The following is a 71,884-nucleotide window of genomic DNA, read 5'->3' as shown; positions in this document are numbered from 1 at the left end:
AGGAGAGGTCTGCGCACCATGTGGGACCCTCCTCCTGTGGCCGGGAGCAGCCGGGGATCGAACTGGTGCTGCAGAGGCTGTGGGCAGCTTCCAGCCCAGCGCTCAACCACTGTGCCACCGGGGAGGCCATGCGACTATGTGTCTTTTTATTGAAGAGTTTAGTCTGTTTACATTTAGAATTAATATTGATATGTTAGCATCTGTATTTGCCATTTTGTTTGATTTTCTCTGGTTTTATTTATTTATTTTTTTAGTAATTTTTTTTTCATTTTTGGTCTTGTTTTATTTTCATCCCTCTGTTAGTCTGGCTCTAGGGCTCCTTGTAGTACTTTTTGGATTGGGGGTTTAGTCGTAATGAAATTCCGGAGTTTCTGTTTGTTTGGGAAGGTCCTTATCTTTCTTCACAGAGGAAGGAAAGCTTTGTGGGATAGAGTATTCTTGGCTGGCATTTGTTGTAAAAATATGGATCACTTCACAAATTTGCGTGTCATTCTTGCGCAGGGGCCATGCTAATCTTCTCTGTATTGTTCCAGTTATGGTATATGTGCTGCTGAAGCAAGCACTGGTCACACCAACTTTAAAATATAGGTTTTGCTACCGTGGACACTCACCTTCTTTCAGAATCAGATTCATGCTTTGAATTTCAGGCTTGTTGTAAGAGTTAAAGGAGAAAAAACCACAAAACTCTTACCCAAGTCCCTGGCACATTGCATGTGTTTATTCTACATGAGTGGATGTGGAACAGAATCATGGATCAAGCTCCTGGCAAGTGTACAGTTGTCAGGCATAGGTACTTAACAAAGCACAGCCTCAGCATGCACTTCAGTCTCAGACCTGAAGGTGTAGAAGATGGGGGCAGTAGTCATTTGTAGGAAAAGTGAGGGCCAGTGGAAAGCGAAAGCACTTGCCACTCAACAGCTCAGGGGTATTTGTCCCCTTCACCTTCATTGAAGGTGAAGAGGCAGCAAGACCCCAATTTCAAAAGTTCTATCCTAAGACCCCTTCACTCTGTCTACTCATGCTGACAAGTTACTTCTCAGTTGCCTGGGTGAATATGAATTTATCTATGTAATTCTTTGTGGAGTCCCTTGGGTGCCTCTTATGATTGGGAAAGTTCATCAGTGATCTTTCTAGGTTGCAAGAATCTTTCCTTCTGGACACCCCCCTAAGAGTGTAGATGGGGCGGTACAAGAAGCCTGGGTCTGAGAGCAATCTATCAAGTAAGAACAAGAACAGCAAATGTCCCCCAGTATTTTCCTGAAGTCCTCAGTAGGGTCTGACTGTTGGCATCTGTGTCCTTTGGGTGACTCCTCAGTTGACTCTCAACTGGCTTGTTGGCTGGTGCCTGAGGTCAGGCAGCTTTTTGGCCCAGGCCTGCCCAACTCCACCTTGCTCTCTCCTTCCTCGTGATGCGAGAAGGTATTTCCTCAGCAGGCAAATGCCATCTGCTGGATGCTCATTAAGCTTCTTTGCAGGGCTCACACCTTTCCTTCCTATTGGGCAATGCCCCTGCCCACTGTGGCTGCCTTTCATGTGTGGCCCAACTGGATGTGCTTGTTAAAGAAACAAAATGCTCCAGCATATATGGCTTCACCTGGAGATCCTGGAAGAAGGGAGTTCCTTCAGCTACCAGGGCAGCCTGGCCTTGCTTCAGCTTTTATGTAATTTGTGCTCCTTCTATTCTGCTCCCAGGAGTCTGGCCAGGAGAGCAGGTCATACTCCCATATCCCATACAGCTAGTATAAAGATTGCAGGCATAAACTCAAATATTCTTCTCGCTGGCCTATGACATCTTGTTTTCTAATTGAAGGACTAAATTGACGATTAAATTGTATAGTGTTGAAGAGTTTAGTGCAATGGTTCTCTGATGTTGGTCCTAGCACAGTCAGCTGGTGAACTTGGGCTCTTCATGTTTAAGAATGCTAGGTGTCTCTGTGCCTTATCAACTCCCCAGGTGATTCTTATACCCATCAAGAAGTGAGAATCCTATATAGGACATTATATACACAAAAAAGTGGGGGAATGTAGGGTAAGGAAAAAATGTCAGACTTTTCTGCACTCCCCCCATCAGGATAGATAATGGATCCTTGCGGTCCTGAATGTATGCCTGATGGCGGGCACCTGGAATAGGTTATGGGCATATGTAGATAGGATTCACCTGGGCTAAGACGGGGGCTTTTAAGGGCGGCGTCACGGGGACCCCAACAGAAGCCAAGAACGAACAGAAGCCGAGAGAACACGAGAGAAGGCCGGAGAAACCAGATAGAGTGAAGACTTGCTGGGGGCTGGGAGGCCTGCCAGCCTCCTGGCCCCCCAGCACCCCTGCCTTCCATGAGCCTGATAAATTTGAATAAAAGACTTGCAAAAACCACTGAGGACTCTGACTCCTCCTTTACCTGGTCTGCTGGATCAGAAAACCTGCTCAGTGCCCTGTTCCTGGCCATACAGGGAGTTAGAAAACTAACAAACAAATACCAAATTCCCATGAGGGCTGGGTGTAAAGAGACAGTAGAGGGTGACTAAAGGTGCTGGGCCAGAGAAAGTTTTCTGGTCCTAATAATGCCTCAGCATTGTGAGAATGCTTGCCCCTAGGACTGGGGAAAGCCAGGCCTGAGAAACAGGTAGTAGTTAGAGCCTTGACCACAGCCGCCTTTGTGTCCACACTAGCCTTAAGGCAGCCCCTAGGAGCTGTGTTTGGACTACTGCTGGGATACTGGCCAGGAGCACAGGTAGCACTGACCTTGACCTGGCAAGTTGCCCATCACAACCATGGATGTGAACTAGATGAAATATTTCCCAGCTGTGAGGCTATAGGGGCCAGGTAAATCTGTTCCACCTGCTGACAGAGGTAGCCACCCCCACCCCCCAGACCCAGATGCTCTCAGACCCTGAGTCATTGGGTTAATCTTCACCTGGAGTCTGCAGGAGGAAGAAAGTTGGGAGTTCCTTCACCTACCAGGTTGTGCTGGGTGGTGCTTTAGTTTTTATGTAAATTGTGCCCTTGTGCACTTTTGCTCCTAGAAAGCAGACCAGCAGAGCAGGTGACAAACCCTCACTCTTCCAGCGCCAGAGGGATCAAAGTGCTGAGGCCCAGGAAGGAGAAACTTCTAAGCCTCTTGGCCTCCTTCCCCCACTTCCCTCCTTAACTAAGAGTGGGAAGCAGGCTGAGAGCTGGCTGGGTCATTTCAAGCCACCTCTTCCCAAGGGGCTGTGCTTGCTTCTCTGCCCACAATCCCTGAACTGCCCTTGGCAATCCCGCCCAAAGGAAACTGCTTCCCATTGACCTTTCTTTACATTAGACCTAAAGAATGGCTGACATTTCCATCAGATATATCCTGGAAATCAAGTTGTACGATCCGCTTCATTCTTATTTATTCACATTTTATTGCATTTTTGAATAGATAGCATTCACAATGTTTGAAATTCAAGTCATATGAAAAAATATACAATGAAAAGTCTGTGTAGGGTCAGGAACAGGACACAGTGCAGGTTTTCTAATATCCAGCAGACCGGGTAAAGGAGGAGTCAGAGTCCTTAGTGGCTTTTGCAGGTCTTTTATTGGGGTTCACCAGGCAGGGGTGCTGGGGGACTGGGAGGCTGGCAGGCCTCCCAGCCCCCAGCAAGTCTTCACTCTATCCGGGCTCTCTGGCCTTCTCTCTCAGCTTCTCTTTCGGCTTCTGCTGGCGTCCCCATGATGCCGCCCTTAAAAGCACAGTCTCAGCCCAGGTGAATCCCATCTACCTATGCCCACACCCTACTCCAGGTGCCCGCCATCAGACATGCATTCAGGACCGCAAGGATCCATCATCTATCCTGATGGCAGGAGGGAAGAAAAGCCTGACATTTTTCCTTGCCCTACAGTCTGTCTCACCTATATTCAGTTCCCACTGTGGTTACTGTCAAACAAGAAAAATTTTGTATTAACTTCTCGTGTGTCTCCAGAGCTTCTTTATATCCCTAAAATCAAATATAAAGATGTTTTTCTCGCTTGCCTTTTTTATCCAACAAGTCAAATACAACAAACTTGGGTCCATATTTTTTTCTTTGAACTTACTTTGACAAAGTTTTATATAGCAATAGAGAACTTTCTCATTCTTTCTGACTGCTGCGTAGTAGCCCACTGATTATTATACAATCGCTGCCATTAATTTAGATGATCCAGTCAAATTGTTTACTATTACTTGTAATTGCAAACCAAGCGACCCGATCTATCTTATACATATGTTTTTAGGCACTTTACAGGAAAATGTCAAAGTGGTTTCCAAGTAGATAATCCCAGCATATGACAGTTCTTATTTTATCACATTCTTGACAACCCTGTGTATTAGAAATAATTAAAAAAATCTTCATTAATCAGATATGTTTGTAAAAATGTGTTTGGTTGTTTTAATGTAAATTCTTAAAATTATAATATTCAGTGTTTATATTATTGGATAAATATTCCTTATAATTAGTAAAATTAAGCACATTTTCAAATTTTGATGAGCTTTTTTCTTTTTCTGTGAGATGTTTTTTTATGTCCTGTTTCATTTTAAATTGGATTGCTGGTCTTTTGTGGACTTAAAGAGTTTTTTGTATATTAAGGAAACTAATCTTCAATAGCTATTAAAAATATTTCCCTCAGTCCTTGTTTGCCTTTTGCCTTTATTATATTGTTTCATATTTTTATACTTTTTATTTCAAAACTGTGCTTGCAGATGTTATAAATGACAAAATACTACAAGGCTTATAGATAAAGTAGAAGTCTTTTGTCCCATCTCTAGACACCAAGTTCACAGAAACAACTGTGAACTTCACCTTTTAACTATTCCTCTGACACTTGCCTCCACATTTCTAAATAGATAGATCACTTTTCTTCATTTTATGAATTTTGGATATTTTCTATTGACTACCACCAATAAATGTTGAAGTAAATTTAGCACTTTTATAGCAGTTCCGTCCCTTTACATATATGCATTTATGTCACGATTTGCTTTCTCTATAGTCAGGCTCCTTGTAATGATATTTCTGGCCAACAAAAGATCACATAAGTGATAGTGGTTCCCAAAATCCATTAAGATATCATAGTTGTCTTAATGTCTTAGCATTTTGTAGGCAGCAGCCTTATACATCTTATGTTTACTGCATCTCTTCATAGCTTCATTTTTCCCTTGTGCTTGGTTTAATCTCATGTTGTTGTGTTCATCAGGCTCCAAAGTATACAAAATCCACTGTGAATGTGCATTCATACAGTGAGGAAATTGACTAATGATGCATTTCTCAAAACATCTGTCATTAAGTGATACATGACTATATATTATTCAATTTTTTGGTCAGGTCAATACTTAGTGTTTATATTATTTGACTATTTAAAAATTCTCTATATTTGAGCTGAATCCTTTACTGTGATTATATTTCCATTCCTCTGTTTTTCCTGGAGTTAACATTTTCCTCAGTTTTAGTTAGTTATTTGAAATTGTTGGTTTTAATAGGCCCCAAACACTGATTTTTCACTAATTCTTCCCAAACTCTCAAATATAGTGTAAAATCACTCCCACTAGAATCAAGTACAGTCAGAATTTTTTTTCGTGAAGATATAGTCCTGAAACCCTTCATCCTTTTATTGTAGTCCTCCTGCTTAGGTTGCACCCAATGGGGTTGTCTGTGCTGGACTTAGTGTCCTTGAAACTACAAGTCCACTGGGACAGTAGTAAATCTCTAGTTTTTGATGGGTTTAGGTGGGCATAGTCAACTTTCTGGGTGAGCTAGAGATGAAAATTTGGGATTCTAGTGGTTCAGTTTATTGATGTATAATTGATCCTTTTACTTTCATTCTTCACCCTTGCCTCCTGGGACATTTAGTGTTCAAGGGTTCTGTGAATAAATTGGATTGCTTCTCACTGGCCTATTCCTTTGTGGCTTTTGGATATCTTCTTCTTCTTTTTTTTTTTAACTCTGCCATGTCCAGTTACCACTCATCCTACCACTTTCCCAACATTTTCCTTTGCTCAACTGCTATTTAACTTTCTTCACTTTTGTGGATTTATACCATTTTATTCTCTTGTGAAAAATTGTGACAAGTTGAAATGGGCAAAAAATATTTTGGGTGGTCTGTCCAGTTTACCCATTTTGTTTATCTTTGCCTTTGGTTGTCCTTGACTAGGCTATATTCAAATTTTGTAGTTAGGAATTAATGGTAAAACTGATGGTAATGTAGATGTTTCTAGTCTATAAGCATGCAATTGATTCCTGATCATGACAATTCAAAAAGAAAACTGGTAAAGAATATAAATCTATTAATCAGATCTTCATTTGAATCAATTGCAACATCTTACTGGTTTCCTCACTAATTAATGAGTAAATTTAAAATCTTTGTTGAGTGTTCATTTTATATCTATATGAGAGTTATGATTTCATTAAAAAAAAAAGTCTTTTTAACAATTTTCGAGTTCCTGCTGAGGGGAGATGCATTGGATGAGTGGTAACTGACATAGCCGGGTAAGCCCAGAGACATTATTCATGAGCAACTTAGGTGAAGTCATACATTTTTTTCTTCACTCCTAGAGATGAATCCAAGTCTCAATAGAACTTTAACTTTTTTTTTTAATTTGTTGTGTGTTTTTTTTAATTAATTAATATATTTATACAAGCACTGGGTACAGTCAGGAGTGCAGGAGGGTGAGAGAATTCACCAGAGCCAGAGCAGGGAGCAGAGCAGGCAGAAGGACTGAAGTACACTGCTGAGGGGAGCAGCGGGCGGTAGGAGAGGTCTGCGGGCCACGTGGGACCCTCCTCTGGTGGCCGGGGAGCAGCCGGGGATCGAACCAGCGCTGTAGAGGCTGCGGGCAGCTTCACAACCCAGCGCTCCACAGCTGTGCCACTGGGGAGGCCCAGAACTTTAACTTTCAATCCACATTCTCTGTTTTTCCTTTTCCCTTCTTTGTTAATTTTGTGTTTTGGTTGTTATCACTTACACCCTATAAGTTATACCTCATTGGTGACAGCAGTGACAAGATACTTGGCTAAATGGTCCACCCATTTGGTGATCTGTGCAGATGAAATGCGACTTATCTATTTTCTGTGGGTGATAGATGACAGAAAATCTGGTTTACTAGTCTTTTCCATTTATTTTTGTTTGCTTAGGTGTTTATCTACTTTGAATGCAAATTAATTAGAAAATTCATGTCTACTGGAAGGGAATGGCTCTCTTTGATGTACAAAATGGTGAACTGATTTTAAAATTTCTGTGTCTGTGTCACTTGACCTGTGACTCAAACTGTAGAATTGAATTCATAAGCTCTCCCAATGTCTACAATTTGGAAAAGCTGCTACCTCTCAATGTGTGAGTTTATTTTCCTGTATCTGGAGGGTATAATTAAATTAGATTACAAAGTCTTTTTAATAAAAGGAGCTGTATTCTGATTGCTTAACACAATAAAGTGCCTCTATAAACCCCCCCAAGATAAACTTCTAATACTTTAAATGTGCTAAAAAAATGTTCTAGAAGTTTTCTTCCTGAAGCTAACTCAGAAACCTTTCAAGAACACAAATTAACATAATTAAAATAAATATTTGGCAAAAAAGACCAGTTTACTAATGAGGGTTTACTAAAAATAGCTTTGTCTTCTCTGATTTATCACTGTTAAGTATAATGAAAGCAAACAGTTAAATGTACTTGGGTATGTTTTTCCTAAATATTTATAGGTTTAGTGATCAAATAAAATAATGTTGCTCCTACATTATGTTTACGATTATGAAGAATATAAATTTATGTTTTCCTAAATTGAGTCATTATTTGACAAACTTTTAATTTAAAGGGAATTATGTTTTGTAGTATGTCAACTTGAAGATAATTTCTAAGATCTCCCAGTAACTTAAATCCTTAAGCTGATATTAAATTAATTATTATGTAATTAATGGCTCTCTAAATAATTTCTGTGTAGGATAGAACACTGACACATGATTACAAAGCATAATTTTGAGTTTTAAAATGTGCTGTAAGAGAAAATATAGTAATGAGTCTGTTAATGAATTTGTCACAGAAGAAGGCATGTGGCTACAAAAAATGGTATTGTGAACTTTGCTAATCTGCTGAAATGCTTCAGTATGGACAGAAAGTTCTCAGTTATCTACTTTCCAGTTTTCTTTATGAAGTGAAGTAGAAGTTAATTACTTCAGTAAAATGTTGTAACTAATAAGAAGTGTTGTAACTGTACCAGGAGCTGACGACAGAAAAATGCAACAGAGAATGTGCTGTTGGTTTTCTATAATCAGTGGTTCTTGGGATTTTTGTTTTTCAGGTCACTTCATATGTACTGAGCAACCAAAGAGTCTTTGTTTAGTGGCTACAACTATTTATGTTTATGAAAAATCAAAACTGAGAAATATTTAAAATATTTATTCATATGAAGATAGCAATGAATGCATAGTATGCTGTCTTAAAGAGTTTTGAAATTTTGGACCTTTTGAGAACTATATTCAAATAAAAGTGTCACCAGAATGTGAAAGAACATAATAAAGGAAAAGAATTGTAAAGTGAATTTTGCTTCTGGTTTATAACACTTTATTTTAATTTTTTAATTTAAATTTAGTTTATTATTATTTTTTATCTTTTTATATCAATGTTGATTTTTAAACAATATTTGCTTCCCTCCACCCCCTCAGGTGTAGTCCCCAGAGTTTCCTTCACTAATACACCCATGACTTTACCTCAGTCCCCTGTGTTCCTCCTTCACCCCTTCTGATCCATCTCCCTCCTCCTCCCCTGCAGTATTTCTCTGATTTATAATTGTCTGTTTTTGCTTTGTTGTGTTTTCTACTGTTATTATCATTTTTTTACACTGATGTCTTATTTGGTTCCCCTATATTCCTGTTATAAGTGAAACCATCTAATGTTTTTCTTTTTTCTTCTGGCTTATTTCACTGATAATAATTCCTTTTATCTCCATCGATGTTGCTGTGCATGGCATGAGATTATCTTTTTGGATTGCTGAATAATATTCCATTGTGTATATATACCACATCTTTTGACCCAGTCATGTATTTTGGGGCATTTGGTTGTTTCCAGGTTTTACCTAATGTAAACAGTGCTGCAATAAACATAGGGGTACAGGTGGTCTTTTGAATCAATGTTTTTGTGTTCGTTGGGTAGATCCCTAGTCGTGGAATTGCTGGGTCATATGTAGCTCCATTTTTAGTAGACCGAAGAACCTCCGAATTTTAAAACTTGTAAAGACCATGCCATAGCTCTCCCAATCAGAGTTTCATTACCAGGGAAATTTCACCTCTTTCATGTGGGTATGAGTGTGCAAGGGTCTTGACAATGTCTTCACCCTCACAAACATCTTCGGCAGGGGCAGAGTGGGTGGTGATGGGGGACCTCTGGGAGCTGCGTTTTGGGTCCAATATGAATAGGTCCTGATAATGTTGATGTAGCACCAACCTCCAAAGCCTCAAACACCGAGACAAAGCTCTTCATCATTTTCATCATCTGTAGCCATCGGATTAGTATTTTGGCCTTGTTTCTGAGTAACTCTGTGTGTGTGTATGTGTGTGTGCACGTGAGCATGTCTGTGCCCACACATTAAGTGAAATAAGAGAACAGAAAGATTCCAAACAATTAATTGCCCAATTAGCTGTCCTTGCAATTATGGGATGTGACATTCAGTTTAAAATGCAATGATTGTTTTAAATTAAATTGCCCATTTTGAAAGCGTCCTCCTGGCTTAGTCGTCATAACAACTGCTTCTACAGTGGTGCCACTGCTTTTGAGAGGCAGGAACAATAGTCTCACTCATACCAAGCTGGAGTCTGTTTTCTTAATTACCAAGGTTGAAACTGGGGAGGGAAAATGCTGTGGTTGGGAGATGGGGGTTCAGTTACATTCCCTTTCCAGTGATTTCTCAGGCTTGAGGGTGGTCTGTCAGGCTTTTGCATCTGAAATATTGCAGGACAGGGCCAGGCAGACTGGCTGATCATGGATATTGCTGTGCAATTTGATACGTCTTTTTTCTAAGCAGAGTAGTGTTGGACAAAAATGAAACACAAGAGAATACGAGCAAAATGGCAGATTCTAAGATACAACAACATTGATGGGGGTTGACTGGATCCTCACCAACATTTTCTGCTGGCATCCAGAAGTTCAAGAAGTGGGCAGAACCCAAACCCTCTTCTTCCTCTTTGTTTCCAAGTATCTGTTCTCATGGACTGACCAGCTTGCCCACCCAAGGCCTATGTCTAAGACAAACATTAACCTGCCTTTTCTTAGGCATCCTTCTGGCATAACACCCTCCCCGAATCCACCCATAAAGAGAGCACAAGCCGGTATTTCCCACATGTATCAAGAAAAGAAAGAAGGGGCTAAGAAGAATCAAAATTTTGAAGGAAGAACCCTGGGACCTCCTCCTGAACAAGCTTCTTCTGCCTTCAGGGGCAGCTCAGCTCCAAGTTCTGGGAGGATTCTGCACCCAGTGAACATTTAACAAATGCACACTTATCTGATCAAGTGTTCTAAGAAAGCCCCACTGGCCAGCACTTTTGCTTTCTTGCACTATGAAGGGTGTTCCTCATGTGGTCCTATCACAGGACAGGATCCAACATTTGCTTAACAACAAATGAACTTTTGTATTTGGGAAATTGGACAGATTACTTAAGTATTCTGAGTTGGGTGTTTCTGAAAAATGAGGCTAACAAATGTTTATTGAATTACTGTGAGGATAAATAAGCAAGTGTTAGAGCGGCCTAGCACTGCACCTGTAACATGGCAAAAACTCAAAAATTGTGGCACATTCTGGACCTTTGGTGCTTGACTTCTCTCCTCCATCCCCCCATCTATATGACCTTTGTCCCAAGGCTCCCTACTGATACCAGTTTCTGACAAAGTCCTCCCAGTGTGGGTGTGACAGGAGGAATGGGGAGAAGTGGGAGAGGAAACACATTCCTATGCAGAGAGCCTGAGGCAACTCCTTCAGGTCAATGTAGCCCATCTGACCAATCTGGACTTTTGTCTATGTCTTGCCTTTCAGAAAGTTAACTTCAAGACAAACACATTGATCCCTTGGAAGAGGTGGTTCCTTCTAAGGAGTTCCCTATTGAACATTTGTTGCCAAAACAGGACTTCAGACAAGCTGGCTTTCAAAGTAGCCAGAGGGGCAGAGTCTACTTGGCTTGTGGGGTAACGTTTGCTTTTGGAAAAAACAGGGAGTGTGGAGGAAGGAGGCATTTTCTCCTTCTTCTTTTAATGGAAGAACCAGAGTCAAGGAAAGATCTATTCCATCCTGCTTCCCTTGACAAGAAGGCTTCGCTTTCCATGCTTTAACAGGAGGCTGTGGGCTCCTGGACCCCTGAGATGCCACTCTCTAGGCCAGCACATCAGAGATGGCATAAGGGCTTACCAGATTTTCTAGGACTCTGTCCATACTTTTTTAAAGGGTGTCTTCTAAACTAGACCCCATCAGGGATATCGAGGCCCCTGCAGTTTCTCCTGTCCTTTTAGTATATCTGTGTCTGCAATAAATGTGAACCCCTGAGAAGCGGGGTAAATTCTGGAACACAAGTTAGGAGAAATGTGCCAAGAGCCAGCCAGCTCTGCTCTAGGCTATCAGGGTGACTTGGGGAAATTAATTAACCCCTTTGTGCCTCATTTTCCAAATATACCAAGGACTTTAAAACTATTTTCCTTTTCTTCCTGGTTTCTATGGAGATTATTTTGTAGAGCAACCCCAACAAAATGGGGTGCCTGACTGTGGGTCCTCACCAGCACTCTTAAAAGGACTTATCAATGCTCTACTGCAAGCGCACGCGAAAGGTTAATAAAAGGTTTATTTACAAGGGAAGGGGAAATGAGGAAATGCACAGCTCAGGGAGAAAAGTGGGAGACAAAGTTTTAAATGCATCCTACCTGATCTGCTGATCAGAAATCCCAAATGGCACTCTGAGAGCTGGCCACAAGCCAGGAGCCGTCAAGCCAGGAGGCGAGTGACAGCGAGCCAGCCCAAGGCCCACGTGTTTGGTTTTTATATCCAACATGGCTGCCCAACTCCACCCTCAGGTCCCAGTCACCCTCCCTTTGGCGGTGATGGGATTTGTCTTTCCCAATGTCTTGATGGCTTTAGTCTGGAGTTGGGGGTCCACAAAGCCTGTATGGAATTAGCACAGGACATCATTTCCCCCTAACAATTACACATAGTGACAAGTATGAAAATGCCAAACAAACTGAAAGATACTTCATACTGTAAGGTGGCCCTTTTCGTGATCTCGAGCCCTATGCTGTGCTTGTAATTTCTCCCCACATGGAAATAAGAGCATGGGAGGGCAGCAGTATGATTTTTAATAGGTGCTTATATTTTTTAGGTTTCATCGTCATTGGGAAGGGTTCTGGAATCAAAGTCAGGAAAATCTGAATTCAAGTTCCAGCTTCCTCTATCACAAGTGATCTTAGCAAGTCCCTCTCTGACTGATAACAAAGGGTAAGGTTTCAGATTGCTACTGAGGCAAGGTGCTTGCTGCCCAATGCACATAAAGACCAATATTATAACACCAGAATTTTGAGGAAGAAAAGGATTTTTATTATGAGTCACCTGGCAAGGAAGCAGGAGCCAAGCTCAAGCTGGTCTTCCCACACAGGAAAGGGAAGGGGGTTAAAATGATTTGGTGTTGAGGTGGTAAGATCAAGAATAAAGGAATTAAATTTTATTGGCTAAATAAAGGACTAAGGTCAAAGGCATATGGACTTGGCTGAATTCCATTGGAAAACTATAAATCAGTCCATATGGGGACAGGTCATTTTCAAATGACCAGATCTTCCTGGTGGATAGTTCCCTTGCTTCTGGAATACAATCTGGGTAGTCCCTCTTCCTGGTGGATAGATCCCTTGCTTCTGACTAGGGTTCATGCTGTCATTTTTTTTTTTTTTTCCTGTCTTCTTGGTTCTGTGTAAGCAGTTTCTTGGTTCTGGGAGTTTAATTTAAGGTCAATTACTTCTGAGCATATGGACCAGATAATTCATAGCTGAGCTCTGTTGCTTCTGTGAAGACGGGTTCAAAAGATACTGAACCAAGTCCAAGTGTCCATGCTGATAGTAGATCAGTCATGGTGTCAAGATGAGCACGAAGGACACTCCTGGCTCCAGTTTTTTGAATTTTATTGAATTCATTACCTGTATAGGCACAATTGTTTATCAGGTTTCCTCTGTAGAGGGAACAAAAGCTTCATTGAGATGAAATTAGCAAAATAAATTAGGGACCCTGACTTCTAGCCAAGATGGAGAAAATGGACTCCTGTAGATCTTCTATGACCTCATGTTTTAGAGAAAATGTAGTTGCTTCCTAGCTGATGCCTTTGCAATGCCCAGAAGTTCATCTTGAGTAGAGAAAGCAGCATTAGTTTCTCTAATTATTGCAACATTCCCAACAAGGTCATTGCTCTTTAAGTCTAAAGGGATGTGAAATAGTTCTGATCTGGTTTGGCTTGTGTTTGAAGACACTGAGTTGCAGGGTACCCACACCCATTTCTGTCAGTGCATTCCCTAACATTCCCTGAAGTTCCTAAGTAGGGGCCTTCAGGTCTGTGATGGGGGAGAAAGAATTTTGAGAGGATGATCACTTAAAAATATTAAGGAAATCTTTGGAATCCTGAGTCTACAAAGAAACAATTCTTTTCTAATTCTTCCATGCTCCTTGAGGGAGCCAACAGTAGGGCTTGTGGATGAATGGGACAACCCAAACCTAGTTTGTGATGGAAACTTCACCAGTAACTGCAACTTGTTCAGGAGTCTAGGAAGTTGGGTAGAGTAGGCTACTCCTATACCTGGGGATATAAGAACGAATCCTCTAATTTATGCTAGCAGATCATTAGCCATGAGGTCAACCATTCTGTGTACACTGAATATAATGTTGTAAGCGAATAATTAATGATATACACAAAGTTCCCACTAGACAAGTTTCCCATCTTCTGCTCTATTAACATTTGGGGCTCATAATTCTTTGTTGTGAGGGCTGTTTTATGTGTATAGTAGTATTCCCAGCCTCTACCCATGAATAGCATCCCATCCCTAGTTATGAAAACCAATAATGTCTCTAGACATTGTGGGTAAATGTTCCCTGGGAGGTAAAATTGTCCCAAATTTTGATTTTTAAAATGGTTCCAGTTTGGTTGGAAAAAATACAAACAAAGACTATTGTTTCTGCCATTATTAATTGTGTGATTGTTACATGCCAGGGTCCAAATTAAGGGTCTTATAGATAGGATCTCATTTCCAGCCAGCTCTTGGATTATAAACAATGGGGTCTTCTGGTTGCTCTACTTTGAGCCCTACCTCTGCTTCCTGTCCTGCTGGGCAGGTGGGAGGGGCAGGATAATGAGACTAGAGTCCTGCCACTTCTTTGGGGTGTGCTTGTGAATGTTGTCTCACTCTTTTTGAGTGTCCTTCCTATTTATAAAGTGAGGATGACTCCTGCCTTGTGAGGCTTAAAAACAAAATCTGTGAGGAGATTGAACACCCCAGCGTTGCTTTCCTCTGTCTCCCCAAGGCCTGGCTGTTGGGTCTGGATTGTGGCAGATGATTAATAAATGCTCCAAATGAATAGGCTAGTAAAGAAAATGTCTGGCATCTGTCACAGGAACCCTCATTGATATGGACTCAGTAAATACCAGCTGATGGGAAGAGTCTGTGAAGCAGAAAAAGGACAGAGCTACCTGCAGATATCAGATGCTACAGAAAGCGGGACGCAAAATAGAATGGACTCTGTCCTTGAGTTGTTTGTAATCTATGAAGAAGGGAACAACAATTAATAAGAATTACAAATCATGAAATAATTGCAACTGTAAAAAGTACCTCAAAGCAGAGGATCTGGGTCACTGTGTTACAGGGTAGGCCCAGTATAAAACGGATTGCCTGGCTGTGGGTCCCCACCCACGCACTTAAAAGGGACTTATTAATACTCCCCTGCAAGTACACACAAAGGTTAATAAAAGGTTTATTTACAAGGGAAGGGGAAATGAGGAAATGTACAACTCAGGGAGAAAATAGGGAAATAAAGTCTTAAATGCTTTTTACTGGATCCACCAACCTGGAAAATCCCCCAAGGCCCACATGTCTGGTTTTATACCAAACCTGGCTGCTTAACTCCACCCTCAGGGTCCAGCAACCTTCCCTTTGGTGGTGATGGGATCTCTCTTTCCCAATGTCCTGATGACTTTGGTCTGGAGTGGGGGTGGAGTCCAAAGGCCTGCATGGAATTAGCTTAGGACATCCTTTCCCCCCTAACAACTGCAGGCTTACATGCAACCAGGCATGAACCCACAGGTGTGCACAGTCAGGGGAGCCAACCAGCCTCTGTGAGTAGGCAAGGATCTGGACTCTGGAGAGGTTTTAGAGACTTTTTCAATGCTTTTTTAGATTAAAACAATGAACTTTAATAAAAGAAAATATTTCCATTGAGCTTTTAAATACTTAATAGGAGTTATAAGTAGTTAAGGCTAATAAAATAGTCTATTTTGTTCCAATTCACTAAGTACTTTGTTTGATTAACTTCATTGTCCTTTAAGATTGGGATTTAGCTTTGTCTACAGTTTGAAAAGGTCATGCTTGCCCCCAAACTGACAGCAGACTATGGTAAGGTTGCAGGTTAGGATAAGGGTCTTCCCCTTTTCCTGGGGATCACCCTGTTACAGTAAGGCCATTTGCATGCAAGTGCCACAGGGAATGGACTCTATGCCTGTGTCCAAAACCTGGCCCTGCCATGTCATAGTTGGCACCTTGGGTGCATTTCCCATCCTGGCCCAGCCCAGGTTCAGTTTCTTCCTGGGTAAGGCTGGGGCTGCTACTGTGGGGCTTATGCTGAAGATTGAGAGAGCAGAGGGATGTGTGGAAATCACTAGCCAAACCACATGGCTCAAAAAGGCTCGACTGATTATGATCCTGTAATATTGTGATTTATAGGAAATATGTATTTTGATCACTCAGATGACCAAAATAGAGTTCTCATACACACTTGGTTTTTATCCACTGCTCCTGGCTCAAGTTGCTAAAAAATGCAAGTTGGAATTTTCTAAGAGCCAGGGAGTGGTAATGTTATAGGACAGGGAGAGGGGCAGCCCAAATCCCGCAAACCTGCCTATTCTAAATGGGTTCTGCCATCCGCTGCATCAACACAAAACATATGAGACTTTAATGGGAAGGAACTTTACTAAAACTAGGAAATAATACAGGTAAGGCAAAGAGTCTAGTTTCTAAATGAAGCACCCAAAGTTACCCATCCCCTCGTGGGTAAAAGTCCATCCATATGGGAATGGCTCAGAGCAAGGCCCCAAAGCCTGCCACAAGTCTAAAGCATCTTCCAGTGGGGACCCACAGAAAAGGGTCAGAAACAACCAGACAAGCCCGGAAGGAAAAGAGCAAAATCAACATCAAGATAAAAGCTGCCATTGTCACCTCACATGGGTCTCATCCACATCTGTGTCACCCAGTCCACGACCAAAAAGACAAGCTGTTTCTTCACGTGTCTCTAGGCTCCATGTGCCTCCTCCAGGTCTCCTGGCTCCATCCTGCTTCCTTCCTCAGTCTCTTCTGCAGCTTCTTCTCTCCCTGCTCAGCTCCACCCTCCCTTGGGTGGGGCAGGGAACCTGGAACTTCCCTTTCCTGGGGACCACCCTCTTACAATCCCCCCTTTTAGTTTTTATTCCACCATATCTATGGTGGCACAGATTTTATGGTGTAATCTTAGGAGACAGTCTTTTTTTAGGATTACAATGTGTGTAAGAGAAGCAACAAATAGTCAGCAGCATTGTCCATGAATGTCCAGTATGACAGTTTTATTACTTAAAAATAGTCCATCATCCAAGCCAAAAGAAAAAAATTTGGAGCATTGGCTAAAGCAAGACAGCAAATATATCAAAATCACAGGGAAAAAATGTTAAAATGGTTCAACTTATGCAAAAACGAATTCTCTCAACCTTGATCCCAAACTTTAACAGCATAGCAAAAGTTTGCAAATTAAATTTACTTTTAAACCATTTTTCCTATTTTTGCATAAAATCAGAGGGCAGAAATAACTAACAGCAATTTTTAGCTGGCTTTGTTGAAATACTCCAGATAGGATTAGAGCGAACCATTGGCATCCAGTCGATGTAGGCTTCAGGTACAAAGTTGTCTCATCAGACTCCACCTGGGCTTCCTCTTCTCGAGGGTACCAGGGCTTTTTCGTTGGCCAGGTTGTCCAGTCCTGCCAATGGAGGCAAGCTTCCTCACCTTCTTTGGAGGTCTCTGGAACCCTACAAACAAGGCAAACAGGTTCTCCTCTTCTTGGTTCAGTTTTTTCAACTTTCTGGAAGAACTCCACACAAAGCCACACAATCAAACTCACGTCCAATTTTTTTTGTTTAAGCAGACAAAATCCCTATGGAAGTTATGCAAAAACAGACTCTGAGATAAGTAGCAAAAATTACTACCACTATTTGTATGCTGTGTTGGTATCAAGGGGAGAGAAAATGTGACAAGTTAGCTTTGCTGGAAAAAAAATTGCAACCTTGATGCAGATCCTGGTCACTCAAAACAAAACAAAACAAAACAAAACTTTGTGGATTCAGGACAAAATGCATAAAAAAATTACCAGTATTATGTCAAAGAAAACTTAGTAAATGTCAGGTGTATTTCCAGGTCTATTCAGTCCTTTGTAGGAAAGTTTTTTACTTTCAACAGTTCCATCAATAGGAATCTGTTGAGACCTTTTTTCCCTAAGCAAATTCCATATAGGCTTTGTGGACTCCACCCCCACTCCAGGTCAAAGCCAAAGACACTGGGAACTCCAAATTCCATCACCACCAAAGGGAAGGTGGCTGGGACCTGAGGGTGTGGTTAAGCAGCCAGGTGGATATAAAAGGCAGACACGTGGGCTTTGGGGGACCCACAGAAAAGGGTCAGAAACAACCAGACAAGCCCGGAAGGAAAAGAGCAAAATCAACATCAAGATAAAAGCTGCCATTGTCACCTCACATGGGTCTCATCCACATCTGTGTCACCCAGTCCACGACCAAAAAGACAAGCTGTTTCTTCACGTGTCTCTAGGCTCCATGCGCCTCCTCCAGGTCTCCTGGCTCCATCCTGCTTCCTTCCTCAGTCTCTTCTGCAGCTTCTTCTCTCCCTGCTCAGCTCCACCCTCCCTTGGGTGGGGCAGGGAACCTGGAACTTCCCTTTCCTGGGGACCACCCTGTTACAATAATGGTGTCTTTTGTTATGTGGATGAGGTGACTATTGGAAGCACCAAAGCCTGGGGGCTGGCCCCAGGGAAACCAATGTGAGTAAAAGGCAGCACTTTCAGTTCTGATTTCCTCAGAGGGGAGAGAGGGACTAAAAACTGCTCAGTTATCAAAGGCCAAATAGTTAATCAACTGTGTCTGTGTAGTGATCCTCAAAAGAAGGATCATCCAGTTGGTGAATGTGTGGCAATGGGGGAGAGTGGCAAACCTGGAGAGGGCAGAGAGCTCCACACCTTTCTCTGTACTTTGCCCGTGCACATCTTCCATCTGGCTCTTCCTGAGCAACATCCTTTGTGACAAATCAGGATTTTGCAATTAAGTGGGTTCCCTGAGTTCTGTGAGGTGCTTAGCAAGTTAATCAAACATGAGGAGGGGTCCTGAGAATCTTTGATTTGTGGCCTGTAGGTGAGAAGCATAGGTAATAGCTTGGGCTTGCAACAGGCACCTGCAGTCTGAGGAGTAGGTAGTGGCAACCTCCAATCTACTGCTGCTTGGTCAGAAGCACAGAAGCCTGGGGCTAGTTTCTGAGGTAAGGGGTCCTCTTGGGAGATTGTTATAGGGCAGCCCCCATACAAAACGGCGTGCCTGACTGCGGGTCCTCACCTGCGCGCTTAAAAGGACTTATTAATGCTCTACTGCAGGCACACACGAAAGGTTAAAAAAAGGTTTATTTACAAGGGAAGGGCAAATGAGGAAATGTACAACTCAGGGAGAAAAGTGGGAGACAAAGTTTTAAATGTGTCCTACTCGATCCTCTGATCTGGAATCGCAAATGGTGCTCTGAGAGCTGGCTGCAAGCCAGGAGCCCTGAAGCCAGGAGGCAAGGATAGTGCAGGCCCCCCAAGGCCCACTTGTTTGGTTTTTATACCAAACTTGGCTGCTTAACTCCACCCTCAGGTCCCAGCCGCCTTTCCTTTGGTGGTGACAGGATTTGTCTTTCCCAATGTCTTGATGGCTTTGGTCTGGAGTGGGAGTGGGGTCCACAAAGCCTGTATGGAATTAGTTCAGGACATCCTTTCCCCCTAACACTCTCTCTGGGTAGGCAGGATCAGAACTGATTTGGTGGTGTCTGGTGCCAGAGAATTGCTTGTGGGTGTGAGGAAGCCACCACATACTCGTATTGGAATTGTGTCCAGGAACCTTAAACAGACCCCCTCTGGGCTCCCAAAGTCTTCCACATGCTAAACCTCAAGTCTTGCAATGGACTGAGACTGACTGGGAGCCCCTGGAGGACAGGAGTGCCCTCCCTGAGGCCTCCCCTCACCCCACAATTGGCCCAAAGCAGACTCCTTGCCTTTCCCTGTTCTGCTCTTCACTGCAGGGAGCTATTTCCAGACTCCCAGGCAGCAGGCTTCCAGCAAGTTTCTAACAGTGGGAGCAAAGACTGGAGATTGGAAAGTGGGAAGAAAGGAGAAGCCAGAGTATTTCACAATCTCTTCCTCCTTTTATTTTGGTGGCTTTTTTTTTTTTCCCCCCTTTGGCAGTGGTTGCATTTCCTCTGGTAGCCTCTCCCGCCATGATTCAGCCCCACCTGGCACCCCTGGTTTTGATACAATGATAAAAGGACATGTCTCTCTTCCTGTCCCACCAGGAAGCTTTTGATACAGTTAACAAGTTTGTCTTTCCCCCATTTTTTGCAATTCCCCTTATCTAGCATTAACAGGATTGATGACTTGTCTTTCCCATTTGTTGCAGCTTCCCCTCCCCTTGGGAAGACAAAAAAGCTGGCGCCCACCGGTTTCCCTGTAGACCCTTCCCCCTAGCCCTAAGGAAAACAAGTTGGCGATCACCTCTCTGTGCCTTGACACCTTCCCCTTCCCTTAAGATGAATGAGCTGACACCCATCCATCGCCCTGTTGAGCTGGCGCCCACTTGTCTCTGTGCGGACCCCTTCCCCCTCCCCTTCGCGGATGCCTACCAATCTCCCCCTGTATAAATACCCCTGCCCGCTGCCAAAGAGGAGGACGGTGGTTTTTCGGACCAGTCTGCCTCCCTCCTCATTTGTCGACAAATAAAACCGCTTTCCTTTTCCTCAAACTCAGTTTCCTTTTATTGGCTGAGGGAAACTGAGGCCGGCGTTCGGTAACTAACACTTTCTTATTTTTTTTTTTTTTCATTTACCCTCCTTGTTTAACAATCTTGTATTCTTACATTCTGAAAAGAAAGAACATTCCTAAGAAGATAATATGGAATCTTCCCAGGAATCTCCAGATGCCTGCATCAAAGGACATGCTGACCCTTGTCTGTCTCCCCTTACACTTCTTTGTATAAATCCCCCGCCCTTTGCGAAAGATCAGGATGGTGGTCTTTCAGACTTGAGCCTGCTGCCCTCCCCAGTTAGTTGACAAATAGAACTACTTTCCTTCTCCTCAAACTCTGTTTCCTTTTATTCGCTAAGGGAAACTGAGACCAGCATTCTTGTAGTTTCTGGGTTCAGATAACAGCACTTCTTCCCTGTGCCCTTCCATGCCTTGGTGTTGGCAAGGTGTAGGCATCCCTGGTTTTGATACAATGATAAAAGGTGTTGGCAGCTTCCTGCTGTTGCTAAGCTCAGATACCTTTACCATCTTGAGCTCATGTGAGCATGCTTGCTCTCCGGTCACTTGCCTAGTCATACTTCAACTTTCCTGTGTTTGGAGGGAGACAAAACCAGAGAAAGTCCCTGGGGTGTGTCTCAGTTGTTATTGCTCCGACTGTGGTCTGTGTACCCTCATCAGCCAACACATAATTCACACCTGCTCCTTTGTCTACACCCACAGAACAGCCCTGTTCCCAAGCTGCTCCCTCCCCTGGCCCCTCCACCCCTCCCTCTTTGCCTTCCTTGCTGGCTGCTCCTCCTCCCTAACCTCCTGCAAAGTGAGTGGAATGGAGTGGGCCACTGCTTTGAGAGAGAAACAACTTCCCTAGTGGGCTTTCACCAATAGCGTGTTGGGTTTTTCTCCTTATTCTACCCTTACGTCGCTGCCCTTATGGAAGATGCCTGCGGTCAGCAATTTGTATATGTTTCTATATGAAAAACATGTTTTCATATAGTGGACCTCGACGCCTCATTTGGTGCAAGATCATTAACATTGGGCTCCTGATGCCCGCCCCCCTCACTGTCCCTTTTTGCTGATCCCTGGGAAACTGGTACATTGGACACTCCCGCTGCTCCCCTCTGCTCCCTTCCCTTCTTCTCTCCCATTTTTGGCTTCTCTCCTGCCCCTTTCTCTGCCTACTCTCCTCTGTCCTCTCCCCTCCTTCCCCTGCTTTCTCTTCCTCCTCCTCCTTTCCCCTTCCCCTTCTTTCCTCTCACCTCCTCCCCTGGGCATCCATCACTTCTTCAAAACTGTCTGCAGCAGCCAAGCTGCTCCTCCAGCCCCAGCTCGGGCCTCCCTCCTTCCAGCCAGCAGGGGCTGGCAGGTACAGGACAGGGGTGACATTTCCCACTGGAGAGTGCACAAGGGAGGAGGACATGTCAGTCTCTGCCACCTTCACTCTGTCCCCGCTCCTGTGCACACCTCTCCCAATTCATGGCCTTCCCGCTGCCTCTGCCTTTCTGCTGCCCTTCTGTGTTGCCTCACATCCTGGTGAGCCTCCTGCAGCCTTGGCCTCCTGCAGCACAGCTCATGGTCTTCCTTCCTCCCTGCCGCCACCCTTGGCTCTGCTGCCAGCTTCTCCTCTGAACTACATATTACAATAGCCCCTGAACAGGTGAGCCCAAGTCCCTCTCCCCTCCCCCAGCCTCCTGCCCACAATGCTGAGCTTCTCCCTGGTCTGTCTCCACACTGTTCTTGGAGGCCTGTGCTGACCTCCACTACCCTTGGTGGAGCCACCTGGTGTTCATGACCTGCCCTAGTCTGAGGAGCACCCTGGCTGCTCCAGAGAGTGTGACACCTCTTCTCTACAGAGCTCAGTACATGTGGCAGGGGCCCTGATACAACTGAAAATGTGTGGGTGCTGCTCCTGTCCTTTGACTCCCTGTGGACATGGACCTGCAGTCTCCCTGGAGAGGGTGTCTTGTGCGTGGCCCATGTGTAAAAACACACTCAAGGCAAATCAGCCTTTAACTGAATGAGGCAAGGTTTGAAGGGGGCTTTGCCTGGCTCCTATAGGAGACTTTATAATGATACAGATTTCTGGGATCTTGGACCTCAGAGGCAGATTCTGGAAGGTGGAGAGGGTGGGAATCTGTTTTTAAATAGTCCTCTTGGAAAAAAAGTGAGGGTCTCAGTGCTAAAAACTTTAGAAAGCAAAGAGTTTTAATGAAGGGAATCACTACCTCGTGTGTAGTACTAAATAGGTGGGGCTGGGGAGGATGTGTATGAACACACACACACACACAGAGTATTGACACATTGAGTATTGACAGACACTCTGCTAAGATTTTATTCAATCCCTGCTACACCCTCTGAAGCAGTCGCCATAGCCCTCACTTTACAGATAGAGAAATGGAAGCTCAGAGAGGGAAAGTAACTGCAGCCTCGTCACACACCTGGAGGGAGTGGGGCAGGCTCAGGGCTCTCTGCTGCCCAAGTGTGGCCAGGATTTTCAGGAGAAAAGTTTTCTTTAACTTTTGAGATGAGGCCCACAGGTTTATAGACAACTACAACTTCACCTGACATCTTGGAGGTTCGGGTTCTGGCTTCTGAGAGTCTTTCCCTCCAGCCCTGCCTCTCAGTGTAATCCTCTGGCTGCGTCTTGCAAGGTGACCACTTCCACCCTTTTCCCAACAGTGTCATTGCTGAGGTCATGTCTTCTGTCCTGGTTTGGTTCTGAAATTGCCTGAGGGGACAGAGGGACAGAGGCAGGTGTCTTGCCCTAGCTCATCCACAGTGAGTGCAGGAATGAAAGTAGGTTCTGGTCCCAAACACATGCCCCAGCTTTAAACTGGGCACCTCCAGTGCCTCCCTGGTGGTGTAGAGGTTAAGTCTCAGCCTTATCATGCTATCACCCTCCACCCACTGCACCTCTGGCCTACACCCAGGTTCTTGTATGAATAAATACATAAAATATAAATGTTTGAAAAACTAAATTGGGAACCTCCAAATTGACCTTGAGTTCAGATGCATCTTATTTGAAAAAGTATGATTGGTAGAATGATTACCATCACTAACTCATTCGGTGACCCTTCATTTGTGGAAAGAATATTTATTTTCCTAGAAGAAAAACCTTCTTGGAAAAAGGGAGGATTAAATATACTTGCTTTCTGTAATTGAAAATGCACCATACACAGTAGGGGATGAACTGTGGTCCCAGAATGAATAGTGTTCATAGGGGCTAAAGGTGGCCTTCTTCTCGATGGGACTTCTCAGAACTTTAACAAGGCTCATTCTCGCTGTGCATATCTAAGATGTGTGGAGATGTAGTTGTTAGCATTTCTGAAGTTTATGTGACCATAAACTTTCCACAAAGTCTGGGGAGTCTAAATTTTTCTAGAACACATTTTGGAAAACTTAGGATTAAAAATTACCATGAAATATTACCCCCTTCCTTGTCAGAGTGTTTTCTAGTTAGTTCGCAGTGGGTTTTCAGAGATCTCCTTCAATGGGGTTTTCTTGAGGGACAAAGGAGGGGGGTCATTTGAAGCTGTGGTGGGCAAGGGTAAGACTGGATGCCATCAATTGGGGAACATGAGCTCCTCAAGAAACTTGGGGGAGCTAGGGACAAAGGGTCACTTAATGAGTCCCTCCACTTGGTCTCCAGTCTGTCTCCAGAGCACCTGTCTTCCCTGGGGTCCATGGGAGCCCTGCAGCTAGGCCCCAACCAGGATGACAGTCTGCCCAATAGTTCCCTGGTTTTCTTGCCTTGTGAACATGGCATGGTTTTTGGGGAGCACAGCTTGCCAGGAGGCCCACATCATGGCTGCCTGTCATAAGAGCTTGAGCCAAGCCTGGCCCTGGGCCACGTGGCCAGATTATAGCCCTTCTCGCCATCCACAATCCCATTCAGGATGCCCAGGATCAATGAATGATCTGATCACTCAAATCATACCAGGGTATGCTAGCACCATTTACTACCCCACCTGGGATAAACCTGCTTTTTAAAGGTAATCCTTGCCTAATGATGGGGTTCCAGGCCCTGATGCAAGGAATGAAGGAGATGGCTTCCCAGGACCTCGTGAATGATCCACCATAAATCCACCTATTAACTACTCTGCCCTTCCAGGTGTACTATTGCATTTGTGTATTCAGCAGGAAAATATTATGCTGCTCAGAGTAATGAACCTAATGTTCTGGAAGAATCAGGGGACCTTGGAGTTACTGACCTATTGCTACTTAACATCTACTCACCTGTTCCCCTGGGATCATGAAGGGAATAACTTCACATAATGAACAGATCTTGCAGGGAGTGAGTCCTTACCAAATACCTGCTCTCATTCCAAACACATATTAAGTTGCTTGTACATATTAAGTTGCTTAATTCTCCCCGTGGCCCAGGGAAGGAGATGCCAGTTTTGTCTTCTCCATTTTATAGAAGAGAAAAATGAGGAAAGAGAGGCCAAAATATGTGCCTATTGTCCCTTAGATAAGAGGTAGAGTGGAAGGACCTGAGCTCTAGCTCCCTGGCAGTGCTTAGTGACCCCTCCACAGAGGTGCCAGTCCTCCTCAGTGGTGCCAGTCCTCCCCAGGCTGAAGGACAGAGCACTGCCAGGAACAAGAGCAGGTGGGACCTCAGAACTGCAGAGGCCTTTAGAGCTAGCTCTGCTCGGGCTGCTCAAGGCAAAGTATAAACTGGGAGCATCTGCATAAAAAAATAGAATCTGGAAGAAATGAATGTGTTATCCAGGGGAATTAATCTCTAATGGGTAATATTCAAAAATTAGTAGGGAATGCTGAGTTTGCAGGCAAAGTTTCCAACTCCCCCAAACAAACTAACAAAAAACACATAGCACTAAAACAACAGAAACAATTACTATTATATAGAAAACCACCATGTAGGCAATCTTCTCTTGTGCTTGTAAAAACTGACAGTTCTAGAAATAAGGGGAGAGAGACATAAGGGATTTCAAAGTATGAATGTGATTTTTTTTTTCATTTAATTCCATTTTCCAAAGAAATACGTTCATTCAGCGTAGAAATCATCCAGTTGTCTTCATGGCCTGTCAGGAGTGGGAGAGGCCCCGTGGCTGCTCCCCAAAGACCGTGGAGACCTCTCTGTGGGGAGTGTGCGGCGCATGCTCGGCAGGTGCCCTGTGGCCATTACTTCTTTTTGAACACCTGATGGCACACCTGGTCGAGGCATGTCAGCTCCTGCAACAGCAGAAAGTGGGTGAGGGAATAACAAGCCCAGCCTTCCTTCCAGCCAGCCCTTGACCCTCTTGGTGTCTGTGTCTGTGTGTTGTGGGGAGGACTGGAAAAAAGAGGACACAATCATTCTGGACAAAGAGCATCTCACACATCCAATCAACGGGCATGACTGCAGGTAGCGGTAATTTGATTTTGACACTTGAATTGAGCTTGAACTACTATAAAAATGAAAAACACAAAGAAATTACCCTCTTGGGCAGGATTTCTCCTACTCTGGTGATTAAAGCAACATCACCTAATTTCACAAGGTAGTAAAACCTTGAAGAAGGGAAGGTTCTAGAAGGGGGAATTATTTGGAAGGCAAAGTCCTGGGAAGGCAGGTGAGCTGTCCCTCCCCTCTGGGGTTTTTCTGGCCTCCAGTTTAGGCATCAGGCAATGGCACGGAATGGGCTGCCAGAGGGAGGCCCCAGACCTGTCTGTGTAAACAAGATCTTCATCTAGAGAGAAGGGCCCTCAGGATGTATATATGCCTCCTAACCCTCTGAGGGAGGAGAGAAGAACTCGAGAGTGGGGATGACCACCAAATCATGGAAGTTGACGATGAATCCATTGTCTTAGCCACAGGGACCAGTGGGGATTTTACCCATCATCCAAACCAGAGCAGGCAGGAAAAACCGTCAATGGAAAACAAGGTGAATGCCTCCCCTTTATCACCAGTTGATGTTGCCTCCGAAATAAAGGTCTCAGGTGAGGCAAGACTGGCTCTAAAGGGTACTGCGGAGACTTGAATCCTGACTTTGGAGGCAGGTATGTGCCCGACTCCATTGGTGAATGCAGAGTGAATGACTGAATGAAGAGCCATTCATTTAACAAAGGAGTGACTCAATATGTACAGTAAAAGCTTTTTCACTATTTGAATTTTGGACTCATAAATTGACTTTTAAGTTTGAAAAATTAAGCCATCTAGACATATCATTTATTTGAGGATTCCAGCAATGGCTCTATGCTTGTACCAAATTAACCTACACTTTTTTGACATCAGGTAGAGGTGCCCAATGATGAGCAGTCAGTGCCTGTGGTCTACAGGCAGTTCCCAGAGTCACCTTCCCCTGTCTCCCACACCTGCAAAACCCTCTCTTGTTGCAGGATCACGTGAGTGGTCCCACCCATCTTTATCCTGTGCCTTGTATTTCTCCCCAGCTTGTCTTTAACAGGTTCCTGAATTTCTCCTTGGATCTCAGCATCCTAACTCAGCATTTTGAACCTTCCTTTTTTCTTTTTTCCCATTTATATTTTTTATTTATTTATTTAAAAAAATTATTTTTTTAACATTTAATATTTAAAATTTTTTAAAACAATATTTGCTTCCCCCACCCCCTCAGATTTAGTCCACATAGAATTTCCTTCCCTGGGGCACCCATGTACCATCACCTCAATCCCCTGTGCTCCTCCCTCCCTCCCTCTGATCCCTCTCCCTCCTCTTCCTCTGCAGGATGTGTCTGGTTTTTAATTGTCTGTTTTTGCTTTGTTGTGTTTTGTACTGTTATTATTATTTTTTTAACACTGATGTCTTATCAGTTTCCACTATATTCCTGTTATATGCGAATCCATCCAATAGTTTTCTTTTTCCTTCTGGCTTATTTCACTGAGCAAAATTCCTTCTAGCTCCATCCATGTTGCTGCAAATGACATGAGTTTATCTTTTTTGATTGCTGAATAATATTCCATTGTGTATATATACCACATCTTCTTGATCCAGTCATCTATTTTGGGGCATTTGGGTTGTTTCCAGGTTTTACCTATTGTAAATAGTGCTGCAATAAACATAGGTGTACAGGTGTTCTTTTGAATCAATGTTTTTGTGTCCTTTGGGTAGATCCCTAGTAGTGGAATTGCCAAATCTCATGGTAGCTCCATTTTTAGTAGACTGAGGAACCTCCAGACAGCTTTCTACAGTGGATGGACCAGTTTGCACTCTCACCAGCCATGTAGGAGAGTTCCCTTTTCACCACAACCTCGCCAACATTTGCTATTGCTTAGTTTTTTGGTTTTTTTTTTTTGATATGTGCCATTCTTACTAGTTTAAAGTGGTATCTCAGTGTGGTTTTGATTTGCATTTCCCTGATTATAAGGGATGTTGAACATTTTTTCATATGCCTGTTGGCCATTTGCATTTCCTCTTTGGAGAAATGTCTTTTGAGTTCTTCTGCCCATTTCTTTACTGGATTGTTTATGTTGTTTTTGTTGAGTCCTGTGAATTATTTGTATATCTTTGTGATCAGTCCCTTATCAGTTGAATGGAGTGCAAAGATTTTTTCCCAGTCAGTGGGGTGTCTCTCTGTTTTGGTTAATGTCTCTTTTGCTGTGCAGAAGCTTTTCAGTTTGATGTAATCCCAGTTGTTTATCTTTGTCTTAACTATCACTGCTTTGGGTGATGAGTCTTTAAAGATGTTTCTGAGAGGTATGTCTTGTAATGTTTTACCTATATTCTTCTATATATTTTATGGTTTCAGGTCTTATGTCTAGTTCTTTTATGCATTTTGAGTTGATTTTTGTGCACGGTGAGAGGTAGTAGTCTAGTTTTATTTTTTTGCATGAGAGGTCCAGTTTTCCCAGCACCATTTATTGAACAAACTGTTCAATCCATGTTCCATTGCATATTCTTTGCTCCTTTGTCAAAGATTAGTTGTTCATATAGGTGTGGCTTTATTTCTGGGCTCTCTATTCGGTTCCATTTGTCTGTGTGTCTGGTTTTGTTCCAATACCAAACTGTTTTAATTATTGTGGCTTTGTAGTATAGCTTGAATTTTGGAAGTGTGATACCTCCTTTCTTCTTTGTTTTCATCAGTAGGGTTTTGGCTATTCATGGTTTTTTGTGGTTCCATATGAATTTCATCAGTATTTGTTCTATTTCTTTGAAGAATATCATTGGGATTTTTATTGGAATAGCACTGAATCTGTATATTGCTTTTGGTAGGATGGCCATTTTAATAATGTTGATTCTTCTAATCCATGAGCAGGGGATGTCTTTCCATTTCTTTGTCTTCTTCAATTTCTTTTAACAGTGTTTTATATCTTTCTTTGTATAGGTCTTTCACCTCTTTTGTTAGGTTTATTTCCAAGTATTTGATTTTTTGCATTCAATTATAAAAGTGATGGTTTTCTTGATTTCTTCTTCTCCGATTGATTGTTTGTATATTCGAAGGCTACTGATTTTTGTGTGTTGATTGTATATCCTGCTACTTTACTGACCTGGTCGATTATTTTGAGTAGTTTTTGTGTGGAGTTTTTAGCGTTCTCTATATATTATCATATTGTCTGCAAATAGTGATAATTTTATTCTTCTTTCCCTATTTGGATTCCTTGTATGTCTTTCTCTTGTCTTATTTCCCTGGCTAGGACCTCCAGTATTATATTGAAGAGCAGTGGTGAGAGAGGACAACATTGTGTTGTTCCTGATCTTAAAGGAAAGGCCTTCAGCTTTTCGCCATGGAGTACAATGTTGGCAATGAGTTTGTCAGATATGGCTTTTATCATGTTAAGGCATGTTCCTTGTATCCCAAGAATTTCAAGGACCTTCATCATAAATGGATGTTGGACTTTGTCGAATCCTTTCTCAGCATCTATTGATAAGATCACATGGTTTTTATTTTTCTTTTTGTTGATGTGTTGGATTACACTTACCGATTTTCATATGTTGAGCAATCCTTTTGCCCAAAGGATGAATCCCACTTGATCGTGGTGTACTACCCCTTTGATGCATTGTTGGATTCTGTTGGCAAGGATTTTGTTGAGGATTTTTGCATGAGTGTTCATTAGGGTGATAGGCCTGTAATATTCTTTTTTTTGTTCTGTCTTTGTTTGGTTTTGGTATTTGTTAATGTTGGCTTTGTAGAACATATTTGGTAGTATTCCTTCTTTTTCAATTTTTTGAAAGAATTTGTATAGGATAGGCACTAATTCACTGCTGAACATTTGGTAGAATTCATTTGTGAAGCCCTCTGGACCTGGGCTTTTGTTTTTGGGAAGTGCTTTGATTACTGCCTCAATTTCGCTGCTTGTAATTGGTCTGTTTAAGTGTTCTGTTTCTTCTTTGTCCAGCTTTCGATGATTATATTGTTCTAGGAATTTGTCCATCTCTTCTAGATGTTGAATTTGTTTGCATGTAAGTGTTCATAGCAATCTCTGATTATTCTTTTGATTTCTACTGAGTCTGTTGTGATTTCTCCTTTTTCATTTATGATCCTATTTATATGTGTTTTCTCCTGTTTTTTCTTTGTGAGCCTGGCTAGAGGTTTGTCTATTTTGTTTATTTTTTGAAAGAATCAACTTTTGGTTTCATTGATCTTTTGAATTGTTTTTTTAATTTCCAATTCATTTATTTCTGCTTTGACTTTTATTATGTCCTTTCTTTTATTGGCTTTAGGTTTTCTTTGTTGTTCTGTTTCTTGCTCTTTAAGATGTGAAATTAGGTTGTTCTTTGAGTTCTTTCTTCTTTGTTGATGTCAGCCTGTATTGCTATGCATTTTCCTCTTATTACTGCTTTTGCTGCATCCCATACATTCTGGAAAGTGGTGTCCTCCTTGTTGTTCCACTCAAAGTAATTTTTAATTTCTTCTTTGATCTCCTCATTAGTCCAGTGGTCTTCCAGTAATGTGGATTTCAATCTCCATGAGCGAATACAGGTGGCTAGGTGAATGCAGGTTGTGTAAGTGCAGCAGAAGGGAAGGGAGCCAGGCAGAGCCCAGGACTTACCAGGTGCAGCTTGTCTCCCTCAACCCACTGCTTCCAGCCACGGTTATTCTTTTCTCCCTTTTGCACGCACACAAGGACATCGCCTTCCCAAGTGACCAGTGACTGCAATGACAAATTCCCAGGTTGATCAAATGTCTGGTCTTGATTGGGACTGAGCAAACCTAAACCTACAATTGTGACTCCTGTGGCCACCCCAAGATCCTGCTTGCCCATAGGGCAGAGCCCTCACCCAGCCTCAACCAAGCCAACATCCTTCCAATCTCATTTCCACACATGCCCTCTGTTTTTGCCAAACTGGCTTACGATGGCTTTTTTTGTTGTAGGATTTCTGCTCTTTCATGTAGCCATATGGTAAAGATAGCTATCCAAACCAGTGGAGAAAAGATACATTTGACTATATAATGATATGGAATTTCTCGAATGTGAAAATATCTCAAAGTCAACATAGAAATAACAAACTGAGAAAAATAATCATAACATATATTAGACAATGTCCTGATTTTATATATATATATATATATATGTATATATATATATATAGATATAGATATATAAAGGCTTCCTGTAAATCAATAAAAAATGATCATTCACCTAATAGGAAATTCAACAAAGGATAAGAACCAACAGTTTACAAGGAAAAACAAAACCCTAGCAGATGATCTTCAAAAATAGGAAAAGATATTCAATCACTTATAAGAGGTATGCAAATTAAAAGTGTTTTTCAGATACAATTCACCATGTGGTTAAAGATCAGTGTGTAACAGCAGTGAGCTGGGGGGATGTGGAGAAGCAGGCACACTACTGGTAGATGTGTAACTTTGTATGAATCTTTTTTACAGGAAAATTTTATATTACCTTTTGACATTTTGAAATGTACATTCGTAGACTGGAAGAGATGAAGGGCCTGTGTTGAGCAACCAACTTGAGCTGACCAGCAAGTAGGAGAAGCCACAAGAAGACTGAATCCCAAGTAGCTCAAACCTCTGTGTACATATTTATACACCCCCTCCCCACAAATTCCTCCTCCTTTGTTTTTCCCTCTTACCAAGCACCTGCCTTGGATAATCTGCACTGCCCCTGGGTGTTCCTGCAGGTCCTCCCCTCTGTTCCCAAATCAGACTAGTACCTTCACCTCTGAGCTGCTGTCATTCCCATCCAAGCAGTGGCTCTGCATTTGGTGCTGACCTTCCTGGGGGTGACCCGGATGCTAGCTGGTTTTCTTCCAAGCATGTACAAACTGCATTCTGCCTTTACGAAGGCCCAGACATTTGCTTTCCTCTATGTCTCCAAACCCAGTTGGAGATACACTGACCTTTTTTTTTTGTTCTGACTCACTGTCCTTGCACATTCAGTCTGTTTTTTGGTACAACTGTGTTTTCTACAGATTGTTAAGTTTACCTATTTTGAAAATAATATTTAGCCTTGGCCATATTATATGTTTTATGTACACTTTTATTCCTCCTCATTTTATCCCTCAATATATCGAGCATTGTTTGCCACAGCAAATGTCTAGAAGCCTCATGAATTCTGTCAGTGGGAGGTTGGTTAAATATGGTGTGGTTTATGCCTGAAAGGAGGGGAAAGTCTATACCTAAGGAGAAGAGCCATCTTCATAACATATAGTTTCAGTGGAAAAAGCAAGGAACAGAACCCCATGCATAAAGCAAGTGTGGTAGATATGCATGCATATGTTTATGTCCCCTGGAGGAAGTAAAGGAAACCCTTACTAGTGATCGTCCCTGGGGAGGAAACTGGGAGGTGAGGGGCCAGGATAGAAATCAAAAATCGTTTTTTACTGTGTAAATGTTTATTCTTACAAGCACATGTGTTAATATTTCCCAAGTTAATTAAAAATAAAATTCCACATGTTTTCTTAAGAAACCCTGTGTCTGCCTTCAGAGCCATCCTGTCATTGAGTGTCTTGGTGAAGCTTAATTCACAGGCTGCTCTCTTTGCTCCTCTAGAAGGGGAGTGTTGTCTGGAATGTTCATGTGTCGATGGTCATTGTCAGCCTTGGACTCGGAGTTCCTTTCCAAATGGATGAGAAGAACTCATGTCTTCTATTTGGGCAGGGACAGTGTCTGCTAACTCCCGCAGCCCTCACTGCCTTACATATTATGCCCCTAACGCATGTTGACTGAGTTGGCGACTGTGTCCCCCAATGGACAATAAGCTCCATGGAAGAAGAGACCATGTCAGTTGTGTGTTTCTGCAATACCAGGCTCAGCATAACGACTAGCACACAACAGGTGTTTGGTCAGCACTGTTGAATGACCCTACAATTGAATAATTTTGTTGAAACAGAATCTTGACTTAAATCCACATGGAGTGTGTGTGGGGGGGAATACATGAGCACGTGTGCTCTTCATTGATGATAATTCTTGACAGCCACTCAGCCTGCCTCCTAGTCTTTGTTCCTGTTACCACCAAGTGCACACTTGTCCATCAATATGGACACTAGAGAGTGACTGTACATCTACTTGTCTCTTCCTCATGAGGCTGTAAGATCTCTGAGTGCAGTGTAGGGGGTCTGATTCATTTCTTTATCAATAGCTCTGCTCCTGATCCACATTCACATATGGTATGGGCTTGGCAAATTTTGCCAAGGGACAAAGAAGAAAAATCTTAGTGCAGGGAGACTAGTATTTTATTATTATTTTTAATTTACTTATTTATTCATATCAGAGCTGGGGTGTAAGCCAGAGGTGTGGGGAGTAAGAGGATTCACCAGAGACAGAGTGGGGAGAAGAACAGGCAGATCTCCTGAAATACAGTGCTGAGGCGAGCAGCTGGAGAGACAGGAGAGGTCTCCTGTGCCATGTGGGTTAGCTCCCTGGCAGGGGATTGAACTTGTGCTAGGGTGGCCTCTCACAGCTTCATAGTGCTGAAATTTAACCCCTTGCACCACCAGGGAGGCTCTAATATTTTATCTTAACACATATTGGGCAGCAAGATTACAAGTTATACTGACCCCAATTAAGCTGGTTACCAAAAATTATGCACTTAAAGTATTATTGCCTACATAAAACAGATAAGGAGAGAGAATTCAATGAAATAAAATTCCATAATTCAATTTGTGTTTACTTGGCAACCTTTTCTTTATCAGAGGAGGCTTTAAAAAGAGGGTCAATTGCCTTAAAGGATGGTGAGCAGATGAGCAGATGACAAGCCAGGAAAGACATCATTTCTGACCTGGGACATGAACAGAGAGTGTCCAAGGGGGATGCACTTGCAGACATTAAAGAAGGAAGTTGGATTCACTCTGCCATTTCCCCTGTCACGGTGTTCAAAGTTAACATCATTATGGACAGCCCCTTTATAGCAAATTAAAGCTAGTAACTGCGCCAATATTAAGCTTATAGAAATTGATAACTACACTGTGGCTATATAAAAGCACATCCTAATTCTGAGGTAATACGAGCTGAATTATTTAGTGTAATGCATCAGATTGTTCATAGTAAATAGAAAGAGTGCAAGTACATATGGTGAAGCAAATGGGCACAATGTTAACATGAGTAGAGGGTATGAGTGTTCTTTGTTACATTCTTACAACAAACTTTTCTGTAAATTTGAACCACTCCCAGAAAGTTTTTTGTTTTTTAAGAAAATAGCAGGTCTTTAAATGAAGAGCATTGAAAGACACTACTAACACATTTAAATCCTCCCCAGTGCACCAGCCCTCCAGCAAGAGTTACTCATGCTACCTAGAGTGCCCACCCTCCCCTCTGGCATTTCTGTGAGGTGGGGCCTTCCAAAGGAGACTGGTCCCTGACTTCAAGGGCATCTCTCTGTATCATGCATTATTGGCTCTGTTATGCCCATGCCTGCTTTTCTCAGGCTTACTGTCTGCCCCGGTTACCTAATTTTTCTTTTAATTGATATAAAATTCACATACCATAAAACTCACCCTTTTAAAGCATACAATTCAGTAATACCATCACGCTCTCTAACATCCAGAAGACAGTCATCACTCCCCTTCCTTATAAATAAAGGAAACCCTTTATTTATAGCAGAGCAACCCTTCCCGTGTGCCCTTCAGTGACCACTCTCTGTCTCTATGGATTTGCCTGTTCTGGACATTTCTTATAAATCACACAGTGGATGCCTTTTGTGGCTAACTTCTTTCATTTATCATAATCTCTCCCAAGCTGTTTCACATTATGTATGTGTCTGTACTTCATTCCTTTATATGACTGCGTGATATTCCGTTGAGTAAATAATAGTACTTGCCTTTTAAATTTTATTTTGGGTATTTTTGAAAGAAGCTTCAAGTTCTCTTAGAAAGAAGTCAAGGTAGGAAGTTAGGAATAACTATGATCCTCAGGAAGGAAGAAAGGAGGCCTGGGACGCCTTGGAGAAGATCTCACCCCATGATCAATGCTATTTCACTGTCCTGCTCTGGGATGGCACAGAGTGGGCACCATAGGCCCCTCTGTTACAACTCCATTCATGTATCACTCCTCCAAACTGCTGAATGTGGAGATTTTCAGAGGTGTATGAGGATGGCCAAGGAGATGAGAAGAAGAAATTTGGTGAATAAGAGCACAAGGAGTGCCAAACACACATAGGCTTGTACATGCATGACATATGCATGCGTGTAATCACACACGCACACATATACCCATGCAGACACAAGCCCATGCACATGCCCCCACATATATAGGCAAAAGCACATGGCACACATGCACACAGACATATCTTGTGTGTGCACCCCATTGGTTCACCAAGTATGGGCAGCAGAAATCGGACAGACCCACGCATTCCTTGTCATCCATCTTGAGCTAAAGTGTTTCAGTTAAGTCACAGGAAACTGGTAGTCTGCAGGGCACCTGCTCTGGGTTGCAATTCACGACCCATGGGAAAACGCGTTGCTGGAGAGTGGGCAAAACGTTGACTTGGGTAATTTTCAACCCCTACTGGTTTCCTTTGTGAGTGTGTGTGTGTGTGTGTGTGTGTGTGTGTGTGTGTTAGTCAAGATGTGGAAAGGAGAATTACATTTCTCTAAGTGTTTAGAGCAGATCCTGGGGAGAGGATGGGCTTGGCAGGGAGGGAAGGCTGATGGTAGAGAGACAGAAGAACAGTAGGTATTAACAGCAGGAATCCTTTAAGGGATAGGAAGGGCTGAAAAAACACGATTATTTCAGGAAGAGAGTTGTCCACCATCAAACATGATAAAGAATGAGTCAGAACAGGCTTGCTTTTCAATAACCCACGCCCAAAACTAAAAGACAAATGAAAATGAATCATTTTGAGTAATCAGGTTAGAAGAGCAGAACGATGCGTAAATTCTGAGGCAAATTTTCCTATTGGTTCTGGTGTCTGAAGAATTGGCCTTTTAGCCACAGAGTTCAGGAAAGATTCTTTGATCCATCAGCCCCTCGGGGAGGGCTCTGCAGGGGACAGTCCAGGGCCAGAAGCTTAGGCTCTCGGGCCAAGACTGCTATGATGGAAGCATTTGCAAAGATCTTTCACTTCCCACTTTTCTTTAGCAAGAATCCTTACGTAGAATTCAACCTTGACTTGAGATTATCAATGCTGCAGGACGACTTGGCTGAGAAATAAAAAGTGATCTGACTCTTGACTTCCGAGTCATCACCGAGAATGATAACAGCTTTTCCTCCCCACCCCAGGGGAGGAGCCCTAGCTCTTGCTTTGGGAGAGAGTTGAGATCTCTGACTTTGAAGGGACTCCTGGAAGCACCCAGAAGAGATCCTGGGGAGGGTGGGGCTCACATTGAAGGGCAGGACAGGGTGGGGAGACCTGCTTTCTTCTGGGTGAGGACAAGATAACTTGGAACAGAACACTCAGTCCTGCCTTCTTAGCTTGGGAGCCAGAGCAGAGATCCTGGTGATGACACTGGCACAGAGTAATGGGGCTATGAATTTCAAGTTGCCCATGTTGTGTAAACTGCGTGAGTGCAGTGACTGGTCAATGGCAACCACTGCAAGTGATGAACTACGAACACTCCCAGGTTTCCTGGGCTGTGTAGCCCCAGGGCTCTTGTATGATACTGCAAATGGAGTGAGGGAATCCTTAGGTACAAATGGGCTTGGATTCCTCCCCATGTTTGTTTGTGGGAAATGAGCAGGTGTGCTTTGATCTGGAAAACTGAAGACAGATGCACTGAGCGTGAGTGTGGACACCATGAGGATGGATCACGGGCTGTGACACCATGTGGTGCTGCTGAAGCACAGGACACCTGCTCTAAGTCCGGTTTCCCAAGCCCTGCTCCCTGCTGCTTCCATGCTTGCCTCCTCCGGGCAGCGCCTGCCTCTTCTGCAGACTTTCAGGTTTATGTCCTTGGACAGTGAGTATGTGTGCCCCACTCTGCATGCAGGGATGTCTGCTCACGTTCAGGGTCCTGCCTATATTCAAACAGTTCAGGTAGCTGGAATTTGGCCTTCAGATATGCAGAGGATCTCCTCGCTTATGTCTGGTGAGCTAAGGTGATGTTGAGAGAGAATCAACAATCTTGCCAGAGACTTCTTTAAGTTCCCAGGACAGGAGAAACCCTGGCTTCATTTAATCTGACTTTTTTATTTGATTGGCATTTTATTTAAAAAAAAATTAGGATCACCTAAATTTGAGACATTTCTTATTAAAACACCTTGTTTCTCAACGGATAAAAGAAAAAAATAGCAAAACGAGGCCTCATTCCTCCTTGTCAGTGACTGGCTGGTGTTGTCTGCTCCTCTGAGCTAAGCACCAGAGGCTACCCTCCCTAGCTTAGTCCACCTCGCTCTCTTCCCTTTGCCTGCTGGTCTCCAACCCCACACCCTGGAGAGCTGAGCATCCTTTCATCTCTCCTTTGCTTATAAGCTTAGTGTGGAAGCCAGCTTGCCCCCTCGACAAAACCTCAAGAGCTGCTCTGGACAGCATCGTCAGCCCATTTTGGTCCCCCTTCCTGACTTCTCCTGTGTTGCTCCTGTCAGGGGAAGCCACATAGCTGACCCCTCCACCGAGTGTATGGAAGAGAAACTCTAGCCCATACAAGTACCTGAACTTTCCTGCCATCCAGGCCCTTTGTGAACTCTTCAAACTCCACGCCCACGGTGAAATCCAAGTTATAGTTGCGGAATGTGCTGTTGGTTTGTGTCTTGAAGTTATCGCCGTTTTGTTCAATGACCTTTGTCTGAGTCAGATGTACTGCGATCTTGCGGGTGGCAAAATCAATATCTGTTGGCAAAGGGAGTTGTGGAGGTTATGATGTACTCAGCTAGACCCATTCGTTTCTTTAACAAGGCTAAGCCCTCAGGACCAGAGACACAGATCATGGGCCGGCTACATTTTTTGCTTAAGTGGGAAACAAGAGTTGTCTTACACTTGGCTAGTTTGGGCATTTTCGTCAATTGTCAGGAAAACTCGGGCCTCTTGATGTCTCCTTGGGAATTCTGAGGGGAGAGGGTGGTAGCAGATAGGGCTTACCCCTGAGTGTGTGTGTGTGCACACACACACACACGCACACACACACACACACACACACACCCTGCTCCACTACTGCAGCTCCCTTCTATCTATTGGACATATTGGGTTTTCTCCTAAGCATTTGCTGAACAAAAGCCTTCATGGCTTCAAATAAAAAAACACCCTTTGGAAATTATCAGTCTACATCTTTGGATAAGATGGAACTTTTGTTAATGTTTACAACAGGGAAGGATACGTACTTCCATTCAAAGCAGATCAGGTGTGTAGTTAGCTAGGTTCTGCCTCATTTGTGAGCAGTTTTATTTAAATTAAGCTCCACAGCTTGTGGAATCAGGAGTATCTAAGCCACGCACACTGCAGGCCACAGAACAGGGGTGTGATAAATGCTCCATCTTGCTGCTGTGAACTAAGCATCCTGTCCAGCATTTGCAGGGTTCAGGGTGCCATGGGGCTCAGCTCCATAAGACATGTGGTGGTTAACAAAAATAGCTTAGGGTCACCTAAGTTTGGGAAAGGAAGACTCAAGACCAAGAGAAGCTGTTTCCTGCCCTGAAGTACTTCATAGTCTTTAATCCAGGAAAGTGGGTTGTAACCGAGCAGCGGGGTGCAGGAAGCAGCAATTCTCAGCCTCAGTGCCTTGAACCCGCCTGAAGTGGGACAAGCAGCTGGGTGGGTGTTTCCCAGAGCATAAGACAGAAAGGGCTAGCTAGACCCCTCAGAGACAGTCATCTCCATCACCTTGACCCTGAAATTGTGGAAATATCTCCTGTTTATTTTTTCTCCCTTCAGGCAACTGCTGGCCCGTTTGAAAGAAAAAAGATTAGACAGGACCAATTAGTCAAGTATTTCTGGCTAAAGATGAAGACTTCCTTAACGTTTTTAAAAACCAATAAACGTGTTCTATTTTCTAGATGCTATAAGGGTGTGCTTGTGCAAATAGGGCCAAGGTGTCACATTCTCTACCACAGAAATGGCCCAGGGAATCAGGTGACGCCCTGGTCTAACTTCAGTGCCATCACCAGATGCTCAGACCCAGATCTGGGAGCAGCAGCCATACTGTCCTTAGCGGAGCTAATAACCAAAACGGGTCATTTCAAGGATTACATTTGGCTGTGTTTGTGAAGAGCTCGTGACCAGTGGCTGCTGGCATCATCATCGTCATCACCAAGGCCCTGGCACTCCCCGGCCACTTTCCCCAGAGTGCTCTGCATTTTCCCAGACACTCCCTGGGTGTCCACTTCCTCTACTCCTGCCCTCTCTTCCAGTTCTCCAGTCTCATAAGGCCCAGCCCTGGCCTTGTCTTTGCCAGCCTGTTGTGCCCTTTTGGCCATTCCCCACCAGAAGAAAATTTCTGGTACTGTCCTCTGAGTTTTTCATGGAGTTGATTATTCTTTTCTCCAAAATGTCACCTCCAAGAGGATGAGAATAGTGCTGTCTCCTCACTCTGTGTCTCCACAGAACCTGACTCAAGGTTGGGCACACAGTAGGTGTTCAAGATACATGATGAAAGGCTAATGGGAACAACATGGTTTGGGACACTGGCTCTTATACGAGGTGCCCAGGTCTGCACTATTAGCGGCACCTAGGAACCTCTTACAGAAGTAAATTCTGGGGGCATGCTAAAATGGGAGTTGGGACCTACTTGTTTTTGTTGTTGTGGTTTTTGTTTTAGATCAAGTGATTCTGTGCATGCTAGAATTTAGAAGCGCTGGTATAAAAGAGGGAGGGTGAGTGTCAGATCCAGGTGTGAACGCTGTTGCTGACTTCCCAGCTATGTGAACTCAGAGAAGTCATTTCCTCTTCTGAATTTCAGTTTTCTCACAGCAAAGTGTGGGAAAGAATGCTTAACTCATAGTGTTATGTATATGTATTATTCATAAGGCTATTTGTTAGGATTCAGTTAAAGTGATAAGTGCTTTACAGGGTACCAGTGGGCTTGTGGGTATTTCATGCTCATTGGCCTCTACCCCCTTGCCTTCCTGTTCAGGTCAAACAGTGAGCTGACAGCAATCAGTCCAGAGTGAAATATCACGGTCATATGCACGCATCTCCACAGCCACCTGCTGCTCCAGAGTCCAAGGGGGACTCCGAAGAAGCTGTCAGAATGGGGGCTACTCCACTCTCTCACTCACCTAAGCTGGCCTGTCACCCGGGCACTGGATCTAGCCTGGCTGGAAATTCCTCCACCTGACACAGCTTCCTCACTCCACAGAAACAACCTCAGCTCCTGCACTAGCCCCTTGTGCTGCGGCCCAGGCTGCACTCACCACACTGCTGTAACTGGTTAGGAGAGGAGAAAGCAAACCATGGGCCATATATAAACCAAACCAAACAGGAGGACCAGGCAGAACTGGAGAGGAAGAATCGGGAACGACAGAGAAACTTAGAATGAAAGCATTCATAGGTGTATTTTCATTCCACAGATGTGGACATCAGGCGCAGAGAACTTAAACGTTGGCTTCAATTACCCAACTAGGCTAGAGTTCCTGAAGGTTTGTCTACAAGCACATTCATTATCATTCACATTGTCATTCTCTACTGAGGATACCCTTACAAAAACAATAGCTTGTCCCTGATCTCTTACACGGATAGATCCCAGCTAAAAATGCCTATTGTTATGAGGTCTACAGAGAACTGGTTTGTCCAGGAAACACAATCCCTAGTCAATCCTTTTTGTCCAGAACTGGGGGAATCTATTAGGGGTTTCATGCAAATGGAATCAAGCATCACTGCTGCTTCAGATTGAAAAATGACCTGGCCTCTTGGCTACCCTATAGCATTTGCACAGACTAGTTAATCATGTCACCTCTGCTCCACCCCAGCGAAGGGAGCCAAATCTTCTGTCAGTGGATTCATTGTATTTCTAATCAAACGGAAAGGCTTACCCACAGCTGTAAAATACACACACACACATTACAAAAATACTTTCTGTTTGCAGAGGATATTATTTTCCTGATATGGTATTTTAACACCAGGGTTATCAAGTATGTTTTATCTGCTCTTCTGGATTAAAGGTATTGATGAGTTTGATTTATTGCCAGGTGAAATGAATTTCTGTCTCAGAGAAGAAGTTCCAAAGGCAAGCTATTTCTGAATTATATATATGGCTTGTAGCTGCTGCAGAAGAAAAAAACAACACTGAAGTGACTTTATTAAAACATAATTTTCATAACTGCATTTTGAACAATGTAAGCCATAAAGTTGAAATATGAAGATGCTACTCAACATTAAAATATTTGTAGGACCTCCATGGTTGAGTGCTGGGTTACGAAGCTGCCCACAGCCTTTGTAGCACTGGTTCGATCCCTGACGCCAGTGAGGGTCCCACATGGCACTCAGACCTCTTGTGCCACACCTGCTGCTCCCCTCAGCAGTGTACTTCATCAGTCTCCCTGTTCTGCTCCCCGCTCTAGCTCTAGCGAATTCTCTCACCCTCCTGCGCTTCTGACTGTACCCAGTACTTGTATAAATAAATAAATAAATCCTTACAAAAAATACTTCGTAATATGCTTGGGAAGAAAGCTAAAGTTGCAGGCTAAAAGGGCAGACACTCTTTGTAAATTAAAGAGCAGAGATGTACAAGTATGCATCAAGGTAAATCTGAGCTCTGTTCCAAGTACAGCTTTTGTGGCCTTTGAACCTGGACTTCTTAATCTCAAATTATCAGCACTCTTAGGCAATCGAGAGAAGCTGAGTAGAAGGGCAATCTTATCCATTTTCCATGTCGTTTCCTTCTCCAGATAACACATTTAGAGAGGGATTGGATTGGCCCCTGCCTGCCTCTCTGCTCATCCCCTCACGGACATCTCCAAAGGTTTAAAACTTTCCCGAGTGAGAAGAGGCAGCTTGAAGACCCTGGGGTGCCTCCCTCCTTCCCCCAACCCTGTCACCTCCGCCCTATGTCTAGTGTTCACCACAGGGGTGGGGTCAGGATGGAGGTGCTCCCAGTACAGGCAAGGAGAGACCAGAAGGAGGGGCCAAACTTATCTTCACCTGGATTTTTTCTACTTCCTGGCAGTGTGCCTGTTTGAAAATTCAACTAGATACCACATGATTGGGGAAAGACTTGGCAACATGTATAACTTCAGTGGATGTGAGTACCAGCAAGAATCCATGTTTTATGAAAACAAAATCCCCCTTGGGTCATCATATATTTGCTAGTTCACTCACTCACTCACTCACTCACTCACTCTCTTATTCATTTCTACCCAAGGACTCTGAGGGTCTCTCTTCCTGTCTGTCTAATTTAGGAGTTCCCATCCTGACAAACCTTGCTCAGAATGAGCCTCCTCCTTCCCTGCTCCCATGCTTAGCATCCACAACTAGAACAGAGCTGTGGAAACTGGGACAAACTGGAATCCCTTGTGAGTGACACCACTTCCCAACCCAGGTGACCCAGGCAAGACTCTCCATTTCTCTGGGTTGCAGACTCCTCATTTTATACAATGGAAAGCACCTTCCATCCTCATCCCTGCTCATCGCTGATGCCATCCTGAGCTCCACATCTTATATTGAAGAGCCAATTTCAATGCTCTATGTGGCTTTGTGCTGGGCTTCTGAATCAAAATAAGCAAAACAGAATTATTCATGTCTTTCCCCCTGCCCAGGATTCTTGTCCAAACTTATTGCTCCCCAAGTCTTCCACACTTCAGGATGGAATCACCATCTTCCTATGCAGACCTGTGCCTGAGGACAACTTCTTTTCTTTTTGCTCCAAATTGATCTGCATGCCTTGTTGGCTTTATCTTCATTCAAAATGTGCACTGAACCTGTTTCCTCTTGTCCAGCCACAAGGTTACTGGCCTAGTCAAGACAGCAGTGTTTCTTACCAGAACAACATAGAAACCTCCTAATGGGCCTCCCCACTGCTTCCAGCATTGCTTCCCCCAGATTCATTCAAGGCTTCACCACAGTGATCTTTAAAGACCATAACTAAGACTGAGGAAATGTTCTGATTCTAAAGCCTGACCTTGTGATGTTATGTGATCTCTGACCTTTGGTCATAAAAGGGCATCAGTTCTGTGTCTTCTCTCCGTACACAGCTGGCACACTGGGAGGAAGCCCAGGTGCAGGGGTCACTGCATGCACATACTGACACTCCCAGCTGAGATGTCAACAGTCAGCCAGCACCAGCTGCTGGACACAGGGGTCAGATGGCTGTTGCCCCAACCACTACCATCTGCAACTAACTCAGGACTCTTAGCAAGAACCACCTTGGAGACCCCATCAGCTCCCAAACAATGACAGATAATTATAAAATGACTGTAGTTACTTCAAGCCACTGCATTTTGGGGTGATTTGTCACCTCAAAGTAGAAAACTGGAATACCACTTGTGCATGGCTATCACTTGGTGGTCTACACCAGTCAAGCTCCTTGATTGGATTGGTTCTATCTCACACGGCACAGGCCCTGGCACCCACAGGTAACATCTAAAATTTAGGTGGTGAGGTTGAATGGTTCCCCATCCACTGGCCATGCTGGTGTCACAGCTGGAGATTCATGGACTGTCCCCCAGTATTCTGTCACAGTACTGGATCCTCCGATTGCAGACCACTCTTCCCGTACACCCCTTCCCTGATTCAACATGAAGTAGGACCTCAGGACATAACCTTGTTCTCTGGGTAAAAAGTTGCTAGCTGCTTTCCTTGCTGTCAAGAAGATTCTAGGACCTTGTGGAAGACAGGGTGTTTTAGAAGGAGGGGTGTGGAGGTGGCACTACCCTAGGTACTCACTCTTTGACCACTGCATGACTTTGAAAATGTGGAGGACACCCATGGCTGCCACGCCCTGTCACTCCACTGAGCTGGCCAGTGAGTTCTATGGGAGACCTGTACTTGCAGTGAGTCACTTGGCTGGTGACAAAGTCAGTTTGCTGCTCAGCCCACAGCTTAGTTGGAATTCCTCCCTCCACACTGAACCAGCAAGCAGATCACAGAGAAAGCCGGCTCCTGGTGCTCAGGATTAAAACCCACGAAGATGACAGTCATTACGCAGGGAATGGAGTTATGCTTAGTGATATTTACACGTCTGGGCATTTGTAGAGATCTCCACATATGTTCCAAATGCCAACGGCCTCATGCACAAAAGGCCAAGGGAGGCAAGCTTCATTGATTTGTCAATGTTGGAAAAGCAACCCCTGCCTTGCGGGGTAGATGTGGAAGAAACTGTGCTGGGGTGCTGTTTTTAGAAAAAGGATTCTTTCTGGAAAGCTGATGGTATTCTGTGTGTGCCCCCACTCCCCCAGAGGGCAAAGGAAGTGGTGATATGGGTGCTCGCCTCTCTTAAAGGTAGAGGAAGGAGTTTCAGGGGCTCCCTCTACTGACCTGAAAACTACAGTGGGTCTGGATTTTATACCTAAAATCTTCATAGCACTTTTTACTATTTAAGAGTAAGTCACAAAATTGTACTCAAAATTGCCTTCGGAATGTGTTCCCTGAATACAGCCTGTTTAGCGTACTGCTGGAAGCTCGAAATCTCCAAACAGCCCTTGTGCGGTGCTTTCAATCATTCAGAGTGACAGCCACATCCCACATCAATGGGAGAAGCAAGCAAGACCAGTGCTATTATCCTTTCTGGCAGATGAAATAACTTATTCTAAAAGTTTAGGAATTTGGTCAAGATGAGAAAGCTGCAGCTGTGCCAGTGCTTCTGGTTTGGTTTCCTCACCTGCATGATCAGGCTCAGAATTTACCTTCCTGAGCTAAGTGCCATGACATTTCCCCACTTACAGAATCAGAACCCCATTTCCATTGTCCACTCAGGGTACTAAAAATAAGAGCAACAGGGCTGGGTCTCTGGCAGAAGGACTTTTGTCTCCTCCTGCCTCCCCAGGTATATGAGGTAAAATTCTGATAGCCAGGAGGATGCTGGAGGACAGTCAGTGTAGGAAACCTGTCTCAAGTACATGAAGAAAGCTCCACTTTGCAACTGTGAAACTTTACATCTCTCCTTGCTCATTGATGCAAGGGAAATGATCAAGATAGAACTTTGCTGCACAGGAAAACCCATGATTCTCCTTCTTGATGAGATGCCCATCATTGCATCCAGATGTCTGGACCTCTGACCCACCCCAGCTATTGTTCTCATTCTGTGCTGGGGCATGTTCCCCTCAGGATTTCTTGCATGGAAAGCTTTAAAGCTGCAAAAGATTATAAGGAAGCCAGTGCAGGGTAAAACTAGGGCTTGCGGCCCACGCTCCTTGAGTAGTGCCTGGCCACAAGGCTGCCCAGCAAAGTGAGTGGACCCCATTCCCCTGGTGTCATTAGACCCACAGGCCAGAGAACATAGGTCTGTGTTTTCTGCCAGCTCTACAAGAGACCCCACCAGAGAGTTAGCACATATCCGGATGGAGCCTTGGCCTAGATTCTACTTCAGAAGTCAATTAGTACTGAATTTTTGATCATATGATCAAAGTCTCTCCTCCCTGTCTGTGGGTCTGATTTCTCTCTAGACTAAGAAGAGACTTGTTAGCTACTCCTTTCCTCCTTCCCCAATACAAGACTGACAAAAGCGCAATCAGTGCAGGGGTTATTCCTGAGAAATACCAGGTCTCTCTGGTTATCTAAGAGATGGCTATCAATGGTAGGGGAGTTACTGCATTGGCCCCTCAGCTATGGCTTTACCCTGTGTATGCAGGTGTGTGTGTGTGTGTGTTTGTGTGTGCGCATGGGTGCGTGTGTGCATATCTTTCATTCAGTGTATCTTTTCCGTGTGCTGTGCTAGGCATTCTAGACATAATCTATTGCAGAAAAATCACTGATCCTCTGAGATTTTGCTTGACTTACCTGATACTACATAGCTAGTCAGGGAGGAGTGAGGATTTGCAGCCAGGTTTGTGGAACTCCACAGTGACTGTCTGGAGGAGCAGATCACAGTCCTCTCAAAATCCCCCGCCCTCCCCCCAGCCCGGCCTCCTGCTTACCCAGGGCCTTCATGTAGCCATCAAAGTTCTCATTACTCTCCATCACCCAGGTTCCATTCTGGTCCCTTGTCATGGTGGTGGCCTTTGGTTCAGCGTGGGCGTGTGGTGGACAGTAAGGAGCAGGCAGTATAGAGAATGGGTTGAAGTGAGCTACTTTTATAGCCTAGCATCAGGCTTGTGGCTTTGAAGATAATAGGCTCAAAGGTCACAAGCACAGCCCAACGGAACTTTCCTTTCCCTTGCAAAGTTCAGCAGGACAAGGGGCAACCTCGAAGTCCTGATGTGGCCAGACATAGGTGTCCTGGTGAGCTCTGCCACATACAGGATGATAGAACAGCTCATTTTTGACTCGCTGTGCTTTGGAGGAACCCCCAATGCTTACCCGTAGTCCATGTAGCCAATACTTTCACCTTAATGGTGATTCCAAGAAAATGGGAACTCACATCTACGGACTCTATTATACCCAATGCCAGGCATGTGTCCTGTTATCACATAAGTCCTCTGTGTTATCTTTAACCATCCCTATTTTACAAATGGAAAAAGCTCAAAGATATTAAATCATATGCTAATTAACAGCTGGTCAGTGGCTGTGTTGGGATTCAAACCCAGGCCTGTCTGGCTCCAAAGTTCTTTTCTTAACAGTCGGCTATGGTCAACTTGGAAAATGGGTCTGCCACTCCCTTGCTTCCCAGGAAATTACCTCAAGGGCCTCTGAGTAGCAGTGTCAGATAAGAAAAGCAAGTTCTGGAAGCATGGATCTGCTGAAAGCTGGTCATATGTGGAAGGAGGATGGATGGAAGCCACAGATTGGTGGGACTATGCTTGAAGACCTCAGGAGCAAGCGGAGGAGCGCCTTGACCAAGACAGCCGGCGTTTGAAGAAGGACACGTGGTTCAGGCCCATCCCGTTGGATCAGTAAATGCGTTGGTTTACTGCTATGGCACATGCTTCTGAGAGATGACGCGTGAGCAGTGGCCCTTCCACTCTAAGAACTGTGCTATGGGCTGAAATGGATAAAACACAAATTCCTGAAAGCAAGGCCCACAGAGCAAAATATGGCCCAGCTGTTGTTAAAAGGCCAAAGTGGGATGAAAAGAGGAAGGGAGTAAAGAATGACTTTCCACAAATGGAAAATAAGCAAAGGCAGCAGAAGGGGACAGAGGGAGACTTGGGCTTCATTCTTTGAGGTTCATCCACAAGCTGCTGTAGTCTGACATTCCATCCCTTGGGCTGGAGAAGAAGGTGTTCCCCTCCAGGTTCAGGTTCAGGTTCAGGGACTGCCACATAGCGACTCCTTCACCCAGGTGTAGGAGAAAATCATTTTTCTGTTGAAGAAAAATAATTGGTCTGGCAGCGAGGAGGTTGGGGGCAAGAATGGGGTTGCTGATTGCAATAAACCAGACTTGGGTTTTGATCAGCAGGGCAGGGGACCATTCACTCTGTGCAAGCAGGAAGCTAGAACTGAGATGCTCAAATAAAACCAAAAACACTTGAAGGCTACTCTCTCAGTTGGAATGTGAAAGAGCTAAAACCTGTCCAAAGAAAACAATAAATGATGGTTATTTAGTTGGGATCTTGTGGATTAAAAATAACTCTACATTGCTCTTACTCTGGGCTTGGGGTTTTTACTTATCTTCCTGCTAAAATAAAAGGAGTACTGAACTTTCAATACTGTACGCTACTAGGAAGAAGTTAATGTAAAAACGACCCAGAGGGATCCATGTTTTCAGATAAGGCCAACCAGAGTTCTCTGTGATAAAACCCTACCAGATGTTAACTCAAAATCCATAATTGTAAGACTCACATGCAAAGAGTCCACCAAGAAGCAAATATCAGCAGAAATGTACAGCAAAATTCGAGTTCTAAGAACATCAGAAAATAAAATGATGAGATACAATCATCAATGTTTTAAATGAGTAATGATATTTTATATTTTTAGGGAGGACAAGATATGACTTTTTTAAAAATAGGTTAAAAAATAACCAGAAAGTAGTTGCAGAAATTTAAAAATATAGCCATTGGGCCTCCCTGGTGGTGCAAGGGGTAGTTAAATCTGAGTACCATGAAACTATCGGCAACAACTGAAGCAGGAGTTTGATCCCTGGCCAGGGAGATAACCCACGTGGCACAGCAGACCTCTCCTGTCTTGCTTGCTGCTACCCTCAGCAGTGTATTTCAGTGAGTCTGCCTGTTCTGCTCCCCATTCTATGTCTGGTGAATTCTCTTACCCCCTCTCGTACCTCTGTCCTGCACCTCAGCTCTTGTATGCATAAATAAATAAAATAAATCTCAAAAAAATAAAAATATGGCCATTACAATTAAAAATATAATAATAGATGAGTTAAAGAGTAGATTCAACACAGCTAAAAAATAGAATTAGTAACCTTCAAAATAAATGCAAGGAAATTATCCAAGGAATACAGTACGAGAACTATTTATTTTATTAATTTTTAATTTTTTTAATTTTTGTTTGGAGTATCTGTGGTGTAGGGCAGAGATGCAGTGGGTGAGAAAATTCAGCAGAAGCAGAGTGGGAACAGAACAGGCAGGTTTACTGAAATACACTGCTGAGGGGAGCAGTAGGCAAGACAGGAGAGGTCTGCTGTGCCATGTGGGTTAGCTCCCTGGCAGTGGATGAAAATCAGGCCATAGCAGTGATAGACCTGACACTTAACCCCTTGGTCACCAGGGAGGCCCAGTGCTAGAAATTTGGAATATCACAATGAAAATAAAATTTTAAAACCTTTCACAGAAAGAGATTACCTACGAAGAAACAGCACAATAATCAGATTGATATTACTCCTCAACAATTCTGATGGGAGACAACGATAGGACAATATATTTCAGAAATTGGGGAAACAGGTTTGAATAAGAACTCAAAACCATTCATTAAGATATGAGGATTTTAAAAATAGATAATTTCAGACATAATACCCCAAACTGGAAACAACCCAAACATCCATTGACAAGTTAATGGATGAACGCATTGACAAGTTAATGGATAAACACATATGTCAGATAATGTTTCAGCTGATGATGGACTACAGATGTGATGGCGGCTGTTATATATAGCTTAGTGTGTGGGACACTATATCACCGAGGCTTGTGTAAGCACTCACTGGGACGTTTGCACAATGACAAAATTGCCTAAGGACACATTACTCAGAACATACCCCCATTGTTAAGAGATGCATGACTATATTCACACAGTGGATTACAACTCAACAGTAAAATGGAACCATCTCCTGATACACACAACAACATTGAAAAGTCTCGTAGATACAATATTATGCCAAAGGAAAGAAACTTAACACAAAAGATCATATGCTATATGGCTCCATTGACATGAAATTAGAAAAAACAAATCTAATCTACAGTGGGATAAAATAATTCAGAGCTTTGGTGGATATGGGGAGAGGAGGTAGAGATAGGAAACAACACAAAGGAAATTTATTGGGAAGGAAAGATGGAAATGTTCTGTAGTTTGATGAGTGGAGGTTGTATGAAAATTGTGACAACTCTGTAATTGATATCTGATCCTTTTTATTGTATATAAGGTATATATTAATAAAAATATATAAAATTGTTTCTGTATTCATGTATTCATTTATGATTGTTCACACAAAAAGCTTTAGTATCAACCCAATCTAAAATCCCATATTATAACCTCATGAGAAGTGAGCTGACTGATGTACAGTAAATATGTGCTAAGGAGTCTGTAATTGTAGATTGATGAGATGTTTGCAAGAAATAGAAATGTAAATATTATTTTAAAAACTTAAGAGGGGGCCTCCCTAGTGGCTTAGGGGTTAAGTCTCAGTGCTATCACCACTAAGGCTTGCGTTCAATCCCTAGCCAGAGAGCTAACCCACAGTTGGCACAGCAGACCTCTCCTGTCTTACCTGCTGCTCCCCTCAGCAGCGTATTTCAGTAAATCCACCTGCTCTTCTCCCAACTCTGTATCTGGCAAATCCTCTCAGCCGCCTCACACCTCTGGCCTATATGCCAATTCTTCTATGTAAAAGGAAAAAAAAAAAAACCTTAAGAGGAACCACTAAACAGTGGTTCTCAAATTCTAGAAAGTGTTAGATTCATCTGGAGAGATCCCAACACAGATTGTTGGGAGATATTCTGATAATGGGTCAGGGGTAGGAACAAATAATCTACATTTCTACTAAATTGTTGGTGGTGTGGATTCTGCTGGTTCCACCACAACTTGAGAATAATAGGAATAGAAGAGAAAACCAATGGAGAGAAAAAATAAAATCTGAAAAGAGATTTTGGAGTTGGTCACACCAAGTTGTTTTTTTTTTTTTTATGTGCCTATTGGTCATTCTTTTTAAAAAATATTTTATTTTATATAATTCTTACATCATTTTTCATTTTTGCACATTGTATGCATTTTCATTTGGTTATATTTCCCATACAGTTGCACCCACCTTATTGTGACCCTAATCCTTCCTCTTCCTGCCCCTTCCCCCCCATAATGTGTCTCTGGTTTATAGTTGCTTGTTGATATTGATCTGCTATGAGTGAGACCATCCAGCATTTTTTTTTCTTTCCGGCTTATTGCGCTGAGCATGATCCCTTCTAGCTCCATCCACATTGCTGCAAATTGCATGAGTTTATCTTTTTTGATTGCTGAGTAATATTCCATTGTGTATATGTACCACTTCTTCTTGATCCAGTCATCTATATTTGGGCATTTGGATTGTTTCCATAGCTTAGCTATTGTAAATAGTGCTGCTATAAACATAGGGGTGTAGGTGTCCTTTTGAATTAATGCTTCTGTGTCTTTTGGGTAAAAACCTAGGAGTGGAATTGATGGATCATGTGGAATCTCTATCTTTCATAGATTGAGGAACTCCACACAGGTCTCCATAGTGGTTGGACCAGTTTGCACTCCCACCAGCAGTGCAGGAGAGTTCCTTTTTCTCCACATCCTCGCCAACATTTGTTATTGCTAGCTTTTTAAATATATGCCATTCTCACTGGTGTAAGATAGTATCTCACTGTAGTTTTGATTTGCATTTCCCTGATTACAAGTGATGTTGAACATTTTTTCATATGCCTGCTGGCCATTTGCATTTCCTCTGTGGAGAAGTTTCCTTTTAGCTCTTCTGCCCATATTTTGACTGGATTCTTTTCTTTGTTTTTGTTGAGTCTCATCAGCTCTTTGTAGATTTTTGTGATCAGTCCTTTAGCGTTGTGTGCAAAAATTTTCTCCCAGTTGGTGGGGTTTCTCTTTGTTTTGGTTATTGTCTCTTTTGCTGTGCAGAAACTCTTTGATGTAGTCCCAGCCTTTTATCTTTGCCTTCACTATCACTGCTTTGGGTGATGTGTCTGTAAAGATGTTTTTGAGGTGCATGTCATGTAGTGTTTTGCCTGTGTTTCCTTCTATATATTTTATGGCTTCAGGTCTTATTTCTAGATCTTTAATCCATTTTGAGTTGGTTTTTGTGCATGGTGTGAGGTAGTAGTCAAGCTTCATTCTTTTGCATGTAGCAACCCAGTTTTCCCAGCACAACTTATTGAACAAACTTTCTTTCCTCCAATGCATATTCTTTGTTCCTTTGTCGAAGATTAGTTTTTCATATAGGTGTGGCTTTATTTCTGGGCTCTCTATTCAGTTCCATTGGTCTGTGTATCTGTTTTTGTTACAATACCAAACTGTTTTAATTATTGTGCCTTTGTAGTATAGCTTGAAGTTTGGAAGTGTGATACCTCCTTTCTCCTTTGTTTTCATCAGTAGGGTTTTGGCTATTCATGGTTTTTTGTGATTCCTTGTGAATTTCATCAGTATTTGTTCTATTTCTTTGAAGAATGTCATTGGGATTTTTATTGGAATAGCACTGAATCTGTATATTGCTTTTGGTAGGATGGCCATTTTAATAATGTTGATTCTTCCAATCCATGAGCAGGGGATGTCTTTCCAATTCTTTGAGTCTTCTTCAATTTTTTTTTAACAGTGTTTTGTAATTTTCTTTGTATAAATCTTTCACCTCTTTTGTTAGGTTTAATTCCAAGTATGTGACTTTTTTGCTTTCAATTATAAAAGGAATGGTTTTCTTGATTTCTTCTTCTTCTGATTGATTGTTTGTGTATAAGAAGACTACTGATTTTTGAGTGTTGATTTTGTATCCTGCTGCTTTACTGAACTGGTTGATTATTTTGAGTAGTTTTTGTGTGGAGTTTTTAGGGTTTCTCTATGTATGTTATCATATTGTCTGCAAATAGTGATAGTTTTATTTCTTGTTTCCCTATTTGGATTCCTTGTATGTCTTTCTCTTGTCTTATTTCCCTGGCTAGGACCTCCAGTATTATATTGAAGAGCAGTGGTGAGAGAGGACAACCTTGTCTTGTTCCTGATCTTAAAGGAAAGGCCTTCAGCTTTTTGCCATGGAGAATAATGTTGGCAGTGGGTTTGTCGTATATGGCTTTTATCATGTTAAGGCATGTCCTTGTATCCCAAGAATTTCAAGGACCTCCATCATAAATGGATGTTGGACTTTGTCGAATCCTTTCTCAGCATCTATTGATATGATCATATGGTTTTTATTTTTCTTTTTATTGATGTGTTGGAATTACACTTAACGATTTTGATATGTTGAGTGATCCTGGTGCCCCTGGGATGAATCCCACTTGATCGTGGTGTACTACCCCTTTGATGCATTGTTGGATTCTGTTGGCAAGGATTTTGTTGAGGATTTTTGCATCAGTGTTCACTAGGGCGATTGGCTTGTAATTTTGTTTTTAAGTTCTGTCTTTGTTTGGTTTTGGTATTAGTGTAATGTTGGCTTTGTAGAACCTATTTGGTAGTATTCCTTCTTTTTCAATTTTTTGAAAGAGTTGTTAGGCACTAATTCACTGCTGAACATTTTAGAATTCATTTGTGAACAATTTAGAATTCATTCCGTTTCGGCCTGGACTTTTGTTTTTGGGAAGTGTTGTGATTACTGCCTCAATTTTGCTGCTTGTAATTGATCTGTTTAGGTGTTCTGTTTCTTCTTTGTCCAGCTTTGGATGATTATATCGTTCTAGGAATTTGTCCATCTCTTCTAGGTTGTTGAATTTGTTTGCATATAAGTGTTCACAGTATCTCTGATTATTCTTTTGATTTCTACGGAGTCTGTTGTGGTTTCTCCTCTTTCATTTGTGATCCTATTTATATGTGTTTTCTCCTGTTTTTTCTTTGTGAGCCTGGCTAGAGGTTTGTCTATTTTGTTTATTTTTTCAAAGAACCAACGTTTGGTTTCATTGATCTTTTTAAATTTCCAAGTTTTTTATTTCTGCTTTGATTTTTATTATTTCCATTCTTCTACTGGCTTTAGGTTTTCTTTGTTGTTCTTTTTCTAGTCTTTGAGATGTGAGATTAGGTTGTTCCTTTGAGTTCTTGCTTGTTTGTTGATGTGAGCCTGTATTGCTATATATTTTCCTCTTATTACTGCTTTTGCTGCATCCCATACATTTTGGAAAGTGGTATCCTCCTTGTTGTCCAACTCAACGTAATTTTTAATTTCTTCCTTGATCTCCTCATTAGTCCAGTGGTCTTCCAGTAGTGTGGATTTCAATCTCCATGAATGGGAGGGTTCCTTGTTTTCATGATTTATTTCTAACTTGATACCTTTATGATTGGAGAAGACAGTTGGAATGATTTTGATCTTCATGTATCTGTTGATGTTTGTCTTGTAGCCCAGTATGTGATCAATTCTGGAGAATGATCCATCTGTGCTTGAGAAAAATGTGTACTCGGATTTTTTTGGGTGTAGTGTCCTATAGATGTCTGTTAAGTCCATGAGTTCTTTGTCTTTATTTTGGGCTCTAGTGTCTTTGTTTATTTTTATTTTTTTGTCTCATTGATCTGTCTATTGGTGAGAGTTGGGTGTTGAAGTCTCCCACTATATATGTTTTTTCTTTAATATCTGTTTTCAGAGCTGATAATTATTATCTAATATATTTTGGTGCCCCTTCATTTGGTGACTATATGTTGATGAGTGTTATATCTTCCGGATATATTGTCCCCTGGATAATAATGTAGTGTCCGTCTATTACTCTTTTTATCTTTTTTAATTTGAAGTCTATTTCATCTGATATAAGTGTGACTGTTCCTGCCTTCTTTTTTGATCCGTTTGCTTGTAGGATTGTTTTCCAACCTTTTACTTTAAGGCTATGTTTATCTTTTGTGGTTAAATGTGTTTCTCGGAGACAGTAGAAAGTTGTTTGTTTTTTAATCCAGCCTGCTACTCTGTGTCTTTTTATGGGTGAGTTAATCCATTGACATTTAGAGTTAATATTATATGTTGGCATCTGTGTTTGCCATTTTGTTTGTCTTTTTTGTGATTTTATTCCTTGCTTTAGTCTGTCCTTGTTCATTCCTCTGTTGGTTTTGGTTGTAGGACTTCTTGTAGAATTTTTTGGAGTAAGGGTTTATTTGAAATGAATTTCTGGAGTTTCTGTTTGTCTGAGAAGGTCCATATTTTTTCTTTGTAAAGAGAGCTTTGCAGGGTAAAGTATTCTTGGTTGGCATTTGCTGTTGAAGTTTGCTGAATATGTTACTCCATTCTCTTCTTGCCTGTTATGTTTCTTCTGAGAAGTCTGAAGTTAACCTGATTGGTTTTCCCTTATAAGTTATCTGTTTCTTCCCCCCTTGCCACTTTGATTATTTTTTCCTTGTCTTGGACTCTTGCAGCTTTACTATTAGGTGTCTTGCTGTAGTTTTCATTGTGGTAACTGGGAATTCTTCTTGCTTCTTGTATGTCTATATTCGTCTTCTTTTTCATGCTTGGGAAGTTTTTTTCAATTATCTCTTTGAATAATTTCTCAGTTCCTTTGTCTCTCTCCTCACCTTCTGGAATGCCTATAACTCTTATTTCCTCTCTTCATGGAGTCTGATAATTGTCTAAGAGTCTCCTCATACTGCTTCATTTGCACTTCTCTCTCCTTTTCTCTTTTGGCTCTTTTTATTTCTGTATCTTCCACAGTAGCAATCAGTTCTTCCATTTCATCAATTCTGTTTTCACTGCTTTTCCCAGAGTTCTTTATCTCCTCTAGCAGTCTTTTAATCGCCTGCATTTCTTTTCTGTCCTTTCTTAAAGTCTCAATTTCATTCTTCAGTTCAGTGATTATTTGTCTCAAATCATTTCTTTCCTTTTCGATTTCTTTCTGCTTTTTAATCATGATGATCATTAATTCTCTATCTGATAGGCCGAGAAGTTCTTCCATGTCATCGTTGAGCTCTGGTGACTATTTCTTTTTGCGGTGTGTCCTCCTGTGGGCTTGCTTGGTTATTTATATATTTTCTTCTCCGTGTTGTTTACTTTCTAATTAGTTCTGTGTGTTGGGACTTTGTGCCACTGGTGTTGGCGGGCATCTCTTTGGAGTGCTCCTTTAGGGGTGTCAGAAACTGTTTACCAGTCTGAGCCCAGCACTGGTAGGCCAAAACTTCACCAGAATGTTGATTCTGTGTTGCTGGCCTTGTCCATCTGTATTTACTCAGTTCCAACAGGAAATCAGCTAGTTAGTGATTTTTTTCTGGTGTCAAAGTGGCGCCAGAGACACGTATTTGCTGACCTGTTTTTTCCCAGTGATTCTCTGAGAAATGGAGGGGTGCAGAGGGGAGCACCTCAACACAAGGGCTCTTATTCGAGCTGGGAGCTATGATTGCCCGTGTTCACCTGGTGCTGTGCCCAAAACTGTATGGATCCTGCGCCCTGAATTCTGCACTCTAGGTCTCAGTTCCATGGCTCTCAGATCAAAAACACTGGCTGTCACCCTGTGCAGTGCCCACTACTATGGCACATCCCACACCCTGGATCCTGCGCCTGGCTCTCAGTTCCAGGATGGGGTCTTGCTCCATGTGTCTTTCCTTCCTTACCCCTGTTTGTGTGGCCCACCCTCTCTCAGGGTCTGAGGGTGTTTTTGGGATCCTGGTTTACAACTATCATGATGTTGGTGATTTTTTTCTGGTTGCTAGGTGGTGCCGGAATCTTTCCATGTGTTCTTCCAGAACTGTTTTTTTTCCCCCGTGGGTCCAGGGGAACAGAGTGGGAGTGGCGTGGAGTGCCTCAATGGCATGGGGGTACCGTGTTGGCCCTGTGCCCCACTGTCGTGGGGATCCCATGCCCAGAATTTTGTTCCCCAGTTCTCAGTTCTGAAGCCCTCAGATCCAGGACATGGGCTGTAGCCCAGTTCAGATTCCACAGAAATGGCGCCTTTTGCACCCCGCTCCAATGTCCTGGCCCCTGGTTTCCGATTACTCAGTGAGAGACATTCACCTCAATGAGGGCTCCTGTGCCTTTCCCCACAAGCCTAGGGACCTGGGCAGCTGCCATCCGTGATCCCCGTATGCTTTTCATGCTTTTCAAGCAAGCCGCTTTTCCACACAAGCTTACCTGCTGGCCTTGGGTATTTGTAGGTCTCCACAGAGTCCTTCTTTTCCTCTAATGGTGCCCGGAACCATTCACTCACCTCTGTGGGGATTGCTGCACGGTACTCCACAGTTCCAGTTCATTGGTACCTGAAATAGTTCCTTTCCACTTAAAGTCCTGCTTGATGTGTAGTTTGTTCTTGTTGGTTGTTGTTGTTTTTTTTTTCTTCTCTCTGTTGAGTGGAGAGTGCCAACTTTGTGGGTGGGGAGGGTAGAAGTGTTCTGAGCTTTCCTCCCTTCTCGTCCTCTTTTATGCCAACTTTCTTCTTCAGGCAGTTTGCCAGAGTCACCCATTTAACTTCTGTGTCCCAGTTCTTGCAGGGACCTGACACTTTTCCTCCCTATTGACTTTTTTTTAATGGGAGGACTTACTCACAGCGTTTCCCTGCCACCATGTTGTTCTCTCTTAACCTCAAATTGGGGTTTTGTTTCTTAATCCAGCCTGCGACTCTGTGTCTTTTTATTGAAGAGTTTAGTCGGTTTACATTTAGAATTAATATTGATATGTTAGCATCTGTATTTGCCATTTTGTTTGACTTTTCTCTGGTTTTATTTATTTTTTTAGTAATTTTTTTTTGTTTGGTTTTGTTTCGTTCTTATTCATCCCTCTGTTAGTTCTGGCACTAGGACTCCTTGTACTTTTTGGAGTGGGGGTTTAGTCATAATGAAATTCTGGAGTTTGTTTGTTTGGGAAGGTCCTTATCTTTCTTCACAGAGGAAGGAAAGCTTTGTGGGATAGAGCATTCTTGGTTGGCATTTGTTGTAAAAATATGGAACACTTCACGAATTTGCGTGTCATCCTTTCTCAGGGGCCATGCTAATCTTCTCTGTATTGTTCCAGTTATGGTATATGTGCTGTCGAAGCAAGCATTGGTCACACCAACTTTTAAATCTAGGTTTTGCTACCCTGGACACTCACCTTTTTTCAGAATCAAATTCATGCTTTAAATCTCAGGCTTGTTGTAAGAGTTAAAGGAGAAAAAAAACACAAAACTCTTACCAGAGTCCCTGGCACATTGCATGTGTTTATTCTACGGGAGTGGCTGTGGCACAGAATCATGGATCAAGCTCCTGGCAAGTGTTCAGTTGTTAGGCATGGGTCCTCAACAAAGCACAGCCTCAGCATGCGCATCAGTCTCAGACCTGCAGATGTAGAAGATGGGGGCAGTGGTAATTGGGGAGGAAAAGTGAGCGCCAGTGGAAAGCAAAAGTAGTTGCCACTCAACAGCTCAGGGGTATTTGTCCCCTTCACCTTCATTGAAGGTGAAGAGGCAGCAAGACCCCAATTTCAAAAGTTCCATCCTAAGACCCCTTCACTCTGTCTACTCATGCTGACAAGTTACTTCTCAGTTGCCTGGGTAAATGTGAATTTCTCTATGTAATTCTTTGTGGAGTCCCTTGGGTGCCTCTTATGATTGGGAAAGCTCATCAGTGATCTTTCTAGGTTGCAAGAATCTTTCCTTCTGGACACCCCCCTAAGAGTGTAGATGGGGCGGTACAAGAAGCCTGGGTCTGAGAGTAACCTATCAGGTAAGAACAAGCACAGCAAAGTTCCCCCATATTTTCCTGAAGTCCTCAGTAGGGTCTGACTGTTGGCATCTGTGTCCCCTGGGTGACTCCTCAGCTGACTCTCAACTGGCTTGTTGGCGGGTGCCTGAGGTCAGGCAGCTTTCTGGCCCAGGCCTGCCCAACTTCACCTTGCTCTCTCCTTCCTCGTGATGCGAGAAGGTGTTTCCTCAGCAGGCAAATGCCATCTGCTGGATGCTCACTCAGCTTCTTTGCAGGGCTCACTCCTTTCCTTCCTATTGGGCAATGCCCCTGCCCACTGTGGCTGCCTATCATGTGTGGCACAACTGGATGTGCTTGTTAAAGAAACAAAATGCTCCAATAGATTTGGCTTCACCTGGAGATCCTGGAAGAAGGGAGTTCCTTCAGCTACCAGGGCAGCCTGGCCTTGCTTCAGCTTTTATGTAATTTGTGCTCCTTCTGTTCTGCTCCCAGGAGTCTGGCCAGGAGAGCAGGTCATACTCCCATATCCCATACAGCTAGTATAAAGATTGCAAACATAAACTCAAACGTTCTTCTTGCTGACCTAAGACATCTTGTTTTCTAATTGAAGGACTAAATTGAGGATTAAATTGTATAGTGTTTGAAGAGTTTAGTGCAATGGTTATCTGATGTTGGTCCTAGTACAGTCAGCTGATGAACTTGGTAAAAACACAGAGGCTGGGCTCTTCATATTTAAGGATGGTGGGTATCTCTGTTCCTTATCAACTCCCCAGGTGATTCTGATACCCATCAAGAAGTGAGAATCCTTGATATAGGACATTATGTACACAAAATTGTGGGGGAGTTAGAAAACTAACAAATACCAAATTCCCATGAGGGCCAGGTGTAAAGAGACAGTAGAGGGTGACTAAATGTGCTGGGCCAGAGAAAGTTTTGTGGTCCTAACAATGACTCAGCATTGTGAGAATGCTGGCCCCTAGGACTGGGGAAAGCTAGGCCTGAGGAACAGGTAGTAGTTACAGCTTTGACCACAACCGCCCTTGAGTCCACACTAGTCTTAAGGCAGCCCCTAGGAGCATGTTGCTGTGTTTGGACTACTACTGGAATGCAGGCCAGGAGCACAGGTAGTACTGACCTTGACCTTGCAGGTTGCCCATCACAACAATGGATGTGAACCAGATGAAATATTTCCCAGCTGTGAGGCTATAGGGGCCAGGTAAATCTGTTCCACCTGTTGACAGAGGTAGACACCCCCCACACCCGCCCTCCCAGACCCTCTCAGACCCTGAGTCATTGGGTTAATCTTTACCTGGAGTCCGCAGGAGGAAGAAGGCCTGGGAGTTCCTTCACCTACTAGGTTGTGCTAGGTGGTGCTTTAGTTTTTATGTAAAATGTGCCCTTGTGCACTTCTGCTCCTAGAAAGCAGAACAGTAGAGCAGGTGACAAACCCTCACTCTTCCAGCGCTAGAGGGATCAAAGTGCTGAGGCCCAGGAAGGGGAAACCTCTAAGCCTCTTGGCCCCTATCCCCCTAACCCCCTTAACTAAGAGCTGGAACAAGGTTCAGAGCTGGCTGGGGTCATTTCAAACCACTTCTTCCCAAGGGGCTGTCCTTGCCTCTCTGCCCACAATCCCTGAACTGCCCTTGGCAATCCCACCCAAAGGAAACTGCTTCCCATTGACCTTTCTTTACATTAGACCTAAAGAATGGCTGACATTTCCATCTAATATATCCTGGAAATCAACTTGTATGATCTACTTCATTCTTATTTATTCACATTTTATTGCATTTTTGAATAGATAGCACTCACAATGTTTGAAATTCAAGTCATATGAAAAAATATACAATGAAAAGTCTGTCTCACCTATATTCAGTTCCCACTGCGGTTACTGTCAAACAAGAAAAATTTTGTATTAATTTCTCATGTGTCTCCAGAGCTTCTTTATATACCTAAAATCAAATATAAAGACATTTTTCTCTCTTGCCTTTTTTATCCAACAAGTCAAATACAACAAACTTGGGTCCACATTTTTTACTTTGAACTTACTTTGACAAAGTTTTCTATAGCAATAGAGAGAACTTTCTCATTCTTTTTGACTGCTGCGTAGTAGCCCACTGATTATTATACAATCGCTGCCATTAATTTAGATGATCCAGTCAAATTGTTTACTATTACTTGTAATTGCAAACCAAGCTACCCGATCTATCTTATACATATGTTTTTATGCACTTTACAGAAAAATGTCAAAGTGGTTTCCAAGTAGATAGTCCCAGCATATGACAATTCTTATTTTATCACATTCTTGGCAACCCTGCATATTAGAAATAATTAAAAAACATCTTTGTCAATCAGATATGTTTGTAAAAATATGTTTGGTTGTTTCAATGTGGAATTTTAAAATTATAATATTCAGTGTTTATATTATTGGATTATTTAAATATTCCTTATAATTAGTACAATTAAGCACATTTTCACATTTTGGTGAGCCTTTTTCTTTTCTGTGAGTTATTTTTTCATGTCCTGTGTTCATTTTAAATTGGATTGTTGGTCTTTTGTGGACTTAAAGAGTTTTTTATATATTAAGGAAACTAATCTTAAATAGGTGTTAAAAATATTTCCCTCAGTCCTTGTTTGCCTTTTGCCTTTATTATATTGTTTCATATTTTTATACATTTTTTTTTCAAAACAGTGCCTGCAGATGTCATAAATGACAAAATACTACAAGGCTTATACTTAAAGTAGAAGTCTTTTGTCCCCTCTCTATACACCAAGTTCACAGAAACAACTGTGAACTTCACCTTTTAACTATTCCTCTGACACTTGCCTCCACATTTCTAAATAGATAGATCACATTTCTTCATTTTATGAATTTTGGATATTTTCTTTTGGCTTCCATCAACAAATGTTGAAGTAAATTTAGCACTTTTATAGCAGTTCCGTCCCTTTGCATATATGCTGTTATGTCACGATTTGCTTTCTCTATAGTCAGGCTCCTTGTAATGATATTTCTGGCCAACGAAAGATCACATAAGTGATAGTGGTTCCCAAAATCAATTAAGACATCATAGCTGTCTTAATGTCTTAGCATTTTGTAGGCAGCAGCCTTATACATCTTATGTTTACTGCATCTCTTCATAGCTTCATTTTCCCTTGTGCTTGGTTTAATCTCATGTTGTTGTTTTCATCAGGCCCCAAAGTGTACAAAATCCACTGCGAATGTGCATTCATACAATGAGGAAATTGACTAATGATGCATTTCTCAAAACATCTGTCATTCAGTGACATGACTATATATTATCCAATTTTTTGTTTGGTCAGGTCAATACTCAGTGTTTATGTTATTTGACTATTTAAATATTCTCTATATTTGAGCTGAATCCTTTACTGTGATTAGATTTCCATTCCTCTGTTTTTCCTTGAGTTAACATTTTCCTCAGTTTTTTGTTAGTTTTTTGAAATTGTTAGTTTTTATGAGCTCAAAACACTGATTTTTCACTAATTCTCCCTATTCTCTAATATGGTATAAAATCACTTCCAGGAGAATCAAGTACAGTCAGAATTTTTTTTCATGAAGATATAGTCCTGAGACCCTTCATCCTTTTATTGTAGTCCTCCCGCTTAGGTTGCACCCAAAGGAGTTGTCTGTGCTAGACTTAGTGTCCTTGAAACTACAAGTCCACTGGGACAGTAGTAAATATCTAGTTTTTGATGGGTTTAGGTGGGCGTAGTCAACTTTCTGGGTGAGCTAGAGATGAAAATTTGGGATTCTAGTGGTTCAGTTTATTGATGTATAATTGATCCTTTTACTTTCATTCTTCACCCTTGTCTCCAGAGACATTTAGTGTTCAAGGGTTCTGTGGATAAATTGGATTGCTTCTCACTGGCCTACTCCTTTGTGGCTTTTGGATTTCTTCTTTTTCTTTTTTTTAACTCTGCCATGTCCAGTAACAACTCATCTTACCACTTTCCCAACGTTTTCCTTTACTCAACTGCTGTTTAACTTTCTTCACTTTTGTGGATTTATGTCATTTTATTCTCTTGTGAAAAATTGTGAGAATTTTTGAAATGGGCAAAAAATATTTTGGGTGGTCTGTCCAGTTTAACCATTTTGTTTATCTTTGCCTTTGGTTGTCCTTGACTAGGCTACATTCAAACTTTGTAGTTAGGAATTAACGGTAAAACTGATGGTAATGTAGATGTTTCTAGTCTATACACATGCAATTGATTCCTGATCATGACAATTTTAAAAGAGAACTGGTAGAAAATATAAATCTATGAATCAGATCTTCATTTGAATCAACTGCAACATTTTACTGGTTTCCTCACTAATTAATGAGTAAATTTAAAATCTTTACTGAGTGTTCATTTTATATCTATACGAGAGTTATGATTTCATCTTAAAAATTATTTTTAACAATTTTTGAGTTCCTGCTGACAGGAGATGCATTGGTAGTAACTGACTACCACTACATGCATGACTGACTACTGACTACTACTACATGCATAACTGACTACTACTACATGCATGAGTAGTAACTGACATAGCCGGGTAAAATTGTGCATCCAGAGACATTATTCATGAGTAACTTAAGTGAAGTCATACTTTTTTTTTTTTCATTCCTAGAGATGAATCCAAGTCTCAGTAGAATTTAACTTTCAATCCTACATTCTCTGTTTTTCTTTTTCCCCTTCGTTAATTTTGTGTTTTGGTTTGTTATCACTTATACCCTATAAGTTATACCTCATTGGTGACAGAAGTGACAAGATACTTGGCTTAATGGTCTACCCATTTAGTGATCTGTGCAGGTGAATGCGACTTATCTATTTTCTGTGGGTGATAGATGACAGAGAATCTGGTTTACTAGTCTTTTCCATTTATTTTTGTTTGCTTAGGTGTTTATCTACTTTGAATGCAAATTAATTAGAAAATTCATGTCTACTGGAAGGGAATGGCTCTCTTTGATGTACAAATGGTGAACTGATTTTAAAATTTCTGTGTCTGTGTCACTTGACCTGTGACTCAAACTGTAGAATTGAATTCATAAGCTCTCCCAATGTCTACAATTTGGAAAAGCTGCTACCTCTCAATGTGTGAGTTTATTTTCCTGTATCTGGAGGGTATAAATAAATTAGATTACAAAGTCTTTTTAATAAAAGGAGCTTTATTCTGATTGCTTAACACAATAAATAAAGTGCCTCTATAAACCCCCCCCAAGATAAACTTCTAATACTTTAAATGTGCTAAAAAAAATTTCTACAAGTTTTCTTCCTGAAGCTTACTCAGAAACCTTTCAAGAACCCAAATTAACATAATTAAAATAAATATTTGGCAAAAAAGACCAGTTTACTAATGTGGGTTTAATAAAAATAGCTTTGTCTTCTCTGATTTATCACTGTTAAGTATAATGAGAGCAACAGTTTAATCTAATTGAGTATGTTTTTCTTAAATATTTACAGGTTTAGTGATCAAATAGAATAATGTTACTCCTACATTATGTTTAAGATTATGAAGAATGTAAAATTATGTGTTCCTAAATTGAGTCATTATTTGACAAACTTTTAATTTAAAGGGAATTATGTTTTGTAGTATGTCAACTTGAAGATAATTTCTAAGATCTCCCTGTAACTTAAACCTTAAGCTGATATTAAATTAATTATTATGTAATTAATGGCCATCTAAATATTTTCTATGTAGGATAGAACACTGACACATGATTACAAAGTATAATTTTGAATTTTAAAACATGCTATAAGAGAAGATATAGCAATGAGTCTGTTAATGAATTTGTCACAGAGGAAGACATGTGGCTACAAAAAATGGTATTGTGAACTTTGCTAATCTGCTGAAATGCTTCAGTATGACAGAAAGTTCTCAGTTATCTACTTTCCAGTTTTCTTTATGAAGTGAAGTATAAGTTAATTACTTCAGTTAAATGTTGTAACTAATAAGAAGTGTTGTAACTGTACCAGGAGCGACGACAGTAAAATACAACAGAGAATGTGCTGCTGGTTTTCTATAATCAGTGGTTCTTGGGATTTTTGTTTTTCAGGTCACTTCATATGTACTGAGCAACCAAACAGTCTTTGTTTAGTGGCTATCACTATTTATGTTTATTAAAAATCAAAACTGAGAAATATTTAAAATATTTATTCATATGAAGATAGCAATGAATGCATAGTATGCTGTCTTAAAGAGTTTTGAAATTTTGGACCTTTTGAGAACTATATTCAAATAGAAGTGTCACCAAAATAAAGTGTTCTTTAACTTAATAAAGAATATAATAAGAACATAATAAAGGAAAAGAATTGTAAAGTGAATTTTATAATACTTTATTTATTTTTATTTTTAATTTAAATTTATTTTATTATTTTTTATTTTTTTATATCAATGTTGATTTTTAAACAATATTTGCTTCCCCCCACCCCTTCAGGTGTGGTCCCCATAGATTTTCCTTCACCTATATACCCATGCACCATCACCTCAGTCCTCTGTGTTCCTCACCCCTTCTAATCCCTCTCCCATCTCCTCCCCTGCAGTATGTCTCTGATTCATAATTGTCTGTTTTTGCTTTGTTGTGTTTTCTACTGGTATTATCATTTTTTGCACTGATGTCTTATTTGGTTCCCCTATATTCCTGTTATAAGTGAAACCACCCAATATTTTTCTTTTTCTTTGGGCTTATTTCACTGAGCATAATTCCTTCTAGCTCCAACCATGTTACTGTGCATGACATGAGTATCTTTTTTGATTGCTGAATAATATTCCATTGTGTATATATACCACATCTTCTTGAACCAGTCATCTATTTCTAGGCATTTGGGATGTTTCCAGGTTTTATCTATTGTAAGTAGTGCAGCAATAAACATAGGGGTACAAGTAGTCTTTTGAATCATTGTTTTTGTGTCTGTTGGGTAGATCCTTAGTAGTGGAATTGCTGGATCTTATGTAGCTCCATTTTTAGTAGACCGAAGAACCTCTGAATTTTAAAATTTAAAAGACCATGCCATAGCTTTACTAACACAGATTTTCATTACTAGGGAAATTTCACCTCTTTCATGTGGGTATGAGTGTGCAAGGGCCTTGACAATATCTTCACCCTCACAAACATCTTCAGTGGGGCCAGAGATGGAGTGGAGTGGGGGAGCTTTTAGGAGCTGCGTTTTGGGTCCAACATGAATAGGTACTGATGATGATGATGCAGCACCAACCACCAAAGCTTCAAGCACTGAGACAAAGCTCTTCATAATTATCATCATCTGTAGCCATAGGATTAGTGTTTGCTTTGATTCTGAGTAACTCTGTGTGTGTGTGCAAGTGTGTGTGCACGTGAGCATGTCTGTGCCCACACATTAAGTGAAATAAGAGAACAGAAAGATTCCAAACAATTAATTGCCCAATTAGCTGTCCTTGCAATTATGGGAATGTGACATTCAGTTTAAAATGTAATGATTGTTTTAAATTAAATTGCCCATTTTGAAAGCGTCCTCCTGGCTTAGTCGTCATAACAACTGCTTCTACAGTGGTGCCACTGCTTTTGAGAGGCAGGAACAATAGTCTCTCTCATACCAAGCTGGAGTCTGTTTTCTTAATTACCAAGGTAGAAACTGGGGAGGGAAAGGGCTGTGGTTGGGAGCGGGGGGTTCAGTTAGATTCCCTTTTCAGTGATTTCTCAGGCTTGAGGGTGGTCTGTCAGGCTTTTGCATCTGAAATATTGCAGGACAGGGCCAGGAAGATTGGCTGATCAGGGATATTGCTGTGCAATTTGATACGTCTTTTTTCTAAGCAGAGTAGTGTTGGACAAAAATGAAACACAAGAGAATACGAGCAAAATGGCAGATTCTAAGATACAACAACATTGATGGGGGTTGACTGGATCCTCACCAACATTTTCTGCTGGCATCCAGAAGTTCAAGAAGTGGGCAGAACCCAAACCCTCTTCTTCCTCTTTGTTTCCAAGTATCTGTTCTCATGGACTGACCAGCTTGCCCAACCAAGGCCTATGTTTAAGACAAACATTAACCTGCCTTTTCTTAGGCATCCTTCTGGAATAACATCCTCCCCGAGTCCACCCATAAAGAGAGCACAAGCCCGTAGTTCCCACATGTATCAATAAAAGAAAGAAGGGGCTAAGGAGAATCAAGATTTTGAAGGAAGAACCCTGGGACCTCCTCCTGAACAGGCTTCTTCTGCCTTCAGGGGCAGCTCAGCTCCAAGTTCTGGGAGGACTCCGCACCCAGTGAACATTTAACAAATGCACACTTATCTGATCAAGTGTTCTAAGAAAGCCCCACTGGCCAGCACTTTTGCTTTCTTGCACTATGAAGGGTGGTACTCATGTGGTCCTATCACAGGACAGGACCCAGCACTTGCTTAAGAACAAAGGGAGCTTTTGTATTTGGGAAATTGGACAGATTATTTAAGTATTCTGAGTTGGGTGTTGTCTGAAAAATGAGGCTAACAAATGGTTATTGAGTTACAGTGAGGACTAAATAAGCAAATGATATAGGGGTCTAGCACTGCACCTGGTGCTGTGGTGGCCTTTATTATTACATATTTTTTTTTTCTTTTGAAAGGATGACTTAACATCACATTTGAGACTCCAGGGAAGATCTGTTAACTCTTAAACCTTCTGCAGACCCGGAGCCCTAGAGGTGGAGACACAGTTGCTTGGGGCCATTTTATGATCCACCCTTGACATGGCCTCCAGTAAGAGTTTCTTAAGACTGGAGCTCTAAAGCATAGCTCTCATATTACTTGAAATCCTTCAGTGGCTGCCCCTGGCCACAGGCTGTAGGTAGGACTTATTTTTACAACAGCAGGTTCCTCTGAGCTATCTAGGCTGTGCAGGGGCAAAGTGGGTAAATCCAATGGAGGACAGCTCTATCCATCAGGAAAGGGCCTGAGGGCCTAATGGGTCAGAGTCTGGAATTGAATCCAGGCCTAGGGAAAACTCAGGAACAGAATGGAAACAGATTTGGGGCAAGCATTTCAGGACCCATGGCAGGCTGGGAAGAAAGGAGGGCCTCCTGAAGGAGTGGGAAGAAGTGTCCCTCTCTGTGTCCCAAAACTGATGCTGCCTTACTGCCTAGTATGTGAGAAATGTGGCAGGTTCTATAGCTTTACTGTCTGGTGTGAAAAAGAGGTCCCCACCCTGGGCTGTTAACACGCTTTGGATTGAAAATAATAGTAACTTCAACTCAAACGAACATAAAAATAGGAATAATGGTCTTCTCACAATTCCAGATGTCTAGTGAAGGCTTCTAGAAAGGCAGGAGAAGGACTATAAGTGGCTCAATGCTGTCATCGAGGACACAGGCTCTCCTGTGTTTCATCTCTGCCATCCTGGCCAAGGACAATCCACCCGAGATCTATTGTCATAGAATGGATGGGGCTTGGTCGAAGCAAAATTTAAGCAGTTATTTGGAAGTATTATTATTACGGGAGCTAGGGAAACACAGACCCAAGAAACTCTTGAGTTGTGTGCCCAAATCGCCAGGGGTAAGGAGCCTTCATCTACGTAAAAGGCAGCTAGTTGACTCTCAAGTCTGCTTCCTGCAAGTCAGGCTTTCAGTGAGTGCGGTTTTGATTGGTGGCCAGTCAATGAGGCTGTGATTAGTGGCGCTTCAACCCTGGTGGTCTGTGGTTGTCTTGGTTTCCACTCCATCCTGGAGGTGGATGTGCCTGAGCAGGCCTGGATATGCCCTCTGGGGCCTGGGGCCAATCCTCCAAAGGCTCCCAACATGGTTTCAGTTACCAGACTCAGAAGATTCCCAACTGTTTCCTATTTCTTCCTTCCTTCCTTCCTTCCTTCCTTCCTTCCCTTCCTTCCTTCCTTCCTTCCTTCCTTCCTTCCTTCCTTCCTTCCTTCCTTCCTTCCTTCCTTCCTTCCTCCTTCCTTCCTTCCTCCTTCCTTCCTTCCTCCTTCCTTCCTTTCTTTCTTTCTTTTTTAAAATGAAGTACTGTTGTTTTACATTCCTGTGTTTCATATATTTTTTTTTAAAGAATTAGGTTTTTTTTTTTAAGATTTATTTATTTATTTATACAAGCACTGGGCACAGTCAGAAGTGCAGGAGGGTGAGAGAATTCACCAGAGCCAGAGCGGGGAGCAGAGCAGGCAGAAGGACCGAAGTACACTGCTGAGAGGAGCAGCGGGCGGCAGGAGAGGTCTGCGCGCCAAGTGGGACCCTCCTCTGGTGGCCGGGGAGCAGCCGGGGATCGAACCAGCACTGCAGAGGCTGCGGGCAGCTTCGCAACCCAGCGCTCAACCGCTGCACCACTGGGGAGGCCCTGTGTTTCATATTTCTAATCAATGCTTTTCTTTTTTTAAATTTTATGTTTTTTTATTATATTAATTTTTTTACATCATTGTTTATTTTTAAAAAATATTTGCTTCCCTCCACCCCTTGAGGTGTAGTCCCCATAGAGTTTCCTTCACAGATGCACCCGTGCACCATCACCTCAGTCTCCTTGTGCTCCTCCCTCCCTCCCTCTGACCTCTCTTCCTTCTCCTCCCCTGCAGGATATCTCTGATTTATAATTATCCGTTTTTGCTTTGTTGTGTTTTGTACTGTTACTATTTTTTTTACACTGATGTCATGTTTGGTTCCCCTATGTTCCTGCTATAAGTGAAACCATCCGATTTTTTTTTCTTTCTGGCTTATTTAACTGAGCATAATTGCTCATGGATTGGAAGAATTAACATTATTAAAATGACCATCCTACCAAAAGCAATATGCAGATTTAATGCTATTCCAATAAAAATATCAATGACATTCTTCAAAGAAATAGAACAAATACTGATGAAATTCATATGGAACCAAAAAAAACACGAATAGCCAAAGCCCTACTGATAAAAACAATGGAGAAAGGAGGTATTACACTTCCAAACTTCAAGCTATAATACAAAGCCATAATAATTAAAACAGTTTGGTACTGGAACAAAAATAGACACATAGACCAATGGAACCAAATAGAGAACCCAGAAATAAAACCACACTTACATGGACAACTGATCTTTGACAAAGGAGCAAGGAATATGCATTGGAATATGGTCAGTTTGTTCAATAAATGGTGCTGGGGAAACTGGACCACCACATGCAAAAGAATGAAACTAGACCACTACCTTTCACCATGCACAAAAATCAACTCAAAATGGATAAAAGATAAGACCTGAAACCATAAAATATATAGAAGAAAATATAGGGAAAACACTACATGACATGCATCGCAATAACATCTTTAAAGATATCACCCAAAGCAAAGAAAGTCAAGGAAAAGATAAACACCTGGGATTACATCAAACTGAAAATCTTCTGCACAGCAAAAGAGACATTAACCAAAACAGAGAGACACCCCACTGATTGGGAAAAAATCCTTGTGCTCCATTCAACTGATAAGAGACTGATCACAAAGATATACAAAGAATTCACATCATGAATCAACAAAAACAAAATAAACAATCCTGTCAAGAAAAGGGCAGAAGAACTCAAAAGACAATTCTCCAAAAAGGAAATGCAAATGGCCAACAGGCATATGAAAAAATGTTCAATATCCCTTATAATCAGGGAAATGCAAATCAAAACCACACTAAGATACCACCTTACACCAGTAAGGAGGGCACATATCAAAAAACAAACAACAACAAATGCTGGTGAGGTTGTGGTGAAGAAGGAACTCTCCTACATTGTTGGTGGGAGTACAAACTGGTCCTACCACTGGAAGGCTGTCTGGAGTTTCCTCAGTCTACTAAAAATGGAGCTACCATGTGACCTGGCAATTCCACACCTGGGGATCTACCCAAAGGACACAAAAACATTGAGTCAAAAGAACACCTGTACACCTACGTTTATTGCAGCACTATTGACAATAGGTAAAACCTGGAAACAACCCAAACGCCCTAAAATAGATGACTGGTTCAAGAAGATGTGGTACATATACACAATGGAATGTTACTCAACAATCAAAAAAAGATAAACTCATGCCATTCGCAGCAATGTGGATGGAACTAGAAATAATTATGCTCAGTGAAATAAGTCTAATCAATGCTTTTCTTCAGAAACCCAAGATGGCTACCAGGGAAAATGGTGCATATCTGCTTCCTTGTGAGGCGGGGGAGGAGTACAGGAGACCTCTTCCCAAAATATGAAATGTAAATCCTGCCTTGTAGCCTAATTTGGCACCCTGGACTAAGAATGTGAATTTCTTCCAGAACAAATATGAGACTCGATTGAAAGAGTCAGGAAGAAATTGTGTTGGGTAGGTAAGCAGCCTCTCAATATATCCTAACAAATACGCATCTCACATTGGCACGTGGAAAGCACGGCTGGGTTTACTGGGTTGTGATATTTTCTAGCTTGTTGAAGACCCATGACATGTGAGTGGGCAAGGAATAGTTTATGTATTTGACAGAAAAGGGCTCCAAGAGGTTAAGAAACTGATTCAAGATTACACAGGCCAAGGTTATGTCCAGGGTACTCTTTCTTTCCTTCTCCGCCCAATCAAAGCTTATCTGTCTAGAATCCTGTGGAGGGCAAGAGATCATGGTGATTGAGTTGTGTGTTCTGTGCACAATTCTCTCAGGGACAACCCTCCAACAAGCACATTCTGGAACTTTGGTGCTTGACTTCTCTCCTCCATCCCCCCATCTAAGTGACCCTTGTCCTAAGGCTCCCTACTGATACCAGTTTCTGATAAAGTCCTCCCAGTGTGGGTGTGACAGGAGGAATGGAGAGAAGTGGGAGAGGAAGCACATTCCTATGCAGACAGCCTGAGGCAACTCCTTCAGGTCAATGTAGCCCATCTGACCAATCTGGACTTTTGTCTATGTCTTGCCTTCCAGAAAGTTAACTTCAAGACAAACACATTGATCCCTTGGAAGAGGTGGTTCCTTCTAAGGAGTTCCCTATTGAACATTTGTTGCCAAAACAGGACTTCAGACAAGCTGGCTTTCAAAGTAGCCAGAGGGGCAGAGTCTACTTGGCTTGTGGGGTTAATGTTTGCTTTTTGAGGAAAACAGGGAGTGGGAAGGAAGGAAGCATTTTCTCCTTCTTCTTTTAATGGAAGAACCAGAGTCAGGAAAGATCTATTCCACCCTGCTTCCTTTGACAAGAATGCTTCCCTTTCCATGTTTTAACAGGAGGCTGTGGGCTCCTGGGCCCCTGAGATGCCACCCTCTAGGCCAGCACATCAGAGATGGCATAAGGGCTTATCAGAGTTTCTTGCTGTTTTCTAGGACTCTGTCTATACTGTTTTAAAGGGTGTTTTCTAAGCTTGGCCCCATCAGGGATACTGAGGCACCTTACAGTTTCTCTGGTCCGTTTGGTATATCTGTGTCTGCAATAAATGTGAACCCCTGAGAAGCGGGGTAAATTCTGGAACACAAGTTAGGAGAAATGTGCCAAGAGTCAGCCATCTCTGCTCTAGGCTATCAGGGTGACCTGGGGAAATTAATTAACCCCTTTGTGCCTCATTTTCCAAATATACCAAGGACTTTAAAACTATTTTCCTTTTCTTCCTGCTTCCTATGGAGATTACACATAGTGCCAAGCATGAAAATGCCAAACAAACTGAAAGATACTTCATAACTGTAAGGTGGCCCTTTTCGTGATCACGAGCCCTATGCTGTGCTTGTAATTCCTCCCCACATGGAAATAAGAGCATGGGAGGGCAGCAGTATGATTTTTAATAGGTGCTTATATTTTTTAGGTTTCATCGTAATTGGGAAGGGTTCTGGAATCAAAGTCAGGAAAATCTGAATTCAAGTTCCAGCTTCCTCTATCACAAGTGATCTTAGGAAGTCCCTCTCTGACTGATAACAAAGGGTAAGGTTTCAGATTGCTACTGAGGCAAGGTGCTTGCTGCCCAATGCACATAAAGACCAATATTATAACACCAGAATTTTGAGGAAGAAAAGGATTTTTATTATGAGTCACCTGGCAAGGAAGCAGGAGTCAAGCTCAAGCTGGTCTTCCCACACAGGAAAGGAAAGGGGGTTAAAATGATTTGGGGGTGGTGGGAGTAGGATCAAGAATAAAGGAATTAAATTTTATTGGCTAAGTAAAGAACTAAAGGCAAAGGAATATGGACTTGGCTGAAGTCCATTGGAAAACTATAAATCATTCCATATGGGGACAGGTCATTTTCAAATGACCAGATCTTCCTGGTGGATAGTTCCCTTGCTTCTGGAATACAATCTGGGTAGTCCCTCTTCCTGGTGGATAGATCCCTTGCTTCTGACTAGGGTTCATGCTGTCGGGTTTTTTTTTTTTTTTTCCTTCTGTTTTCTTGGTTCTGTGTCAGTGGTTTCTTGGTTCTGGGAGTTTAATTTAAGGTCAGTTATTCTGAGCATATAGACCAGATGACTCATAGCTGAGCACTATTGCTC

At 42.3% G+C, this 71,884-nt stretch overlaps 1 protein-coding gene and 2 non-coding genes across 3 annotated transcripts; all 3 read right to left on the bottom strand.

Annotated features, from left to right (window-relative positions):
* Positions 1–456: 456 nt before the first annotated feature.
* LOC119258304 (U6 spliceosomal RNA) lies at positions 457–563 on the bottom strand. Its single transcript, XR_005128176.1, has one exon. It is a non-coding gene; the product is annotated as a U6 spliceosomal RNA (small nuclear RNA).
* Positions 564–25,415: 24,852 nt separating this feature from the next.
* On the bottom strand, positions 25,416–45,638 carry LOC119256932 (retinol-binding protein 2). The gene is made up of 4 exons (XM_037524668.1): positions 45,566–45,638; positions 37,216–37,394; positions 30,219–30,320; positions 25,416–25,466 (listed from the first exon to the last, which is right to left on the bottom strand). The coding sequence occupies exons 1-4, from the start codon at positions 45,636–45,638 to the stop codon at positions 25,416–25,418; spliced, it is 405 nt and encodes a 134-aa protein (XP_037380565.1).
* Positions 45,639–56,755: 11,117 nt separating this feature from the next.
* On the bottom strand, positions 56,756–56,862 carry LOC119258306 (U6 spliceosomal RNA). The gene has a single exon (XR_005128178.1). It is a non-coding gene; the product is annotated as a U6 spliceosomal RNA (small nuclear RNA).
* Between the last annotated feature and the right edge of the window lie 15,022 nt (positions 56,863–71,884).

The sequence above is a fragment of the Talpa occidentalis genome, unplaced genomic scaffold (genome assembly GCF_014898055.3).
Source record: "Talpa occidentalis isolate TD23 unplaced genomic scaffold, MPIMG_talOcc4v2.1 talOcc4.4, whole genome shotgun sequence".
NCBI lineage: Eukaryota > Metazoa > Chordata > Mammalia > Eulipotyphla > Talpidae > Talpa > Talpa occidentalis.
Note: the sequence above shows the minus strand (reverse complement) of the source record. Positions and strands in the feature narration are given on the sequence as shown.

What these genes read in the sequence shown, in the direction of transcription:
- LOC119256932 (XM_037524668.1), bottom strand. Translation starts at nt 45,638, where the DNA reads ATGACAAGGGACCAGAATGGAACCTGGGTGATGGAGAGTAATGAGAAC. An exon ending in TGGATGGCAGGAAAGTTCAG is followed by an intron (nt 30,321 to 37,215) that starts GTACTTGTATGG and finishes TTGTCATTGCAG; the next exon opens with TCACTGGTCACTTGGGAAGG. An exon ending in AGGGAGACAAGCTGCACCTG is followed by an intron (nt 25,467 to 30,218) that starts GTAAGTCCTGGG and finishes CTGCTGTTGCAG; the next exon opens with GAGCTGACATGCCTCGACCA.